Genomic DNA, 72,089 nt, shown 5'->3' on the forward strand with positions numbered 1-72,089 from the left:
AGAACTGATCGTCACCATGGGTTCATATGAAAACATGATAATAACACCAATAGAAACTAATTATAATACTTATTAAAACCAGAGTACGTCACAAGAGTAATAAGGTTCAAAGTAAAGAAAACTAGCATCCACTGATACAATGAATAAAAGAATCACAAGAAAATATATGCTTCCTCTTCTTCATTGCGATGTGCTAAAACGGTCTTCTTCCTTCTCTCCCTACTCCTTGCTTGATACCACACTTCTGTGAAACGTCTCTGAGAACTACTTATATAGAAGCCCACAAGAACCAGCCGTCTCAGAAGTTCATCAGAATAAGGATTATAAAATTCTTGTCCCCGAGCGGCCACCCCAGATTCCTGAGCGGGCGCCCAAGCTCCCAAGCGGCCGCCCAACATCCTGAGCCGACGCCCAAGCACCTTCTGGAAAATTCTGAATTCTACTCCTGATTTTGCTGCATTCTGCCCCCAACTTTCCACAACCAATGCCAAGCACTTCCCTAGGCTTATTTCTGATGAATTCTTCCTACATACGCAAGTTATACCCTGAAATGCAAAAACACTAGAAAAATGCATCAAATACACAAAATACCTGATTTCAAGACATCAATTCAAGCCATTATAAGACGTTCTAAGTGGTATAAAATGCCACTTATCACACCCCCAAATTTAAATCGATGCTTGTCCTCAAGCGTCACAGACTCAAAAACAAAACAAAAACATGCATGAATGCAATCTACATGAAATGCAGCGATCCCCCTCACAATGACTAAACCAACCAACTCATGACATCTCAACAAATGAAATTAGGCGAATAAAGATCAATCAAATCATGCAAACTAACATACAACCAGAAATGTGGTGTGTGCGGATGCTTAACAGATATGCTTTGAAACTAGATCAATTATCATAACTCGACTATCCTCAAGGCAATCACATGATTATACGAAGAATAAATTCTAGACACAAAATGACTTATAACACTTCAAGATCACTGGAGCTTATAACGGAATCATGTTTTTATTCAACACAACAACGAATGCTTATTTGACCGTACAATGAGTGAGGTCCACAAAAGACTTATGCAATGGTATCCATTTAGCGAGCGTTAGGTTAGCGGATCCCAGACTATAAAAGCCTTTGGTCACTAGGCACAAAGTCCCCTAAGAACTTAATAACTCGAATACCAAAGAGCCCACTCGTGATCAATTATGCATTAACTCTTTATTTGTTTTTCTTTTCCTTTTTCTTTTTTTTCAAATTTCTGAGCAAGTGCGTTTCGCTCCATCTTGCTCAACCCTAGACTACTCGCATAAAAATACGAGCGCCATAGCAATGAATTCCAATTTTTACTCTAAATTTTTTCTTTTCATGCCTTTTATCATTAAGAGCCTATCATAAATTCTACGCATAATCAATAGATTAACCTCAAAAACCATCAAACCATGACAACCATCTAGTCCTTAAGCATACTCTAAGACTTAGTGAAATTACAAGTGCTTCTAGCATGCATGTCAACCTACAAGACTCAATCATCACTCTAACGCTATCACTACACTTACATCAATATCACAAATCAATTGGTAAAGCAACGCAAAAGGGATCATGGTATATGCATGAGCTAAATGACATGATAAATAAAGCTATAAAATAAAATTAAAATATATATATATGGCAAAAATATGCAATTATATAAACTAAACTATCATGAATATGCAACTACATGACACACACACAAAAATATTCCTTAACTACCACCCCAAACTTAAACTCTTCACTGTCCCCAGTGAAGGTAGTAGAAAGGAACACAGGGTATACCCACTCGGAGAAATCATCATCATCACCCTCAGAGGGTGGAATGTCAGGAGGCGGATAAGCAGAGTCCTCACCAAAAATGGGCCACTGCATGTCAGCTCCAAGGCCTCTGAAAGCAGTCCCAAGTGCAAGGGTGACCTCCTGAGCGAACCTACTCTGTGACTCATACATCGCATCCATCCTTCTCGACAGCCTCCTATACTGGGCATCAACCATCCCAGCACCTTCCTGGGATCTAGAAGAGCCTGCCTCATCACGAACCTGATTGGGCCTAGCCATGGTAGCACCAGCTGCTGGACGTCCTCCTGGAAGACGATATCCCAAACCATGCTCCTCGGGCTCTCCACCCGTCAACTCCTGCATCGCATTCAGAGTCGCTGAGTCAATAGGAGCGGCTGGCATCTGTAGCTACTCGTGAGAAGGCCAACGAACTCCCACTGCTCAAGGTCTACATAATACTCCTCATTCAAGATCCCCCATAACAACCTTGCTTTCTCAACTGTAACCTCATTTGCATGCGAAGTAGGCAAAATATTAGCACAAATAAAGGCATTCCATGCACGGGCATACCTATTCATCGCAACCGCCGGAAAAGAACGATACTCGTTAGATCCCGTCTTGAACTTCCACACCGTGTCCGGCTGACAGAGGGTAGCCACAATCAAATCTAAATCAAAATCCCCGGGGGTCTTCTCATTCCAATTCTCCTCCGTGGGCTTCCGTTGTCACTGCCCAATAACACGGCGAATCGCCTCCGGCTGATAATCCACAGTAAGCCCACGAACAACAGTAAACCCATTCTTTTCAGCCTTAACGTTCGTATAAAACTCGCGAACCACACTCATTGGAACCGCCTCCGGCGACTCACAAAAAGAAATCCACCCTTTCTCCGCAATCATCGGTAACAACTCACCATCCCTCCCCGATGGTAAAAATCCCCTCTCCTTCAAAATTGGCTTAGTCAGAAGCCTAGTATACTCCTCCTCAGCAGCCCTATCCATCAAGCAAGGTCTCGCAACAGTTCCCCTCGAAGAATCAGCACTAGGAACGGTGCTACTGTTATCAATAGTTCTGGATCTCTTAGGTGCCATTGAAACTGATAAAAAGTATTTAAGAGTTGTGTTTTGAGTGTAGGAGAGAGTTTTAAAGTTGAAAGTATATGGGAGTGTATATGGAGGAGTTGTGTGTATATATAGGGTGGGAATTAGGGTTAAAATTAGAGTATGAGTGGGGTTTGTGGGAGAGAAAACGTGGAATTGTGGGAGAGAAATTGTGGGTTTTTATGTTTTTTTAGGTTTTTCTGATTTTTTTTTAAAGGCAAAAAAAATTCTGGCAAAAGGGTCCTGAGCGGCCGCCCAGGACTTCCAAGCGGGCGCCCAGACTCTGAGCGGCCGCCCAAGATTCCTGAGCGGGTGCCCAAGGGGTTTTTGGAAAAAACTTTTTTTCTGCCTAATTTTTTGATTTTTTTGGGTTTTTTTGGATATGGTACTAACTTCTAAAGGTTCCTAAAGGTTAAAGCCTTGGGTTGCCTCCCAAGAAGCGCTTCTTTTACGTCATTAGCTTGACGTAGAGGAGTTTGATCAAGTTGACGATAAAACGGCACTAACCACTTTCCGGTTTGCCGTGTCCCCATAGTAATGATTCAATCGCTGACTATTAACCTTGAATGCTTGGTCCGGATCGTTCTCAAAAATCTCCACCGCTCCATATGGAAACACAGTTTTGACGATAAAAGGTCCAGACCATCTTGATTTCAACTTTCTAGGAAAAAGTCGGAGACGAGAGTTGAATAAAAGAACTTGTTGCCCCGACACGAATGACTTAGGAGATAGCTTCCTGTCGTGCCACCTTTTTACTTTTTCCTAGTACATTTTGTTGTTCTCGTATGCTTGAAGTCAAAATTCATCAAGTTTATTTAACTGAAGCATTCGCTTCTTCCCAGCTGCATCTAGATCAAGGTTCAACTTCTTCAACGCCCAATAAGCCTTATGCTCAAGCTCCGCAGGTAAATGACATCCCTTACCATAAACAAGTTAAAACGGGGACATCCCAAGTGGAGTCTTGTATGATGTTCTATAAGCCCAAACATCTTCATCGAGCTTTAAAGACCAATCATTCTTTGACGGACAAACAACTTTCTCCAGAATGCGTTTGATCTTTCTATTAGACACTTCAGCTTGACCATTCGTTTGCGGATGATAGGCAGTAGCAACACGATGATTCACATTGTAGCGCTGCATCATAGAAGTGAACTTACGATTGCAGAAATGCGACCCTTCATCACTTATGATTACTCATGGCGTTCCAAACCTTGTGAATATCTGCTTATCGAGAAAATTCAACACTACCTTTGCATCATTCGTCGGTAGAGCCTTGACTTCTACCTATTTCGAGACATAATCGACTGCCAACAAGATGTACAGATTATTGCACGATGAGATAAAAGGTCCCATAAAATTGATTCCCCAAACATCAAAGACCTCGACTTCAAGCATTATATTTAAAGGCATCTCATCCTTTCTAGTAAGATTCCCCACTCTTTGGCAACGATCACGCCTTAAAACGAACTGATGTGCATCCTTAAACAATGTAGGCCAGAAAAAACCTGCTTGCAAAATACGAGCTGTCGTCTTTTCACCACCATAATGTCCACCATAAACTGTGGAATGGCAGTCTCGTAATATCCCTTCCGTCTCACAGAATGGGATACATCTCCCTAATGATCTGGTCAGCTCCCTGTCTAAAAAAATATGGTTCATCCCACATGTACCACTTCACCTCATGCAAAAACTTCTTCTTTTGAGCTGCATTCATATTATGAGGCATTACATTGCTGACAAGATAGTTCACAATATCTGCGAACCATGGCTCTTCCTCCTGAACTACGAACAACTGCTCATCCAGAAAAGATTCGTTGATCAACATCTTATCATGTGAAGTCGAACCGGGATTCTCCAATCTAGAGAGATGGTCAGCTACTTGATTCTCAGTACCTTTTCGATCCTTGATCTCTAACTCAAATTCCTGTAGCAAGAGAACCCAACGAATAAGTCTAGGCTTCGAATCCTTCTTTGAGACCAAATAGCGAATGGCAGCATGATCACTGAATACTGTCACCTTTGTCCCAAGCAAATAAGATCGAAATTTTTTGAAACCAAAGACTATAGCCAAGAGCTCCTTCTCAGTAGTGGTGTAGTTCATTTGAGCTCCATTTAGAGTCTTACTAGCATAGTAGACCACATGAAAAAGATTATTCTTGCGCTGCCCAAGAACTGCTCCCACTGCATAATCACTCGCATCACACATCATCTCAAAAGGTTATGTCCAATCAGGTGCCATAATAACTGGTGCAGTTATCAAACTCTTCTTGAGAGTCTCGAATGCCGCCAAGCACTCAATCATCAAATTTGAAAGGCACATCTTTCTCGAGCAAGTTGCACAGCGGCTTAGATATCTTCGAGAAGTCCTTGATGAAACGCCGATAAAAACCCGCATGACCAAGAAAACTACAGATTCTTTTCACAGAAATAGGTGGTGGAAGATTTTCAATGACTCTCACCTTGGCTTTGTCCACCTCAAGACCCTTGCTAGAGACTTTATGCCCAAGAATAATGCCTTCACGCACCATAAAGTGATATTTTTCACAATTGAGCACCAAATTAGTTTCCACACACCTTTTGAGCACCGAACGAAGATTATTCAAACATTCATCATACGAGTATCCAAAGACGGAGAAGTCGTCCATGAACACTTCGACATTGTTTCCAATCATATCAGAGAATATAGCCATCATACATCTCTGAAAAGTTGCAGGTGCACCACATAAGCCAAACGAAACTCTGCGAAAAGCAAACGTGCCAAATGGACAAGTGAAGGTATTCTTTTCTTGATCTTCTGGTGCAATGCAAATTTGATTATACACTGAATAGCCATCCAGAAGACAATAATACTCATGACCAGCCAACCTGTCAAGCATCTGATCAATAAATGGAAGAGGGAAGTGATCCTTTCTCGTGGCTTTGTTCAACTTTCTGTAATTCATGCATACCCTCCACCCTGTGACTGTTCGAGTGGGGATGAGCTCGTTCTTCTCATTTGCTACCACAATTATACCTCCTTTCTTAGGTACACATTGCACGGGGCTCACCCAAGAACTGTCAGAAATAGGATATATGATTCCTGCATCTAGCCACTTCAGAATTTCTTTCTTCACCACTTCTTTCATGATAGGATTAAGTCTCCGCTGTTGCTCAATAGTCGGCTTACTACCTTCCTCTAGCAGAATTTTATGCATACAGTACGAAGGGCTAATCCCTTCTATATCTGCTATAGTCCATCTGATGGCCGATTTGAATTCTCTCAAAATCCTCAAGAGCTTGTCCTCCTCACTACCTGAAAGGTCAGATGCAATAATAACAGGTAAAGTAGATGCATCACCTAAAAAAGCATACATCAAGTGTTCAGGCAATGGTTTAAGCTCTAGAGTAGGTGCTTCCTCAATAGATGGTTTGAGCTTTCCTTCAGCATTCTTGAGATCAGTAGTACCAAGAGATTCAAATGGCATGTCTAGCTTTCGCCTCCAAGGAGAAGCATTTAAATATTGTAGTTGCTCATTGCCATCCTCATCGACACTGTCAAATTCCCCCACTAAGGCTTTCTCTAAGGCATTAGACATTAGCATATGATCAAGTTCTGAAGTTACCGCAGAATCAATCAAATCCACCTTTAAGCACTCCTCGTCTTCTATAGGGAATTTCATTGCCTTGAATACATTGAATGTCACACCCTGATCCTGCACCCTCATAGTAAATTCACCTTTCGGCACATCTATCAAGGTACGACCTGTAGCCAAGAAAGGTCTTCCCAAGATTATGGGAATCTTCTTATCTTCCTCGAAATCCAAAATGACAAAGTCTGCAGGGAAGAAGATCTTATCCACCTTTACTAACACGTCTTCCACGATCCCTCGTGGGTATATAATAGAACGATCAGCCAACTGTAGAGACATGTAGGTGGGCTTTGGATCAGGCAAATTCAACTTTTTGAAGATAGACAATGGCATCAGATTGATGTTTGCTCCCAAATCGCACAGGCATTTGTCAAAAGACAACTTGCCAATGGTACAAGGAATGGTGAAGTTACCTGGATCTTTAAGCTTTGCAGGTAATTTTTATTGCAGCACAGCACTGCACTCTTCCGTTAGAGCAACGGTCTCAAGGTCTTCCAGTTTCACCTTCCTTGAAAGAATACTCTTCATGAATTTTGCATAACTAGGCATTTTCTCCAGAGCCTCAGCAAAAGGTATGTTGATGTGAAGTTTCTTGAACACCTCCAGAAACTTACTGAACTGCTTATCCAACTTTTGTTGTTTTATCTCTTAAGGAAAGGTGGTGGAGGATAGAGCCGTTTATCCCCTGTATTACCCTCAGGCAGAGTGTGTTCAACAGTAGTCTTCCTTGGTTCCGCCGCTTTCTCCTTTTGCTTCTCTTCTTCATCAACAACTTCAGCTTCTCCATCTTTCGCTTTTTCAGCATCAGCAATTTTTCCGGACCTTAAGGTGACAGCCTTTACTTGTTCCATAGCTTCCTTCCTGCATGGCACTTCAGTTTCGCTGGGAAGTATGCCAGGTTGACGATTGAGCACAGCATTGGCTAATTGACCGATTTGATTTTCCAAGGTCTTGATAGAAACAACATGACTTTTGCACAACAGCTTGAGCTCCTCGAAATCAGCACTAGAAGGTGGAGCAGCACCTCCTTGTTGAGGATATGATTGTCTTTGAGCGTAATGCTGTGGTTGCTGGAATCTAGGTGGATTAAACTGCTTACTGATAGGCTGCTGATATGGTTGCTAAACAACATTCTGATTATAACTCCAGCTGAAATTGGGATGATTTCTGTTGTTAGGATGATAAGTAGCTGGCACAGGCTGCTGCGGTCACTGATAATTGTTCACATACTGAACAGATTCATTCACAAGAGAACACTGATCTGTAGCATGAGAGTCTGCACAAAGCTCACAGACCATAGCTATCTGATTGACTCCGTAGTTGGCTAAAGAATCGACCTTCAAAGACATCGCTTGGAACTGCGCTGTAATAGTTGTAGCTGCATCGACTTCCAGAATACCTGCTACCTTCCTAGGCATCATCCTTTGAGTTGGGCTTTGATGCTCATTTGCAGCCATAGTTTCAATAAGATTATAAGCCTCGGTATAGCTTTTGGCCCACAAGGCGCCTCCAGCTGCTGCATCGAGCATGGGCCGAGATTGGGCCCCCAAACCATTATAGAAACCAGTGATCACCATCAAGTCAGGCATACCATGATTTGGACACTTTCTTAACATCTCCTTGTAGCGCTCCCAAGCTTTGCACATAGATTCTGTTGGTTGCTGCGCAAACTGAGTAAGAGCACTCCTCATAGCTGTAGTCTTCGCCATTGGATAGAATATCACCAGAAACTTTTGCGCAAGATCTTGCCAAGTAGTGATGGACCCAGCTGGCTTAGAATGTAACCAGTCCTTAGCTTTATCCCTCAGAGAGAATGGGAAAAGCCTCAGCTTGATAGCCTCATCAGTCACACCATTATATTTGAAAGTACTACAGATCTCGACAAAATTCCTGATATGCATGTTGGGGTCTTCAGTTGCAGCACCTCCAAAAGAAACAGAATTTTGCACCATCTGAATAGTGCCCGGCTTGATTTCAAAAGTATTAGCCTGAATAGCCGGATATAGGATGCTTGACTGAATGTCATCAATTTTAGGCCGAGAAAAGCCCATAAGAGCTGGATCTGCTGCTGGAACTATACGATCACCCATGATTATTGGTTCTTTCTGCTCACTTTTTTTATCCGAATCTTCAAAATCTATCTTCTTCGGAATATCAAGAACTGAGTCTGTCTCCTCAGCCGTATCTAAAGTTCTCTTGCGAGTGCGAGAACGTGTTTGCATAAATGCTCACTAAAGTACCTGAAACACAACTGGAAACAATAAGTAACACGTCTTAATCAATGAGTCCTAATGACCACTGATGGCAAGTACATAAACTAAACAAATACGCCGAGTCCCCGACAGTGGCGCCAAAAACTTGTTAGGGCGAAAACATGCGCTAATAATTCACGCAAGTATACGCATTTGCAAGTAATATAGAATAAATTCTAGTTCATTCCCACAGAGACTCGGACTAATTATGTTCAATTAACACTTACTCACCAATGTATGATTACTTCTCAATGTCAAGACAATAACTCTTAGATTAGATTAACTAATTATTAACTACAATTAACTACGAGAATTAAACACTTAATTGACACTTGAATTAACAATATTAAACACACATGAGATCATAACTTCATTACTACTTCCTTCAATAGTTATCATTATTACCCTTAGCATGTAACGGTGATGATATTAATCGAACAACACAAAACTGATAAAAGCCAACTTTCGTTGTACTAATACCATTCTACCAAACATCCACAATTAAGATAGAAGTTGAATATGCATCAATTATGTTGAGACCCTATATGTCTACAGAATTTGACAACATAACGATTTAAGCACAAGTTATTCTTTATGATTACACAGGGAAAGTAAAATGGTTAGAGTTACCCACTAATCATGCATACACATACATGAACCTATGCTAGCATGGCAAGTTCTAAACCTCGAGATCCACCGTCGCTTCACGGGAGATTAACAGACTATCTTATATGTTCGCGACGCACACAAGACGAATAAGCGCAACCTATGCTAGATATCATACAATCATCACACACTAATGTATTAAACAACTAACTAAAGAAATCCATAATAAATCCGTTACGACCCCATGATCACGATTAGCCAATGACGAAACTCATCGTCACCATGGGATCATATGAAAACATGATAATAACACACAATATAAACTAATAAAAATACATATTAAAACCAGAGTACATCACAAGAGTAATAAGGTGCAAAGTAAAGAAAACTAGCATCCACTGATACAACGAATAAAAGAATCACAAGAAAACGTATGCTTCCTCTTCTTCGTTGCGATGTGCTAAAACGGTCTTCTTCCTTCTCTCTTTGCTCCTTGCTTGATACCACACTTCTGTGAAACGTCTCTGAGAACTACTTATATAGAAGCCCACAAGAACCAGCCGCCTCAGAAGTCCATGAGAATAAGGATTATAAAATTCAGTATTAAAATTCTCGTCCCTGAGCAAAATACCTGATTTCAAGACATCAATTCAAGCCATTATAAGACGTTTTAAGTGGTATAAAATGCCACTTATCACTAGTCACATTAGCAAGATATTGCAAACTCCCAATAATATGAGAATACCTTAACTGAGACACAGGAACACCTGAACTATTCTTGATAAGGCCAACTTTAGGATCGAATGGAGTACTACCGATTCTACAATTTGAATAACCATACTTCTCAAGTATAGATTTATCTATATAATGAGACTGTGACAAGATTATTCCATCGGTTGACCGAGTCAACTTGATCCCAAGAATCACACTAGCTTCACCCATATCCTTCATCTCAAAGTGCCTTTTCAAGAAATTCTTTGTCTCATTAATAATCTCAATATTGGTTCCAAACAACAAAATATCATCCACATATAGGCACACAATCACACATTCATTTCCTCTAACCTTATAGTAGACGCACTTGTCACTTTCATTAACTAAAAACTCAAAGCTTAAAATAGTTTTATCAAACTTCTTGTGCCAGTCTATAAGAGCTTGTTTTAGGCCATAAATGGATTTAACTAACTTACATACTTTCCTCTCGTTACCAGAAGCAACAAATCCCTCAGGTTGATCCATATAAATCTCTTCGTCAAGGTCACCATGAAGAAAAGTTGTCTTTACATCCATCTGATGGATGATAAGACCATGTACGGAAGCCAACACAATAAGTAATCTAATTGTTGTCATTCTAGCAACAGGAGAGTATGTATCAAAATAGTCAATTCCTTCTCTTTGCCTAAAGCCTTTAACAACTAGCCTAGCCTTGTACTTATCTATTGAACCATCAGGGTTTAACTTCCTCTTGAAAATCCACTTACATCCTATAGTAGAACACCCAGGAAGGAGATCGACTAACTCCCATGTTCCGTTAGAAACAATGGAGTCCATCTCACTCTTCACAGCACCTTTCCAGTGCCTCGACTCCGATGAATCCATGGCCTGACGGAAAGTTAAAGGTTCGTCCTCGACATTGTAAGTGATGTAATCACTTCCAAAATCCTTGACTAGCCTTGCACGCTTACTCCTTCTAGGTTCCTCTACATCGTTAGGAGTAGAGCTACTACCAGGATCCGCCCCCACATTCGTCATCCTTTCCACATGATCGGGAATGGAACTCGATGTGCGAGTGGGATCATCATCAAAAGTACCTTGTGGTATACCAGTCTTCATAGGGAACACATCCTCAAAGAATGTTGCATCACGAAACTCAACTATCGTATTCGCCACAATACCATCTATGTCAGATTTTAAAACCAAAAATCTCATAGCAATTGTGGTTTCAAGATAGCCCAGAAAGACACAATCAACAGTTTTTGGTCCTAGTTTCTTTCTCTTATGTTCAGGGACAAGTACCTTGGCAAGGCACCCCCACACACGATGATAACTCAAACTAGTTTTAGGCTTTCTCCATATATAATTCATAAGGAGTCTTATCCATGTGTTTCAGAGGGACCCTGTTCAGAATATGGCAAGCCGTATTCAGAGCCTCTCCCCACATGTACTTAGGCAACCTCGAATTAATCAGCATATGGTTAATCATATCTTTAAAAGTTTTGTTCTTTCGCTCTACCACCCCATTAGACTCAGGTGTGTATGGAGGAGTCACCTCATGAACTATACCATTGCTTGCGCAAAATTCATTAAACGATGTACTCGTATACTCACCACCTCTATCCGACCTCAACCTTTTAAGTACTTTTCCAGTTTGTGTTTCAGCTTCTTTTTTAAATATAATGAATTTATCTAGTGCTTCATCTTTATGTTTAAGCAAATAAACATAACAATATCTACTACAATCATCTATAAAGGTAATGAAATATCTACACTGATCCTTAGTCAACACACCAACAAATTCACATATGTCTGTGTGTACTAAATCTAACAAGCCAGAATTCCTAACAACATTATGAAATGGTTTCCTTATTAATTTAGCAGTCACACATACTTGACATTTAGTTTTCTTATCAATGGCATGCTTTGGAATCAACTCTAAATTCATCATATTCTTTAGAGCACCAAAATTTAAATGACCAAGTCGTAAGTGCCACAAATCAGATGATTCTACACAATTAACAGAAGATGCAACACTATCATTAATAAAATTGCCCAAAACAGGCTCCACATTTATTAAAAATAAACCATCAGACAAGTAACCCTTGCCATAAAAAGTACCAGTATGTGTAATAACTACTTTATTACATTTGAGAGAAAGTTCAAAGCCATTCTTAACTAAATTGCTTCCACTAATAATGTTTCTACTAATAGAGGGAACATGATGCACTCTAGTGAGAGATGGAATCTGCCCAGAAGCAAACTTCAGGTTCATGTTTCCTATTCCAAGCACTTGAGCAACACTAGCATTCCTCATCGCCACTGTCACTCCATGAGTCTGTTGATAAGATACAAACAGAGTAATATCAGCACAAATATGCGCATTAGCTCCGATATCAATCAACCATTCATTAGACAGATAAGTGGAAAGTAGTTCAGGGTTGTAGTTAACATATATGTCGTTGGCGTCAAAGGAAACAACCTCACCAACAACCATGTTAGCCACAGGCCCACTAGTGGTTGCAAGTCCAAGCACAGTGTTTGCTTGAGCTACCACTCCAACTTTCTTTGCTTTCTTCACAGGACAATCTTTACCCCAATGACCAGCCTGTCCACAAGACCAACAAGGTTTGTTTGCCTTGGTTTCTTAGCCTTGTTCTTGTCATTTTTTGGTTTAGTGTTATCCTTCTTACTGACAGATTTCCTTTTCTGCCCAACAGTCACTACGTTCACCTTCGAACTACTCCCATGTTCAACATGCATCACATGTCCTTGTTTGGACTTGTGTTGTTCCTGCACAGAGATGTCCAGCATAAGGTTTGTCCATGTGATCTCTCCTTTCTGTCTTTTCAGGGAGAGAGCAAACTCCTCCCAAGACTTAGGGAGTTTTTCAATCACAGCCATCACCTTAAACTTCTCAAGTAAGTCCATTCCAGACTCACCCAAAGCATGTACCAACATCTCAAACTCATGTACTTGCTCAGTCATGGATTTGGTATCCACCAGCTTGTAATCAAGAAACCTCGCCACAGAATACTTGTCAAGACCTTGAGAATCAGTATTATGGGTTTGGTCTAGCTTCTTCCACAACTGCTTAGCACTATAAGCATCCGATGAATAAACATCAAACAGAGTGTTCGCTAAAGCAGCCAGAATGGCAGCCCTAGCCACCCCATACTTCTCATCCCATAGCGCATAAACAGTCATAGTTTCAGGATTTTCTTGATCCACAACAGGAGGATTATACTGTACCACCGGCCATAGACCCTTAACAGTTAACCAGAGCTTCATCTTTTTCTGCCAGCGAGAAAAAGAAGCCCCCCCCACTGAATTTATCAGGCATGCCCGATAAATCAAGAGGTTATGGAAATCTGTACGTGGTCCAATCTATGGTGGACGCGGTAACTCCAGAACCAGAACCAACAACAACAAGAGTCTCACCAACAGGAGTATCAGTTTCGTTAACCATCTCGTTAAATAGCTATATAACAAATAAACTCTTCAAGATTGTTGGGAAAGTAACAATAGTAAATTACTAATATACTAACACAATGTGACAGTTATATAACCAATAACAATAACAAGGCAATAGCACCAATAACGAAAACAAAACACGAAAGTCGTAAATAAAAAATAATCAGCAACTGTAAAAGAAAAATAAGAAGAGAAAGAAAGCTCAACATAATGAAGCTTTCAGTCACAGCCGAGTCACCAATCCTTCAAGGGGAAGAGGTTGTTCTTGAAGAGTTTATTGCCCTCGCTTATTATGTTCAGAGACTGCAATAACCCTCCCAAGATAAAACAGTTACATCACACCGGTTCACAGCAACTCGATGTACAAACAACAATCAGACCTCAGTCGCTAAAACCTATGCTAATCTGTATAATTTTGGAGGGGAGAAAAGGAGGAAGAAGATGATAGCTAGGGTTTTACGTATGTATATTTCAATATCTATATTCCAAAATGTTTTGTTTAGTATATATTACATCCCAAAATATAACTGAATATGTTATATTAATTAAAATAAATTTTCTGACTTAAATGCATTTAATGAATATTTTCAGAATCAGAAACAGCTCATCCCCGGTGGATAATGCTTAGTACACTGATGGATAATCCATACATTGTACACCGATGGATAATGCTCACTTATTACCCCGACGGATAATGTACACTTTGTACCTCGGTGGATAATGCACACTTTGTACCCCGACGGATAATGTACACTTTATACCCTGGTTGATAATGCACACTTTGTACCCCGACGGATAATGTACACTTTGTACCCCGGTGGATAATGCACACTTTATACCCCGACGGATAATGTACACTTTGTACCCCGACGAATAATGTACATTTTGGACCCCGGTGGATAATCCACACTTTGTACCCCGATGGATAATCCGCACTTTGTACACCGGTGGATAATCCACACTTTGTACACCGGTGGATAATCAGTTCAGTGCATTTCACCAAATCCTGATATTCAGATTCAATATTCATATTAAAACAATATAATAAGTCAGTAAATATTATAATTAAACATTAAGTAAAATTCCTCGCTTACTTAATCAATGTGGGACAAACCCACACAACCCTTTTCAAGCTACTAACTTCAACTCAATTTCTTTATGGATTACACTAAGAAAATGACTTAGATTCAAACATGAAAGTTTAAGTTCTCATTACAAGGAACAACCTCCAACAATTAGATTTAGGAAATTACATTAAAAACATGTCTAAAATATGCCTCAAACTTTCCATTTTCTAACACATCTAACATGCAAGAAAACACCATCTAAAGTAGTATGAATATCTTGTGCAATATAGTAAATAGCTTTATCATTTACCGAAACATTATCTAAACAAATAGTAAACACCTTGTGTTGCAAATTAAATTTGTTCACAGTTTTGACTATTCTTGTCTTTATGTTATAACACATGTGTGACTCATCCATAACATCAAAGACAATTATTCATTTTTGTAAAAATAATCGGAATCAATCCAATGAATGGTAACACAAATAAATGGTTCACCTTGACTCAAACTCCAACAATCACTAGTTAAAGAAACCATGTCATCATACTCACAAAAAAACAATTAATTATGCTCATTGACTATAATATTATTTTTATGTGTGACGTTTAAGCGTGTTCCTAGGAATTCTTTTAAAGGTCGGGTTTATTGATTCTTTAATCACGTGCTCTAAATTCGGACTCTCGCCGTGAGAGAAAGGTAACTCGTCTAGTGTAACATAAGTAGCAAAAGATTCGATCATTCTATCTCTACTATAAATGAAAGGCATACCTCCACCGGGAGACGATGTCATGAAACCACCAATTTGTGTTTGTTGCGGTGATTCTCCACGTGTCTCTCCACTTTCGTGACTTTGTTTCGAAATTCTATGATGAGGCTGATCAAGTGTACCTGTGCCGGCCCTTTTAGAGTGAAGAAACGGGGATTGATTTCGCCCACTTTGAATACAAAGCAAACAAAAACATTTAAATTTGTTAGGATCTTCCGGTGTTGTTTGTCTCAAAAAATAATTCTAAACGTGCGAGGAATGTCTCGAACTACAATAGCACCCTGAAAATTTTTAATATAAAAAATTATTTTGAATTAATATGTAACAAAGTATTCAAATTATCCATTCGAATTATCAAAATTAACAATCGAATTTCTATTAAAAATCACAAAATATAATCAATTTTTTAAAAATTACGTTCAAATTAAGTAAATAACTTTGAATACTCAATATTTAAAAAAACATAAAATTAAATATTTACAAAAACAAAAACATGAATTATGAAAACAAATAATTCGAACATAAAATAAAAAATTTGAACACAAACAATTCGAACATAAAATAAAAAATTTGAACATGTTGAAGCTTAAATTTTACCTAGTTCCATGCTGGTGGGTTGAGGGGGTCGCATTGAGTTTGCTTGGCTCGAGCCTTGAGAGGATTGTGTGCCCCTTCATTCTTCCATTTCTTTAAAAAGCTTGCTAGAATTTTTATAATCTCGTTGGGAAAGTGTAAGCTCACCGGAAAAGGGCTGACTATGAGTAACTGAGTAAATAATAAAGTGCAAGTGTGATTGAGAAATTTAGAGTGGAGAGCGGATTGAGAAAAAAAAGAAGATCGAGGGAGTGCACATTATGATTGATAGATTAAGAGTGAAGTGTGGAGTATGAGTGCAGATTGGAGTGAATATTTATAGGTCGGAAAATTCAAACGTTGAACAAGAACGTTGCAGCTTGCAGGAATGGAGCTTGTGAATGTTGGAGAAGAAGTAGAGTGGTGCCAGACTATAGAAACAAAAGAAGAAACAAAACAGGAGAATGTTAGGTGCGTGTAATGCACAGCGAGCTTGGGCCGAGCCGTGCCAAGCCACGTGGCGGTTAACACGGGTCGGTCTGTGCCGTAGCGAGTTGGCGTACCGGTTACGGGCCGGTTCCGGTTCACAGAAAATTAAATTCATGCTCAGCTCGTTTTAATATACGGTTTGTGCTGAATTTTGAACCGCCGCGTCATAAGCCGAGTTATAGGAGTTTTTGGCGAGCCGATTCACGATCGTGCCGAGCCAAACCGCCTGTTTGGACATCTCTACTAACATTACACACATCAATAAAAAACAGAACAAAAAACAAAGAAACACACAACAAACTATACAATCGAAACCAAGATTACATGTACAAGTATAAGGCGTACTTATTGCAGTACAATATACATCTATATTTAGCTCAAAGACAAAGAGAAAAGTGTCATAAATAATTCACGACTGTAATCAGGAGTCTCGTGAGGATGAAAAGCTTCATTATTCATCAACGATCGTACATACCAAGTCATGGCAAAGATTTGATAAAAACACAGCAGCACAACCCTAAGCCATAGATTATGAGGGAAAATTTAGGTAACATTAATGAAGATGGCGACAAATAAATGTTGCTCTAATGTGTATATACCAATAATGTTTCTCCTATGAAGTTACAAGAAAACTCTTCAATATGACGATATTAACTTGCAAGTAACAGATGTACACAGTTTGATCTGCTTCTCCAATTTCCAGGTACACATCTTGCAATATAGTAAAATCAAGGTACACGACTTGCACCATGTGCAAACTTGAGGTACACAAGTTGCATTTAACTTATCAAATAATTAAACAGTTATTCCGGGCCTTTTGAAAAATATTTGAAGCCAAACAAATCTCTTCCATGTATAGTAGTGCATTTGTCCATTTGTTTATTGTACTTTTAAAAAAAATTGTTAACGAGGTTCAAGCCTACTCATTCATCACTAAATCTTTATACCACCACAACAAATTATCGTTTTTCACTAAATATTTATATCACTACACCAAATTGTCACATGTGCTTAAATTCTACATGTAATATGTGAGTGTCGTTTAATAGTGAGACAGTTTACCTAACTTTAAAGATCATTATTGGTTTTTTTGTGTAATTAATTTTAAGAAATTAAATTTAAAATATAAGGTCAAATATAATACATTAATAAATCATTGCCTTATTTGTTAATCATTTATTAGTTTGAAAATATGTCTTAAACCATTTTTATATAAATTAAATTTTACGAATTTTAATATATATTTTTTAAAATTACGAGAAAAAAGAACCGTATATATATATAGTGAATAGGTAACGACTATAAAGACTTAGTGTATTTCAGTTGGATTCGAAATCGTAATTTGAACCATTTTAAAAAAAACTTGGAAACACTTCAGTTTTTTTGAATTCGAAATCTGGCTCATTTTTTAAAAAAATATTTGTCATTTGGCTATGTGAGCCAATCACTATATATTTTTAGTCAATCTAAATTACGAGTTAGAAGAAAATATCTTTTCAATAAGGCATAATGTTTGAAATATCTTATATCAATAAAATGTGTATAATATTTTTTATAAGATTATTTCAATAACTAATTTGTATCAAATTTACTAACTTGGTCAAAAAATTGACATGAATCGTCACAAAATATGTTGATCGCCCAGACTTCCAAGATTTGTACTTATCGGCGGAAGTTCTGGACCCAGTTGATTTCGACGTGGTCACTAACCTATCATATCAGGTAAAATAATCAGGGTTGGGTGAAGTTGGTGCCTATAAATCATGAATCTTGATATGGTTCTCAATACCGACATGTTTAATGAATGAGAAGGCATTGAAGAATTTTTATTCCATAATGGATTGGTGTATCATGAGGATCGTACTCACAAGAGACAATCTGTTTGAGGAGGTAGATTATAAGTTTATGAAAGAAGTATTTTCATAATTGGTCGTGGATGATGAAACTTGTTTATAATACTAGAATTGTTTTTTTTTGAAGTCAACATTATATAAGGAAATTGTATATATGTAAGTGCATGAGCACAACCTGATTCATTAATACTAACCGGTAGAGACTGTGGTTTATCACATGAACTTACTTAGTAGGTTTGTATAGATTTTACCCAACCACTGTATATTTTTCCGATGGGCTAATACAAAGCTTTGCTTACTACAAAAAACTTACCACATGTGTGGTACCAAAAAGTTTTTTTTAAAAAATAAAAGTAAATATTTTGTATTTTTTCATGATAAAATTCAAGAGCAAAACTTTTTATATAATTTTATTGGCAAATTTGTTTTCTTATTTTTATGATTTTAAATATATTTACACATATTTTAAAATTGAAAGTTTAATTAGGCCAACTTAAGAAGTTCAAATGATAACCCGTTGAGATAAGTAAACAAAATGATACACGATCTCCATCATAGTGACCAATTTAATATTTAACTCAATAAAAGTATCATAAAAATACATCTTGTTATGTCAAAAATATCATTCTGAAACACTATATGTTCCAAGTTAAAGTCATAAATATACTTCGTTATTCAAGGCTATGATAAATACGTTGTCATGTGTGTCTTATAATGCCTAACACTTAAAAAAATGAGTACAATAATGATTTCATTACGAAGTTGAAAAAAGAGAAGAATTTTGAATCGGCCACAAAAATTATTTGTTCATTTAATATAAAAAGATAATATGTATTCTACATCTGTTAGGAATATGTTGTAGTCTTGATGATAATTCAAAAAAACACCTTAAGTAGATTTATTAAGTGTCATTTTGTAGCCTTCAACAGATAACCACAGTCTGTCTATCTGTTGAAGAAATAGCTTATGTTAATAAGTATGTAACACATTCTGTACACTATCATATCTGAGGGATTTGGTAGTTATTACAAGTCAAGTTGACTACTAGCAAGAGACAAAATAGGTGGGCTAAGTATAAATATAAAATGCCTTGTATTTTTGTATAAGTGAAAGAGTATCAACTACTGAGGAAACATCTTCAACTGTTAAACTACAAGCTTCAACGGATGACTCTACAAGCTTCAACGGATAACTCAATATGCCTTTAACGGATAAGCTATCCAAGAGGTCTTTAACATATATCTGATAAAGCTTAAACGAATGTTAACAATAAAGTTTCAATGGATGACACTAGTATAGTGTCAACGGATGATTATAATAAAGATTCAACGAATAACATCAATGTAGCTTCAACAGATGATCACAAGATAACAGTTGATAGTGACTTGACAGAAGTTGACAGAGTCACATGAGTTGATAGTGCACACAAGGAATGTGGCAGCCTGATTGCAGGTTTTAGAAGAAAATGAAGCATGTCCATTTCTATGCAAAACAAGCTCATTCAAGGATATTGTATCTTACTTGGATTGTATTGGACAGAGAAATGAAGAAACATGTGCTTGGACCTAGCTGATAGGAATATTATTCTTGTCTTACTACACATGTAAACTTGGTGAATATATATAAACCAAGTGTAGCAAGTATTTTAAAACAACTAAGCACAACAAGTAGAACAAGAAAGAACTCTCAAGTTCTAAGTTGTAACAAAATACTTGTAAGCAGCTGTGTGCAATTTGTATCATAGAGGTTTCTTCAAATATACATTTCTGATGGAAAGACAAATTCACCAGAAAGTTTTTTAAACTTGTGTTTATTTAATTTGTGTTAGTAGAATACTTTAAAAGCTTTATATTCATTTTTGCATATACACAAACACAGTTGTATAATTCAGAAAGAATTCTTTAGAAAATCAAAAGAAACCAGAATTCTATTCAACCCCCTTCTGTAATTCTGTTATTATATTGTTGGAAAATAACAATTGGTATCAGAGAAAGCTCTTAACATACAAAGAGTGTAAATATCAAAACAATCAAACAACTAGAGAATGAAGGATGTTGGAGTGAAGATTCCAATTCAGGACAAAGATAACTATCATCACTGGAAAGTGAAGATGCACCTTCATCTACTCTCAAGATGAAAGCTATGTCAACTATATAGACTAGTGGTTGTCCCATCACTTCTAGGATTTAGGGAATGGAGTGAATTGAGTGAGAGGTTGGGTTGCTCCCGGGAAAAAGGAGAGACTGGGAGTTCAATAATGCACACTATTTCTTCCAGTATGGTAAAAGTGAGTGAGAGGAGTTCTACCTTAGTAGGTGAAAGTGGGGGTGTGAGGATAGTGAGCCATGGGAGCCCCTGATGCAAGAATTTAGAGAAAATGAGAGACATGTATATACAAGAGAAATAAGGATAGCATCCAGTACAAGTGAGTCAATGAAGCTGAAAAGGAAAGACTATATCAGCAACATTACAGAGCTGTTATATATTCTATTTCCTTGGATGCTGAGACATTTGCTCATCTTGTAACAGCCTATCAAACATTGGTTGTTCGGGAAAATGAGGAGGCGGAAAGAACATTAAATTTAGTACACACCACTGAATCAATGTAAAGGGACAAAGATGCAATTTCTAAACTGCCTTTTACAGCTGATGTGGATTCTGATTTTGAAGTTGATGATGATGAGTTTGATGAAGATGCTGGCATGGACATAGGGGGGATTCAGGCCCTAGTTCCTCAATTAATACCCCTAATTGGATGTTAAGCAAGAAGTGCAGCTCTCACCATTTCAACTTTACACTTTTTAAGCTCATCAACCAAACTCAAATAGCTCTAGCAGTTACTTCCAATGCTGGTACAAAATCACTTCTGCAAGTCCATCTAGAGTCCCTCCAACTTCACAGAATTTAACACCTCAAACAGGCTCTAGATTTGGATGATCTCAAACTATTAGTTGATGAAGTCAAGAAGGACATGTATAACAAGCTGGGATGAAAAGCTTCCTGAAGCCATAATAAGAGAACTATAGGAAAAACTCAGGAAGGAAAGTGACCTATCAAGAAAAGTTGAGGCATTGGACAAAAAAATGATTATTGTTGAAGATTCCTTGGCCAAGATACTTTAAGGTCAAGAAACCCACACTCAGTTACTTCAACAATTGGTGGCTGCACAGACTTCAATCTCTACACTTCAACTTAATAATAACAAAAAGGGGGAGAAAGATGTGCATGTACAAGTCTCTAAGGTAATAGTTCCATCTTTTACTTTGCTAAAGCCACCAGTAAAGGGGGAGTTGGACAACATAAACCTCATCAACCTAACTGCAGCTGAGTTAAAGCTTAAAAAAAAGAAAAAGAAGATAGATGAAATAATTTCTCAAGTATTTGGCTCAACTGCAAAACCATCAGAATATGTGAGACATATCACTCAGTTGAGGCCACTTACATTAGATGAAATGAATATGAAGCTGTAAAAGGATGCAAAGGGAGAAACATCTCTTGAAAATGAACTCAAACCCATTGTGGTGCTCAAGCCTAAACCTTCAACTTTCATATTTATAAGCAAACACCCAATGCAGCTAGATTATTCACCTCCCAGGCCCAATGAGCATACACTCATTGGCAAAACAATTGCTAGATACAAGACAACCAATGATGCAATTTTGAGGAAGAGAATAACGAGAATCTACAAACACAGAGAAATGATCTGTGTAATGAGTGGAATCCTAAGTTTGTAGAAGCAAAGAAAAAGGAAGACATGAGAATTAAGCCATAAAAAAGCCAAAGAAAAAGCAGGCTACTAAGGAAGTTCAAAAGAAGATTGAGAAGCATGCTACTGAGACTGAAAAGAAAATAATTGATGAGAAGGAAGAGAAACCTAGTGGCAAATAGGCAAAAGAGTGAAAGTGAGAGCTAAAAGTCCGAATAAAATTGATTAGAAAAGTGAGCCATCTCAATCTATTCCTACAACTCAACCAACTATGCCCATTATGGAAACAACTGAAATCAAGGTAAATCCTGAGATAAACTTTCATGGTTAACCAATACTGCCCAAGGATGAACCTATAGATTGTGATAGTTTACCAAATCCTGATTCGAACATCCCTTTGCCAACCAAGAAGAGATCTCAAAGAAAAAAGAAGAAGCCAATCCTACCTACAACTAAAGTCATCTCAAAACCACGGAAGCCTACTGTCAACAAAGATGATCAACTCTACATCTGTGACATCAAAAAAAATTCTGATATTGAGCTCTATCTGGATGAATTGAAAGAAGTGAGAGGAATTGATGCTACTTCTTGACATTTAGAAAGATTAGTCTTTAGATACAAGGGTGGTAAGGAGATAATATGGTCATTCTACATGAATTTTGAGGAAAGCTACAATGTCTTAGTCAAGGTATTTTCTGCAATAAAGAAAGACTTTGGATTCACAAAGGTTGCCAAGTCAGAAATACTCAACAAGATAAGTCAACAGACAAAGCCGGAGAGATCCTAGTGCACTACCAAGGGTTCTAACTATCCCAATTACCGGAGATAGAGTGCACATGAAACCTTACTGGATCATGGAGTTTATAGGTAAGAAGTATGTCAGAAGATTTTTTAGAATTGAAGACCAGCTCAAAATCTCAAGTAATGAAACTCTCAGAGAGATGCAGAAGATGCTGAATATTAATGAAAAAAATGAAGCTGAATTTTATAGACAACTCCAACTCCAGATTGAGGAAAACAATGAGAACGCTACTAGAAAAAGTAGAATAGGCATCGGCTAAAAACCGATGTCTATGAATAAAAAAATCTGATGTCTTCGTGGGTGTTAAAGACCCCCCATTCAACATCGGTTTTAAATTGATGTTAAAGAAGACGTATAACATCAGTTTTTAAAGATGTTAAATTTATAATGCATATCTAATCTTCATATATTATCATAATTTGTTATTTTTATCAATTTAAACATATGTGAGATAAGCAAAATATTTCCATTTACTCATTAAACTGATGTTACTTATACCAGTAACAACGGTTTGAAAGATAAACTGATGTAAACATAACTTTTGACATCGGTTCTTTATTTCAAACCAATATCTATTGGTCATAAACCGATGTCTAAAAACTTTATAACATCGGTTTTTTGTTTAAAGTTTTTTTTGTTGTAGTATTTAACATCGGTTTTGTTTGATGCAACTGATGTAAATGTTCAACTAAAACTGATGTATTAAGCTTTGATAGACATCATTTTGCACTGCAATGATGTATGTACTTTTTTTATTAATGCACATTTTAAAATTAATATATTTTTTAGTTACAAAACTTCAATTATCATTACCAAATCAAGATGATAAAGTCTTACAATGACGAAAAACCAGAAATATATAATTTTCAAAGATACAACAATAACAATCCGATATCTATTTTAAAAAAATAACAACCAAAGTAATTTATATCTTTACTATTCTGAAGAAAGAATAACAAAACTCTTCTTTCTATCAGATGTATTAATGTGTGCGTGCCTTATCGTGCCACCGTGTACTTCAGTCCCTCCCATGTTTGGATTCTTCCAGCTCTTGTACAAATCCTGGATGAGCTCCTCATATCTATAGGCTTGGGCACAAACCAATACAGCATACTTCGTAATCTCAGGCCAATCTTGGGATTCAACAATCTATACTCAAGCAAAAATCCTGGTATTAAACGAAAGAAAAAATAATAGATAAAGAATAATTGAACTGGTCGGATAGACAGCAATATTAACTTATATCAAACTTGCCCAATTCCATAATGAAGGCATTGTAAAAATGTGACAAGAAGAGATCAGTTTAGGCATTTAGAAATTTTAACTCTATTCTCTAAGATGAGCGTTTATCACGGGCAACCACAAAAGGTTAATAAGTAGACAGAAACAGGCAGAATATGCACCTTATCCTGAACACCACCAACAGGTAAAAATAGACCTCGTAGTGTCATTTCCCTTGTCATTGTTGTATCTGATCTTACTTTTGTCTGACTAAACAGTAACACCAGGGCTGTTAAAAGGGTTACACCTGCAGAGGGACCATCTTTAGGTATCACACTAGCAGGAAAATGAATGTGAACATCCCGTCTTTCCAACAGATTTGTTTCCTTCGTAGCGGCGAACTTAAGCTCAGTGGCCCTAGATCTTACCTAAATTAAGAATCACATTAGGAAAGAGTATATGTCATGTGAAGTAATTTTATACATCTTTTGGTAGTTGATCTGTTCTGCTTGAAACTTTATAGTGATGCTGCAAATAAATTATGCATTGATAAAATATATATACGACACTGACATGACATGACATAATAAAACACGCATCCAGAACCACACATAGAAAACATTAATATGAGTAAATGAGTATCTTATCTACCAGTGAAACCATTTTTACTTCATAACATTATACACAATACCAAAATACCATTACTGTACCGAAACATACAATAGTTTTACACAACTTAAATCCTCTCTTGATCCGGAATAAAATGCCATAATCTCAAGAAATATTTAGAACTGCTGTGTCATGTCTAGAATATGGTACCACAACTTGCAAGTAGCTATAAATAGATGCGTATTGTCGTATTCTCTTAATAAGAAAAATTGACCAAGATTCAGATCATATTTACTTTTCTGGGGAGCTTAATTTATATATATGCATCTGCTTGGCATAAAAAAATGCAACAGATTTACCCAAGTAAGTGCAATCTGCGCCGATTCTTTAATAACATCACCAAGTTGACCAGTGAGATGCAGGTCACCCTTCCCCGCCATAGACGTAGCTTCCAAAAATTGAACCTCTCCTCTAAATGTAGTCCATACCAATCCAACTGATAAGTGATATCCCAGGTGCTGCAACCCACTCTCCAGTTTCTTTGTCATCAAAGCGTGGAGGATGCATCAAAGTGTAGTAAAAAAACCTCAGATCTGCTAAGCATAACAGATATACAACATATAAATCTATAAGAGAACAATTAAAGGTCCGAGAAGAGGACAAACATTCAGTAAGACTCGGCCAATATGCTTTTGTCTGTATACAGGCATTCCTATATTTGCTAGTTCCAAACACCTAAACCAACAGTTGGAAAATAATTCCATACATGCTATCTTAAACACGAGTTTTTGTAATTGAAGATAAATGATTACCCCTAATGCTTTTTCCAGCATGGATTCATTAAAAACTAATGGTGAATTAAGCCTGAAATCGCTTGACATCTCGTGATTGTCACCCATCATTCCATCATTCTGACATTGAAAACTAGTTGTTTATATACAGAACATCAAAAAATGCAAGAGGTAGAGCCACCAGGCTTCAGCAAATAATAGAAAAATGTTAGTTTCAAGCATCTCCTTATTATGACTTATTAAATTTACAACAAAGTAGTAAGTTTCAAACAGTTAAATATGACAAGCAGTCACCAAACTGATTTGATATCATATGGAACAACATCTTCAGCATTAACCGGAAAAGGAGGTGCCCCAGGCCTCAAACTCACTGGAAGTTCAGCATCTCGTAGTAGAACTTAATCAGCCACTCAGGCCACACAATGCTAACTGAAACATCAAGATACCTCAGGTGAATAAGTTGATAGCATGGACTCTATTGATACTGCCAAATCTGATGTATACCGCAAGGCCAAGGAAGCTGTTTCAGGTTCCACCTACAATATAAGTTGTGTTTCAGGTTGCAAGTAAGATATCAGAAAAATGGACATAATGAATACGCAATTAAGCATAAAAGCACCTCACCTGATCCACCAAAGCATACAAGACAGCGATGATGCAGGGAAGGCAGCACAAACCGTAATGCCAATGACGCATGCAAGTGTCACACAAAACACAATAAAGAATACATCAAAAGCCAAATATATTATACAAAGCCTGCGTTAAGATCACATATAATCACTTATTTAGATTTTATTATGATAGTTCAAATTTAAGGAAATAGTATCAAAACGAACCAATAGAACCAATAGAGCTGAGGGGATTGCTCAACTAAAGCTTGCCCATCAAGGGAGACCAATAAAACCCAAAGATCCACCACACAAAGGAAAACATTGTATTTGCTGATTCCAAATTCTTCACTACAAAACTAAGAATGAAAACATAGTCAAATGAGCATATAATATATTAACTCCAAGAAATTACCTCAAACTTTCCACAATAAATTGTGTTTATCTCGTGCATTTACTCTCTATATATATAATATAAGAATACAAGTATTCGGCAGCGAGGTTCGGGTGTATAAACCTGACTTATCATAGCTCACAGATTCGTCTCGAATATAACGATAATGTTATGGACAGAGCTAAAAACAAGGAGAAAAGAGGAGTACCCCGTCCTCCGACGACCGTAATTGAAGGTAACGCGTCCCAGATAACAGGCAACGGGCTTTCTTCACAGTAATCACCATGAGCACTACTAGTTCTTTGTAATTCACATCCAATAAAAAAAAAACACAACAAAAAGAACTAAAACAAAAGTGTAAAAACAAAAATAAAAGAAAAAGAGACACAATCAGTTATATATATAACTGAAAACAACAACAAATTTGTTAAAAAGCTAAAAATTGAAATTTAAAAACCACTTACTAATTCGAGCGGAATAAGGATATATAACAACATAGATAGGCCGATTGGAACTTCATATGCACCTAGTTAACACAAATCGAACGATTTATTGAAAACAAGAATTAGGGTTCATGTAATTGAAAGATATAATTCAAATTATGGATCTTAATTGTGAGTTCTTGGTTTCAATTTGGAAAGTTAGGTTTTGAATTTAGGGTTCTACATTGAGAGTTCAGAAAGATGGGTGGAGAGGGGAAGTAGGAGTGATGGAGAGAGAGAGAGAGAGATGTTCTTCCGTCAGAGAGAGAGTTTTGATAGTTTTAATAGCTTTGATTTTGTGTTTTTTTAAATGTATATTTGAGGATAAAGTTGAAAAGAGGGGGAAGAATTGAAAATAAACTAAGGCAAAACGGAGGAAATTTAAGAGGGAATGAAATTTTGGCTAGGGGAATGGGGAAGGCGCGCTGCTGAAATTTTTTTAACAGACATTTAACATCGATTCTTCTAACAAACTGATGTTTATAAGCACAAAAGACATCGCTTGCTCAAAACCGATATCAAAAATACTTTTTACATCGTTGAAATAAGCAACTGATGTAAAAGAGACGATGTCTATTCTACTTTTTCTAGTAGTGGAAGCTAGGAAGGAAAACAAAGGAATCAAGGAAAAGAAAGTAATCTGCCCAGACTAGAGGAGCACCTTGATAATGGCATGTAAACTTCTATCAACCATCTTTGTACATTTCTATTTTAATGCGACACTTTATAAAGTGTCTACTTTTTCATTGTATTATCTTTATAGGGTATTTTATTATCACCAGGTCAACCTGTATTTATGCCTATAATTCCATTAGACATAAATTGGGGGAGATTGTTAGGAATATGTTGTAGTCTTGATGATTATTCACAATAACACCTTAAGTAGATTTATTAAGTGTCATTTTGTAGCCTTCAACGGATAACCACAGTTTGTCTATCCGTTGAAGCAGTTTCTTATGTTAATAAGTATGTAGCACATTCTGTACACTATGATAACCGAGGGATTTTGTAGTTATTATGGTTTTTAAGTCAAGTTGACTGCTAGCAAGATAAACAAAATAGGCGGGTTAAGTGTAAATATAAAATGCTTTGTAATTTGTATAAGTGAAAGAGTATCAACTGCTGAGGAAACATCTTCAACTGCTAAACTACAAGTTTCAATGGATGACTCTACAAACTTCAACGGAGAACTCAATATGCCTTCAATGGATCTAGTTAAAAGGTCTTCAACTGATATCTAATAAAGCTTCAACGGATGTTAACAAGAAAGCTTTAACGGATGACACTAGTATAGTGTCAACGGATGACTATAATAAAACTTCAACGGATAATATCAATGTAGCTTCAACGGATGATCACCAAGATAGCAGTTGATAGTGACTTGACAGAAGCTGACAGAGTCACATGAGTTGATAGTGCACAAAAGAAATATGCCAGCCTGATTGCGGATTTTAGAAGAAAATGAAGCATTTCCATTTTCATGTAAAATAAACTCGTTCAAAGATGTTGTATTTTACACGGATTGCATCGGATAGAGAAATGAAGAAGCATGTGCTTGAACCTAGCTGATAGAAATATTATTATTATCTTATTGCACATGTAAACTTGGTGAATATATATAAACCAAGTGTAGTAAGTATTTTAGAACAACTAAGCACAACAAGTAGAACAAGAAAGAACTCTCATGCCACTCGAACCCAGAGCTAGCTGGTTCTCCCCGAAATGCGTTGAGGCGCAGCAGTTGACTGGACATCTAGGGGTAAAGCACTGTTTCGGTGCGGGCCGCGAGAGCGGTACCAAATCGAGGCAAACTCTGAATACTAGATATGACCTCAAAATAACAGGGGTCAAGGTCGGCCAGTGAGACGATGGGGGATAAGCTTCATCGTCGAGAGGGAAACAGCCCGGATCACCAGCTAAGGCCCCTAAATGACCGCTCAGTGATAAAGGAGGTAGGGGTGCAGAGATAGCCAGGAGGTTTGCCTAGAAGCAGCCACCCTTGAAAGAGTGCGTAATTCCTATTAGCTAGTCATAATCATAATGAATAGGACTATAGAAAGAAATAGAATATAGAATTGAAAGGAAATATTCAATACTCATACTTTCCAAGCCTAGCTCTAAGTTGTAACAAAATACTTGTAAGCAGTTGTGTGCAATTTGCATCACAGAGATTTCTTTAAATATACATCTTTGGTGAAAAGACAAATCCACCAGAATTTTTTTAAAACTTGTGTTTATTTACTTTGTGTTAGTATAATACTTTAAAAGCTTTATCTGCATTCTTGCATATTCACAAACATAGTTGTATATTTCCGAAAGTGTTTTTCAGAAAATCAAAGAAACCAGAATTCCATTCAACCCCCCTTATGTAATTTTGGTATTATATTGTTGGGAAATAACAACATCCATAATTTAGAACTTTGTATTTTACAACTTGTTTCTCTTTTCGTTAAAAGATACGTAAATGCAATTGTAAGTCATGGATAATTGTAACTCTAAGTTTCGCTTCAATGGATGCTTAACAACATAAAAATATCATTACAAACTATTTTTTTGATTTAACATCTCACATTCAAAATAATAGGTATTTTTATGGTTGCTAGAGAATGTCTCGTACCTCACACTGGCTATTATGCTAGTTATCAAGAAATGCGCATAAGACTGATAAAATATTATCATATTCCTTATATAATTTAATTTCTCAATGGTATAAGAATTCAACTAGATTGTTGAACAATACTAAAATAACCACAAAATTCAAACAGAAAGAAACACAATATTACAATACCCATCTTTTCGAACACGGTTCACATTAACAATAGGACATGTTTTGTTTGGATTCTAACATTAATAAAATATTAAATAAATTATATATGTAAAATGCAATATTTATTTATTAATATTAGTAACCGTTTCAGTTTGGTTGGAACACATAACTGAAATCGAGCCATTTAAATTAGTTTAATTTTTTTATTTTTCAGTTTCGGCTCGATTTTCTTCAATTTTTTCCGATTTCTGTAAACTAAAGGATATGAAGAGTTCAACAATAAATTTAAGTGTTATATATATAAACCACATTAAGGAGATCATTGTCTTCATGACTATAATTATTTTTATCGAATAATAGTTGTCCAACTCTAAACCGGAGATCATTGCGTTCATGACTATAAATTAAGGAGATCACTGTCTTTCTAGTCCAAAAATCGCAGTCTAAAGATGATCTGAAAACAAGACTTCTGGTCGAATTTTATGAAATAAATTCAAAATCTAATCATCTCATTATTGATGATTGGAATATTTTTCTCATCATTTTTTTGGAAGCAATGAATAGAAACCACGAAGAGAATTATATATGCATGGGACAAATAGGATCAAAGATAAGTCAAGTTATACTTGCATTATGGTGGAAAAAGAATTACAGAATTATTTTGACGGTGATCATAGTTGAATAAAGAAATATAAAGACAGAAGTTGAGTTTTTCCTCTTACGGTTAGAATTGGTTTGGAATAAAACGATTACTCATCCATCCCTTCCAAACCCCGTCAACACAAATCACTTTTTTTTATATAAATACGGTCTCTTCATAAATAAGCAAAGTTTTTTATCATTAAAATTGATATTAAAATTTATCATTAGTTGAGTTCAAATTAATTAATATATTTCAAAGTAACAAATATTCAATTCCAAGTAAAAATCAATTAAATCCCAAATTCTCCAATTCTAAAATAAATAATTTAAATTCAATTTATAAACAAAACTTATTATATTATAAAAAGGTATTATCGAATTTAAATTTTAAATTTACACAAATCGAATTTGAGATCGAGCCATTTATCCTAGACGTAACAAAAATTATTTACCAAACTCAAATACTTATCGAAGCCTATCACAAATGGTAGGGGTGTACGCGGTTCGGATCGGATCGGTTTTGGGGTAAAAGTCGAACCAAATCGCGAAGAACGGTTTTAGAAAATTGTCATCCGCAACCGCAACTCGCGTCAATTGCAGTTGCGAATTTGCGGTTATTGCGGATCGGTTTGCAGTTCAATCACTTATTTTATAATAATTAATTATTTGCAAAAAAATAAATTCGGAATATTAATAAATTCAAGTTTAGGTTACGTGATAAATTTACATTCAAAAATAAAATACAAACTAAAACTCCGTGTGGAGCAAGGATATTAAAAACATACAAAAATATGAAAGTGAGAGAAAAAAAAGGAAAAAAAAAATTACATGTTGATTACATTTTCCATTCGTTTTGGTTATATATATATTATAATGATTGTGAATGTTATGAACAAAGTCTTAACATTAACCTAAGATTAGTTAATAAATGTGTATACTTATTAATTTATATGATATCAACTATACTTTGGGAAATATATTTTTTATAAATATATGTTACGAGTTGCGGTTGCGGTTGCGATTTTACGATTTTCAAAAATTTAAAACTGCATCTAAACCGTAAATGAGCGGTTTTTAAAATTTAGATTCACAACCAACCCACGTTTCGTGATTATCTGCAAAATGCGGTTCGGTTGCGAACGGTTGAGCGGTTGGATGCACTTGAGCGGTTCGTCTGTACACCCCTAACAAATTGAACTGTTTTTATTAAAGATGCACAAAAGGCCCACCGGGCCGGGCTTTGACCGGGCCTTAAAAAGCCCGGGCTTTGACCGGATCGGGCTTTTCGGGCTTTGACTTTGACCGGGCCGGGTCGGACTTTCGGAAAATGTCAGAGCCCGTTTGGGCCCTCGAGACGGGCCTAACCGGGCTTTTTTCGGGCCAGATCGGGTCGGGCCGGGCGTTTTTCTAATTTAAATCGGATCGAGTATTATTAGAGATTCCGAAGAATACATATGTTAGCAACTAGATCATCGTAAAAATATATTAGTTTACATGTAATATTTTATGAAAACATTATTTCGTTGAAAATATTTAAGTTCGGTAAAAAATAAACATGTTTATAGAATAATATGTTTTATCGTTGTTATGATAACAATGACATCCAAATATATATAGTGTATTTATTATATCTTCTTTCATTATTTATGCAACAAAGTATATAGATAATATTATTAATCACAAATATGTAAATATATATATGTGTTTAAAGTATTATTTATATTTATAATAAATGTGAATTTATAAATATATAAGAAAATATATTAGAATAATCAGTTTATAGCCGGGTTTTTTAGGGCTTTTAATCGGGCCGGGCCGGGCCGAAACCCGGGTTTATAACCGGGCCGGGCCGGGATTTGCCTAAAAATATAGGGCCCGTCGAGATCTGAAACCCGGGTCGGGACCGGATCCGGGCTTGACCCGATTTTGACCGGATCGGGTTTGGCCAGATTTTCGGCCCCGGATTTTTTTTGCATACCAATCCAAACAAAAGAAGCATATACCTCGTATCTAAACAGAACATTACGGGGAAGTGGCGAGCCGTATTGAAAGCGAAGTCCCCCTTACTTTCAGTTTCGTTTGTGAATTAAAATTTTTATATTTTTTGTAAAAATTCTATATTTATCAGCATTAAATATACACGCCCACCCACGTTTATATATCACACAGTTTGATCAAACACGTCTTCAACAAAACTTCCCCTCTGCAACTCTACCCTCTCCCTCAATCCTTCAGGTAATCTTCTTCTTCTTCTTCAATTTGTATATAAAATTTTTATTTTTATTTATAAGTTTGATTCAAATTTTGAAATCTTCAAAATTTGCTATGTGGTTGTGGCCATTGCTAATAGATCTGAGATTTAAAACCCATATTATGAATGTATTATAGATTTTCTTGCCTTTCAGATTAGAATTTAAATGGGTTTTAAATTTTATTGTGTGTCTCTATATATAGATGATAAAGATTGAATCTTATTTTTGTTTTTGGTGTGACCCATAATCCATTTGTTGTTTTTTTGTTGTTTTGCATTTGTGTGAGGCTTTCTTTGTAAGAACACAAAATGATTCTGTTTCAGCTGTAATATACTTTGCATATGTCTTATATTTGGTTTTTGACCCATTTTGGTTGTTTTAGATTTATGCTTGTTCTTGAATTTTCTGTTTATTCCTTAGAGTTGTGCTTAATTGGTTTAAAAATTGTTTGGATAAGTTGTTTTCTTGTGGAGTTTCGTTAGTTGAAATACCTTTTTGGTTGCTTTTGGACTTGTGAATGAGAAGCAAAGCTTGTCATAAGGGGCTCTAATTGTGTTGAGATTCTATTTGTTAAAGTTGGAAACTTTACCTCTAAAATGAATTGTGCAGGCTAAAAAGTGGTTTAATATGGAGGTTTACCAGAAGAATTTAGAATCTTTTATGATGTTTAAGGCTTTCGAATAGTTTTAATGTTTTCCATACTCTACTGTTAGTTAGTTTATTTGTGTCAAATTGTTAACTAGTGGTGGTAGATTAAATATGTGAGATATTGGTACTGCCTGCTTTATTGAGTAGGTTTATAAACTTACAAGCATACAAGCTTTCAATGATTTGAAGATGGTAGCTTGTTCCACTTGAACATTTTTTCAATTGGGTTCTGCACGAATGTGATGCAGAATCACTAGATTTAATGCATTTTTGAATGTAGTGGAGTTAATATATATGGGCCGTTCCTCTGTCAAAATATAAATTATTAGTATGTTCTCACAACAAACAGTTAGTCTAACTTTTGTTGTAATTTTTTCTGGTTCACTGGTTTTCACTAATGAGCACTTTGGATGCAATTTTCATCTTTTATTCTTTCCCTTAGACATATACACCTGTATCCATGCTGTTGCCTTTAGCTGTTAACAATATTTGTGTAACGGGTTTAGAAGAACCTGGTGTACATTTTTACCCTTTTTATATTGTTTTGTTTTCTCTTCATTGTGGATCTGCACTTGGAAATATATTCATGAAAACCAAACTGAACATTATCTAGTTTTATCATTTTAATTTTAGATTGTTGATAGAATGCATTAGAGTTTTAGAGTAGGTGACTAGGTGCACAGGTAACTTCTGTATTATTGATTGTTTGCATTGTGTATACAGATTTGACAGCCGGATCTTCATGAATTCAAGAGCCATTACTGGAACCATCGTTTCCTGTCAGTCGGGAAACAAGAACTTCTTCATCTGCAGGATTTTGGTTTGCCTACTTACAAAGTTCTTCAAAACACCAACCGCAAACTTGGATTTCCATTTGAATAAGGCAGTTGATAGGAGTTTCCCAGCAATTCGCAGCTTGACATAATTTTGAAAAGTCCATCTGTAATACTTTTTTTTTGATCATCTGTGTTCTTTAACTGATATTGACAGCATGGTTTCTTCTTATTGTACTGCTTTGAAAAACACTCAGTCATGCAACTCCAGGCAGTTACTTTTCCCTATGACTCATCCTGAGGCACTCCCTATTGATAATGTTGAGCTGGAATTTTCCGACATATTTGGTCCTCTACCCGGTCAGGCCTTAAATGATGTTAGCAATGTGAATTTAGGAAGTTCAGTGCCTGCAGGAAATGACAGTGAACTTACGTGCGATAATCTAGTGGTCATTCACAGCCGATCACATTCTTTGGTTGGTCCCTCTGCATGTGTTAGCCAGTCACTGAAAATGAGCAACCTAACAATTCATGAGATTGAGGATTCGATGGAATTTCTAGAGTGCTTTAGTGACGAAGAAGCTGTAAAAGCTCAAGAACTTGTCGAAAATGATTCCGCAGAAGAGGAATCCCTGGTTCTAAACCAAGACAATTCAGTGAAGATCCGGGGTGTCGGCCTCGAAGATTTTGAGGTTTTGAAGGTTGTAGGGCAGGGTGCATTTGCAAAAGTGTTTCAGGTTAGGAAGAAGGGAACTTCGGAAGTGTATGCAATGAAGGTCATGAGGAAAGATAGGATTATGGAGAAAAACCATGCTGAATACATGAAAGCAGAGAGGGATATCTTGACAATGATTGATCATCCCTTCATTGTTCAGCTCAGATACTCGTTTCAAGTAATTCTTCGTGCATTTATTAAAAATAATAAATGTCTGCTAATCTCTATATTACTATTAGTCTTTCATTCGCAAAAATTGAATTGTTAGCATCGGTCTATTGATCTGCATATAGTATATGTATTACTTGTTTTTTCTCTTGTTTGTTCTAGAGTTGAATAGATTTGCTGCCTGCTGAACTCGAAACTAAAACTCTATTTGATAGGATATTCTTGTAACCCCAAATATTAAAACCTGACTAGATACTTTTTTATCAGTAGTAAATTGATTTTTTCCTCTTAAATAAGTGTGGTGTCTTCTGATCTGCAGACCAAGTACAGACTTTATCTTGTGCTGGATTTTGTGAATGGCGGGCACCTTTTTTTTCAGCTCTACCACCAGGGTCTTTTCAGGTATTTTTTGTACTTCCATATTTCCGTTAAATTTTATGTCATGTGTTTGATGTGAAAGAATAATTTTCATATTTCATCTTTTAGGGAGGATCTGGCTCGCATATACGCAGCAGAGATAGTATCTGCTGTCTCTCACCTGCACAGAAATGGGATTATGCATAGGGATCTCAAGCCAGAGAATGTTCTACTAGATGCAGATGGCCATGTACCCCCCCCCCCCTCTTTTCTCTCTCAAACACTCACACACACACACACTCTTATTGTACACATATGTACTTGTACACGAGCACGAACACTAATACTAAGCTTTCTTCCGTAAATCACAAAAATAGGCTTTGTTGACTGACTTCGGCCTGGCAAAGCAATACGAAGAAAATACAAGATCAAATTCATTGTGTGGAACGATGGAGTACATGTCACCTGAAATCATTCTTGGAAAGGGACACGATAAAGCTGCAGACTGGTGGAGTGTTGGTATTTTGCTGTTTGAGATGCTCACTGGAAAGGTAAGCATATTGTATATGCATATTTATCTATATAAAACTAACTTTCTTTCAGTGTTTATGTGCTTGTGTATAACTGACATCTATTTTATGTTGGTTACATTAGTTTAAAGTCAAGGTCTCAAATACATGTATATGATCCTGGTTGAATTTGTCCCTACATATATACATTATTTATGTGGATTTATCATGATATCAAACTCTCTTAATAAGCATACATTTGGACACATTTCATTAGTGTGCTATATGTAAGTGAGAACAATAAGCGTTGAGGAAGGAAATAAATCCTAGATCATCCATCTGCGGTGAAACCCTCCTTATGATCTAATATATGCTTATGGGTTTCGAAGTTGATTTACTATATTATATCTATTATAATAATTTTTATTAACAACTGTTGGTAAGATTGAATATAAAAAAACTGGTTAAATTCTCAAATCAAATTATATAAAAAGCACAACTTATGTTTTATTTGCTAAAGTTTCAGTGTATAAAATAATGCATGTGTTGAAATGAACTGTAAAGAATTGTTTATACATATTTTTCAATGCTTCATAGTTGACACTAGACTCTGACATGTACTCTGCTTGCTATATCTTACCTCTGTGGTTTTGAAGAGTGTTTGCAATCTGAGCATAGAGAAATATTCGTTAGTCAATTATGAGATTTTATACTTCAGATTGTGAGTTCCAGTTACGCCGAGATCATATTTAGGGCTAAAGGATAAGTATTGTATCTGCGGGACTGCATAAGCTGGACAAATTGGGTACTTGGAATAGTGTATTCAGGCTCAGCCTTGAATATTTTTAAATGATAAGAATAAATCTATGCTGAATGTATATTTAAAATCTGTAATATTTCTCTCCACGTTCGAGTTGCAGAAACAGATTATGGCAAGTACTAATTTGTGGTTATTTGCTCGTGCAGCCTCCTTTTATAGGCGGAAATAGAGAGAAAGTTCAGCAAAAGATAATTAAGGATAAAATTAAATTGCCATCATTTTTGTCAAGTGAAGCACATTCTTTGCTGAAAGCGGTAATGTTTACTTTCTTTACCTACCTATTCTGTTTTCTGAATCCACAGTAACTTTTTGCTATTGCTAATTAAATAAGCCTTAGTGTCAGCAGTCAGCATCCAACTTCATAGGGTTAAGATTATTCTGATGCCAAACAAACATTTCACACACCAAATATGATGTTTGAAGACTGACCATAGGATATTATGTTTTACCCTTTTCTTTTAGATATTTATAATGTAACTTCAAGGGTTTAATAGTGCCTTTTGTGTGTTTTAGCTCCTACAAAAGGATCCAAAGAATCGCTTAGGTAGTGGGCCTACTGGGAGCGACGAAGTGAAGTGTCACAAGTGGTTTAAGCCAATTAATTGGAAGAAATTGGAAGCAAGAGAAATTAAGCCGAGTTTTTGTCCCGAAGTTGCAGGAAAACACTGTATTGCCAACTTTGATAAGCGCTGGACAGACATGTCATTGTTGGATTCTCCAGCATCCAGTCCGACGGCTACTGGAAATCCCTTTCAAGGTTTTAGTTACGTTAGACCTGCAGATTCATTTCTTTGTGGTGACAGTTCCTTGTGCTAATAAGCAATTTGTATGAAGATTCTGGATGACAGTAACTTGTTGGACTATTTATTAATGTTGCCATTGTAGCACTGTTGCCAACTGGCCATTTAATTTCTGTTAGAATTTGTATTTGGCGACTAATCTGGGCTGTGTTTGAGAGAAAATGTATTCGACAGTTTCCATCTGGACTGTGTTTCAGCAAAAATTGTATTCGGCAGTTTCTTTCTGGACTGTGTTTCAGCACATATCTGTATCTAAAGAGACCTAAAAATATTAATTATCCTGAATTTCGTGAATTACTGCCAGTTTAGTTGCAGTGGAACATAATCTATATCGATTTGTTGAGGCAGCTTTATATTAATACTTGATACATTCAGTGTCTACACAAATGCCAAGCCTCAGATCAATGTTACTGGAAAAACTGAGACATGACAGTGTTGGAATGAAGCTTGGTTTGTACGCCTTGTGAACTACAGTAATTATCAATATTGATCATCATGGTATTAAGATTAATAATTGAAATCTAGAATTTGATGCAATGAATACTTAGACCAGAATGTAACTTGGAAGGCACATGTTGCCAAACATAAGGTTAATTAAACCAGAATTTGAGACCAGAAGTGCATATATTATCCAAGTCTGGCTTGTACTACAATGTGAGGGCATACAGGTAATATCGGACCAGCATCTAAATCACAGATAGAAATGATTATAAGCCTGCAGAGAGTGCAGTTGTAAGCATTGCAGTTCAAGACATATTCAGCTGCAATAATTTATCTTAAATTTATTTAATATACAGGTAGTCGAGTTCTTCAACTATACCGTGCCTTGGTCCTTTGACATCACTTTTCTTCGGAAGAGAGTTGCTAGCTGACAAAGGTACGGCTCAGAGCTCATCGTGATAGAGTTCCTCCAGTTCCTCCACCTTATGCTTCTTCTTGCAACCCCAGCGGCATTTCCAAGAACATAAAGAGTTAAACATCGCAAGCCTTTTTGAGTGGAGGGAAACAATGTTTGATATTGAAGGAGTCTTTGAAAGGACTACTGCATACCCGTCATCCATGTAGTCTGTCCCTTCAGGAAACACCTGCCACAAGAGACTCCCCGCCCCACTTCCTCCTTTCTTGGTTGAATTTAGCAATGTGGTAAATACTGTACTTATAACCTTGTCGCGATACGATGAATTGTAACCAGGATCCTTTGTAGACACTCCATACTCCCCAAAGATAACTGGCATTCCAAGTACCTTCTCTGCATCCTCAATGTGAGATTCCATCCATGACTTGACAAATTTGAGGTGTGAATCATCGATTGATTGTGAAATCCTTTATCAAACCAGCAGATACAGTGATTAGAGTCTATCTCCGTGCAGAGACAGGAGACATAGGGAAGCCAAATGTGTGTGTTTATTTTACATAACTTGTTACTTACCAAGAGTCTGCATATATGTGAACAGAGGCAAAATCAACACCAAGTATGTTATGATTCCTGATAAAATCAGTTCCAACTTGTTGAGCATATGTGTTTGGATTGAATTGAACTCTGTTTGGTGTTGAGGGTCCATAGAATCCTTCTAGCCCAATCTCCACCAAGTGATTTGGATCGATGCTCTTCACGTAGACTGCCATTTCTTCTATCCACTCCTGCGTCATAGTTTACATCTATATTAGGACTTATATGATACTAAGGCGGTGTATTCAATTGGGATTTTTGAAGGATTGTTAATAATCCGTGGATTTTAAAAGATTTTTGTTGATTTTAATTCTTCGTGGATTTTGATGGAGTTGATCCAAAATCTTGTAGAGTCTTGCAGATTTTGTGGAGTTTTTTAGAAATCCATCAAAATCTATGTATTTTGAAGAGATTTCAAGATATTAAAAATGTACTAACAAATCCATCAAAATCCACAACTTTTTTAAGTAAAAGAAAATCCATGGAATTTTGAATACCATCAGATTTTGATGGATTTTTTAAAATCCAAATTGAATACCACCAAATTTTGATTGACTTTTTAAAATTTAAATTGAATATACTCAGATTTTAAAAGACTTTTTTCAATCTTGGTTGAATACCTTCAGATTTTAAAGGATTATTTAAAATCTTAATTGAATACCCCATAATTTCTAAAATTCATAAAAATCCTTCAAAATCCCAATTGAATACACCCCTATAACCTAACAGTGATATACTTATTTGGTTATTTAGAAACTCAGACCTGAAGTGTATCCCCGGAAGAGTCTGAGGGACATCGAGGCTCATTCATTAACTCCCATGCAAATATGGTAGGATCATCTTTGTAAGTTATGTTGTTAAATGTATTCACTCTGTTAAGCACCGTCTGCATATTACAAGTACAAACAGTTTTAGCATAAAATCAGAAGGGACTTAAGAGAGCTAAATGACGATATGCCGGAGATACTAGTATTATGAGTTTTAACATAAAAACTTGCTGGTGTCTTCATGCCTTGACATGTCCCTTGTAGTAGTTCCTCAAGGTTGGATGAGTGAAGAATTCATCATCCGATGTCAAATTAAGGCCAGCATCTTTACCCCATTTCACATACTGTGGTTTTCCGCCATAGGAATCCCAGTTGTTGATCAATGACAATATAAGTCTGATTTTGTACTTCCTTGCTTCATTTATAACAAAATCTAAAGCCTGTAACTCAGAGAAAAGAATATTGTTACACAATACTTTTCTTGGAGAAAATTTATGCTAATAGCAAAGCAATTATCGTAAGCCTTGGAACAGTGCAGCTATAATATTCATCTAGTTCTGGAGTCATAATCAAAACAATACTGAACATAAGTGGCTTTATGCATAAGCTGAAAATTCACCTTGAAAACATCTTCGTCGTAAACTGATGGTGTTTTCTGCAGAGCACGCCACTGGCCGTCATTAAAAGCCCATGTTCGACACACTGTTAAGCCGACAGAAGATGCCTGCTGAAACACCTCACTGACCTTTGCTCGGGTAGACTGATCCACAGCGAACACCATTAACCAGTACGTGTTGAATCCATTCACATATAGAGGCTGGTTATTCACCACAAATTGCTTTCCTTGTTTTTGCACCATTGCCCATGCATTCTCTTCCATATCAGCCATTTCATTAATCCTGCACACAGAAAACGAAAACTATAAGTGCAATTGGCTAAAATGTGGAAAATGATGCAACACGATATAAAAACTCTAAGAGGATACCCATAATTTGTGGTAGAAATCTCATCTCCATCAACTTCAAATACTGATGAAGTAGAATTACTGATCAGATATGTAAGCACAAGCACCAAAAAAACACTTTTGATTTTGAATATATGCTCAAAATTGTCCATGTTTTAGATGTCAAAGAGCCACCTTGATGAATGAACTCCCAAAACATGTATATATAAGTAAGAAAATTAACTAGAAGAATGTTGAGTGATGTAATAAAATGTGTAATCTGCTGAAGAAGTGCTTTATAAGAAATGTAAATTTATATCTTCAAAGCAAAGATGTTATAGTGTCACATCTTAGTTGGTGTGCTTCAATTAACTTATCATTCTTACATAGATTTTCCGATCTATATGATTATCAGGGTGAATTAAGAGTTATAATCCTAAAAATATCGGTACTAGAGGATCTACAGTCAAACTTGCTAGAAGTCTAGAACTCTGCAGCAGAAGTTCATTGATATGCTGAACTAACAATAATCATGTATTCATCGAAACATTACATCTATGATTTGCGATAAATTTTCTTTTAAGTAAGATCTGGCATGTTTAGAAGTTTAAGTCACTCTAAGATGTAAATATGAAAGCATAATGCACGACAGCAATCTGCAAAAAACAGCTACTTGACAATTGAGATGGATAAATTATCAGGTAATGATCGTATTCATATATATGGTTAAGTCCTGTCAATGAGTAAATCTACACAAGAAACACCAAAAAAAACTTACAAGTAACATCAACAAACTACAATACATTGATGATTGTTTTGGGATAAGTAATCAAGAGTAAATTAAACGCAGACATAGGTACTGACTAATACACACATATAGGGGAACAGATAGACATACATACGCCTTGTTGCTTAAAAACATGAAAGTGCACTCACCTGAATGAGTTTGATGAAATGTAGCAGAGGAGTGTATGTCAACACACAGGCACCCAACCTTAAAACCAAATTGTGGTGTGTACAAAATGAAGACACAGATGTCTGTTAATGCAAATTACACGTACACACACATCCACGTGTATAAAGATACACACGTAAGCATAGGTAAATTGCTCATTTATTGAAAACCTTGGTTGCTTCCAAAACGGTTGCATCGTCTCTAATTTGTTGTTTTCTGCATGTATCACGTTATATGTACTGGTTTTTCTATGTCCTTACCCTTATCATTCTTCTCCGTTCTCCTCACTTCCAAGATCGGCTATGATTGTAAATTAGATATATCCTTGCTACTCCGCTTCATACATGAACGATTTTTGTCATTTTTATCAGAAATTCAAAATAGAAGAGAAAATAACGAATATCGAATATGTTATGGATTAAAAACTAATATATATAATTGTTGTATTTAGTAATAATGAACGTGAGCTTCAAGACTCGATTTTGACTTTTCTTGTATTTCGTGACTCAATCTGCCTTAACAAGATGTCTACGTACCTTGCTGATTGCCAATGATCAAGTCAAAAAACATAGTTTTGATTTGTAGGGTGAGACCCCTTATATAAATGTCGGGACTCCTTGAATTGGACTTGGGTTAGAAGACTTGGTGGGGCAAGTCTCAGAATTAGAATGGACTTTGAAGTCCTAAGAGGTAGGAAATTGATTCCTTATCCCACCAAGTTACTTGGAGGTCAATCTACAATGATTTATATCTCCGCTAGGACTTATCTCAATAGTTGTTTTTCTCCTTTATTTATTAATTACCAAATTAATAAATAATCAGGGTTTTTGGGCCTGATCTCGTCCATCAGGCCTGATCTGGTCCATCAGGCCTGATCAACATGTTAACCTTTCTGGTCTGAATATCATACATCTTCTTATTGGGCTTCACAACCCAATCTTGTAATATCAGGATTTATTTATCCCTATCATTTGCCCCCCAACTTTTGGGAAACATTGACTAGGTTTCGCAGAAGTTAAGTCCATTCGTTCCCTTACAGGGTTTCGTTTTTGCGTAAAGTGTGGAGCGACCTACACGTTTACCACGATTTACTTTTATTCCTTTTATTCAGGAATTATCTTAATTTTCAGGGATCTTTCCCTTAATTCTAGGATTTTCCCTTAATTTTCAGTAATTTTTCCCTTTATTCTGGGATTTTTCCTTAATTTCCCGGATTTTTTCCCTTTATTCTGGGATTTATCCTTAATTTTCTGGATTTTTCCCTTAATTTATGGGATTTATCCTTAATTTTCTGGATTTTTCCCTTAATTTCTGGGATTTATCCTTAATTTCCTGGATTTTTCCCTAATTTCCCGGATTTTTCCCTAATTTCCCGGATTTTTTCCCTTTATTCTGGGATTTTTCCTTAATTTTCTTGATTTTCCCCTTAATTTCTGGGTTTATTCCTTATTTCTGAAAATATTAATATTTTTCAGAAAATATTTCAAGGAATTTCCTTATTTTTCTGTAATTTTCCAGGAATTTTCTCTTTTTCTTCCTTTTTTTTATATAGATTTCGACCAGGAATCCCATTCGACCAGGATCCTGGTCGAATTATCCGCCTTTGTGTCATGGTCGACAGCATTTCGAGGAGAACCCATTCGAGCAAGAATCCTGGTCGAATTTCGGCCAGGATTTTTCAATATATATATTTTTTTTGTATTTCGAGCAGGATTTTTCTTCGGTCAGGATTCTATTTCGATCAGGACTTTCTTCCTTCGGCCAGGATTCTACTTCGATCAGGATTTTTGGTCAGGATCTCCACTTTTGACCGAATTATCCCCTTTTTGATTGCCCAGGTCGACGCTAATTCGGGCTCGAGGATTTCGATCAGGAATCCTTCACAATTTCTGGTCGAATTGGTCCTGGTTCTGGTCGAATTAAGGCCGTTTTTTACCCCTGATCGACAGGGTTTCGACCTCAAGCCATTCGACCAGGATTTCTTTATGTTTTCTGGTCGAATGGGTCAGGAATATTTACATAATGATTTTTTTTGCATATACTTTAGATTTGGGCCCTTAAATCTGGGCTACATTTTCTTGGGCCAACCCTTTTAATGGGTTTTTAGCTAATTGGGCCCCCCCTTTTGGGCTGGTTTTATTGGGCTAACCTTTGTTTTCAACTGGGCTTTTCTTTTTCACCCCTAAAATCACTTGGGCCTAATACAGAGGCCTTTTTACCTGGGCTTTTTAAATACTTGGGCCCTTAACATGGCTTGACTTTTTCAAGGTTTTTCTAGAATTGGGCCTCATTTCTGAGCCCAAATTCCAAACTCTTCTAGGATTCTTCCAGATACTTCCAGAATCTCCTAAAAACTTAAGTTTTTCTTTTATTTTTTACTGGAATTCTCTGGATAATTCCAGAACCTTCTAGTTTTTGGGCCCAAATGGGCTTTTTAAGGCCCATTATCCCCCTTCCTTGGCTATATAAAGGTGGGGTGAGAGTTTGATTTCTCCACACCTTTCATTTCACCTCTCTACTCATTTCATAACTTCTCCTCATCCTTCCCCCAGCTTTCTAACCTTTCTTCTCTCAAATCCCCTCCCTTAGTTTTCCAACTTCAGGCTTTTTCCAGCTTACTAATGGCTGACAAGAGTTCCGAGAGGGCGGCAAAGATAGCCTCGGCTTCAAAACGAGGTAAGGATATCGAGATCCGTTCTTCGTATATGTCTTTAATCGATATGATTAATACTAGGGGGGATGACTATCCCTCTACTGCACATCTCGATTCTTTTAATCATTGTAATACTTGGCACATCATAGATTTCGATAAACTGAATGCACGTTATAACGTCCTTCCTCCTCTTAGATTAGTTCCAGTCTCTGGTGGTGACCGTACTTGCCACTGGAGACCTGACACTCTCTTTATTTACACTGATGCCCTTAATGCTGGGCTTAGGTTTCCTTCCCATCCTTTTATTCCTCATCTTTTAGCTGATTTACAAATCAACCTGTGTCAGCTTCCTCCAAACGCTTGGAGGAATATTTTATGTTTTATGGTCTGCTGCCTTAGGGAGGGCTTTCCCGTTTCTGTAGCTGTTTTTAGGAAGGTCTTTCAGTGCTATAATAGCTCTTCCAGTATTTGTGGTTGGGTCTATGTTAAGCAAAGGCCCAAAAGTAAACATACACTACTAGAAAATATAGAATAGACATCGGCTAAAAACCGATGTCTATGAACAAAAAAATCCGATGTCTTCGTGGGTGATGTTAAAGACCCCCCATTTAACATCGCTTTTAAACTGATGTTAAAGAAGACATATAACATCAATTTTTAAAGATGTTAAATTTCTAATGCATGTCTAATCTTCATATATTATCATAATATGATATTTTTATCAATTTAAACATATGTGAGATAAGCAAAATATTTCCATTTACTCATTAAACTGATGTTACTAATACCAGTAACAACGGTTTTCAAGATACACCGATATAAATATAACTTTTGGCATCGGTTCTTTATTTCAAACCGATACCTATTGGTGACAAACCGATGTCTATAAAACTTAATAACATCGGTTTTCTGTTTTAAGATTTTTTTTTGTTTTAGTATTTAACATCGTTTCTAATCAATATTACTGATGTCAATGTTCAACTAAAACTGTTGTATTAAGCTTTGACATATATCATTTTCCATTGTAATGATGTCTGTACCTGTTTTATTAATGCATATTTTAAAAATATAGATGCCAACTCAATCTGGAGTGCTTGTATTGTATGCACAAATTCTGTAAACTGAAAATGACAGTTATTCTGAGAATAAGTACTGTAAAAATATTTTGCACTAGCCAACCATCTAAACACCATAACGAACTCTGAAAGATGCAATTTGACTGGTAAACAGAAAAAACCTATAACTTGCAACATCGAATTCAGTATCTATGAACTTACTCTGATGCTGAACGCAACAAGCAGGCAAAGTAAGACATAATATATATATGTTCCAAGAATCCGTATTAACCAGCTTGTCTTTGACAATTCATCCACAGCTGATTATATTGTTCGGTACGCTCTCGAAGTTCAGCTTGTAAGGTTTGTAGTTGTTTGCAACGCATCCATTTCCTGGGCTCGCGTAATCCATGTTTGTGCTTCTCTTAGTTGTTCATCTTTAAAGCTTAGAGTTTCCTGTGATACTCTATGCTGAAAGAATCAGCATGTTTAAGAATAGTCAAATTCAGTGGTTCTTGTATTGAAAAATACTGTATAAAAAATATTTTGGCAAAGCAATTAAGTATAATAATTGATCAACCTGTTCTTGCTACTCCATAAATTGACGCTCTTTCTCCTGCATGTGATCTTGAAAGTCATGGATTTGTTTAACATGTTGTGCTCTTTCAACCTCTGAAGTATCACGCTCTCTCCTGCAATCAAGAGGAGCCAGAATTATACACAAATATGACAATCCGCCAAACCTCATACACCCTGGGCAAAGACAACCAATTTAATGGAAAATAAACAGCTAAATTTTTGGAATTCCAAGTAAGAAACACACCACAAACTTCCCACTTCAGACCAATAAATATAGTTGCCATGTTGGCAACTCAAGTCAAGTAAATTAATATAAATATAATTTAAATAACATATTATACATACCGTATATTTGTGTTCTAACAACAGAAGTACAACAACATTACCTAATGTATATTAATTACATAAAATATATTAATTACAATCATCTCTTTTTTCCATCCCATATACATAACATATATAGACTAGTTGCGGCTAGTCAAGTGCCATGATAATAATGCCAATAAATAAAAACATTAATAACAGGTAAATAGAAGCGCTCTCTGCCTTGCTTAACTGAATATATATAATCACTTTAAAATGTCAAAGACCGGACCTTTATGTAACCAGAAGATAGAGTAAATACGTATACATACCTAAATGTTGCGAGTTCTTTGTTTTGTTCTCGGAGAAGATCGTCTTTGGCTCACACCTGTCCATGTGAAATGCTCAAGTAAAAAATTAACTGAGCAACTAGAAAAAAGGAAAGCATGGCTATGTGAAATTTATAAAAGCATAGATGTGGAAACAAACCGCTTGAGTATCTAATCTAATAGCATACAACTATCTTTCTTTATTTTCAATCTCTCTTTCAAGTTCATGTTTAGCCTATTTCCTTTCCCGTAATTGCTCCTTCAGACACCAAAAAATTGATATTGTAAGCACACTAGCATAAAGATTGGAGCTAACAATATGAAAAAAGAATATTGCCTCTCAACATTTTGTCTAATCATAAAACTTATTCTGCTAAAGCAAGATGAGCAGCGCTAGGCTTTGCTTTGGTAAAACGTCTTCATCCAGCATAACTTCTTGCCCAATACCACCTGCGAGCTCGACTTGAACGTGTAAATTCCTATAAGCAAACATCATATAGACTGAATGATCAAGATTAAACATAAATAAAAAAAGCAAATTTCAGAGGACATGATTTAACACACCTAGATTGTCAAGCATATATTTGTTATAAAATAAATAGAGAAACCCGTGCTATGTATAAACAAATACAAACAGACCTAACACAGGAAATATAGAGCTCAATGCAGCTGTCAAGGTATTCTACACATCTGAAAATAGAAAAAAATGCAGGACAAATTTTTGCTAAATCACCAAAAACCTCAAGACCACAATCAATTACTGAAGTAGGGGTTGATGCCTATCCACCCATCAGCTGATAAATTACACAATATAAACACATAAATACACATATATATACATTAATAATAACTCAGTGGGTCTTACACAAGATTAGATAACACTAACACACACGACATATAAAATGTATATAAAAAATTCAAACAACTACTCAACTAAAAAAAATATTAACATGCTCAATTGAAACAATTATTCAAACTAGGATTCAAATCGAAATCCCCAAATTAAAAGTTAGGGTTTTAGGCTTACTTAATTCAAGATTGACCTACGACTTGAGCTTTAAACTCTGATTTGAGCTTTGAGTCTTCACATCTTTAATCTTTAAACTTAGATTTGAGCGTACCCAATTCAACCTCCGACCTTTTCAAACTCCGACCGAAAGAGAGAGCAGAGCGAGCAGAGAGACCAGAGAGAACATAAAGAGAGGAGATGAGCGAATTTTCCATAGAGCACAATCTGGAGAGAGAGGGATTTTTTTTCGAGAGAGTTGTTCTTCAAGAGTGATGAAAGTTGTTTTTTTTTTAATTTTTGGTTTTAAGTTTTTAGATCTGCATATGTGTAATTTTGATTTTGATTTTTAGTGTAAATTTAAAAAAAGAAGAGGGGAAATGAGTACTTAAAATTTCAGAAGGTAAAAAATGGGGGGAGTTTAAAGAGGGAATGAAATATTTGGCTAAGGGAGGGGAAACGGGGAAGGCGCGTTGATTAATTTTTTTAAAACAGACATATAACATCGGTTGGGCTAAGAAACTGATGTTTATAACTACAAAAGACATCGGTTGTCCAAAACCGATGTAGAAAACACCTTTTACATCGGTCAAAAAAGCAACCGATGTCTAAGAGGCGATGTCTACTCTACTTTTTCTAGTAGTGATATCTTTAACAGCGCCTCCATTCCTGATAACAACCAAAATTGGAGGAATAGTTTCGTTGGGTTACGTTGGGAGAATGGTGACTGGGGCACACTCTTCCGATCTTCCTTCGGGAAGGTCAGTGATGGTAGCCTCAAATCTATTCACTTAACTCCTGAGTAAACTATTATTTATAATGGGCTTACTCAGGACGACGACACTACTACCAGCTGGACTCTCTTAGAGGAGTTCTCCCTCATTCACGTGGGACTATCCTCTGTTTCTCAACAGGGTATTTTTCTTCCCTTCTCAAATTTATTTCATTTCATGCATTATTAACATCACTTATTTTGTTTTTTGCCTTATTTTACAGCTGCTAAGGAGATTAACGAGGACAACGTTCCTCCTGTTGAAGAGACTGCTAGAATGAAGAAAGCTCGGCTCGCAGGCCTAGACACCCGAGGAAAGGCGACAGAGCCTATCTTCTTGAGAAAGCACAAGAAGCCTATGGGGGAGGCTTCAACTGAAGGAGCTGAGGGCCATAGTGCTCCTATCACTGCTGCTACCCCTGCTGCTGCTGCTACAAGCGCCTTCCAACCTCTCTGGGGATTCCGCCGAGGGGATACCGTGGTTAGTTCCACGAAGCATGCTTGAGATTGGTCCTACCATAGCGTGACTCCCAAGGATTTTACTGACGTGGTGGCCACCCCTGACCTTGAGAAGATTAAGCTCATGGGAGCTCAGTCTCTGGCTTCGGTGTGCCTCTTCTTTTTTGAACTTATCTTTCTTTCTTGTAGCATTCTCTTGCCTTATACTTTGTTGATTGGTTTGTTTCAGTCTAACGCCTATTTTCAAGGCGCTGTGAGGCAAGCCGAGTCATGAAAGTGGGCTTCCGATAAGGCCGATAATGCCCTCAGGAGGCAACAGAAGAAGTATGCTACTCTGGAGAAGAAGTTCAAATGCAAGGAGGAGGAACTCAGGGAGTCTAACGCCGAGCTGGTGGTACTTCGGGCGGAAAAGGACAAAGCTATAGATAACTACCTGGACTCGGAGGAGTTTGCCCAGTCCATGAGGATTAGGGATGACTCAGTCTTTCCCGGGTTTTTTAGGACTGGTTGGGACACGGCCCTTGGGACCGTGAACGAGGCTTGTCCTGATATTAACCCGGCGGATTATGTCTGCCCTGATGACGAGGCTTTGCTGCAGAGGTTTCGTACCCGAGTAGTTGTCTCGGATCATGTTCCTCAGGATCCGCTCCTTCCTCCTCCCGAGTCTTCTTCCAGGCCTGCTGAGGACGATAGCTCTTCCTCCTCCTCCGAGACGACAGAGACATCTAGCGAGAGCGAGGGGGATGATGATATGGATGTCGAGGGTACCTCAGCTCCTTAGAGCTTCTTTCAGCCCTGCGTGGCTTGTTTTCTTTATCTTACTTTTGAGACTTTATTTATCGAACTCTTGTAATATTTATCCGACTTATTTATCACATTTATATGCTTGCATTCCATGCATTTGGTTTTACTTGTCAGGGCATAGACATTTAAACATATTTCAAAAACCTCATGAATTTCCATAAATTGTCTGGGATTTGTCCCTTACACAAGTCTTAATAAACTTCAAAATAAAACTAGAATAAACAGGTCCTAAGCAAGCAAAGCTTCAAGGTGCTTTTCAACCTACTCGTCATCTTGACAAGTGAGAATCGTATCCAACTGCCCTACACATAGTAAATCTTCAGGTTTTGTGCATGTCAAGTTCTCGGGACTTCAAAACCATCCATAGTCTCTAGCTTGTAGGTTCCTCTACCTTGAACACTCTTGACTCTGTACGGCCCTTCCCAATTCGGGGCAAGCTTCCCTTTTTGTCCTACACCAGATGCTTCTATCTTCCTCAAGACTAGGTCACCTTGTTTGAAAAACCTTTCCTTAACCCTTAGGTTGTAGTAGAATGAAGCCTTCTTCTGATACTCTACTATCTTTGCATGTGCCCCATCTCACACTTCATCGATTAAGTCCAGAGCCAACCTTTGCCCTTCCTCATTTTTCTCAGCATTGAAAGCCTGAATCCTTGGAGAGGAATGTGATATCTCCATGGGAACTACTGCTTCTGCCCCATAGGCCAACATGAAGGGAGTTGCTCCTGTCGTGACTCTACAGGTAGTCCTATAGGCCCATAATATGGGAAGTATCTCATCCACCTAATTATTTCTTGACTTCTCGATTCTCTTCTTTAGTCCATCCAGGATTATTCGATTTGCTACCTTGTTGAATTCCTCGTTGTTAAATTGTGTTTCGTTGTCGGTGACTAGGATACGGGGAATTCCATACCGGCACATAATATTTTCCCACGGGAATTGTGCAACCTGCTTAGTTGTGATTTTGGCCAAGGGTTTGGCTTCAATCCACTTGGTGAAATAATCAATGGCTACAATCAGAAACTTCCTTTGTGCCGTGGCCATGGGGAAAGACCCCAAAATATCCATTCCCCACATAGCAAAGGGAATGGGCGAGTTGATAGAGGTCAGCATCTCGGGGGGTTGTCTAACAACAGGTGCATGCTTCTGACAGCGATTACACTTTTTCACATATTCTTTGGCATCAGCCATCATTTATGGCCAATAGAAGCCTAAACGGGTTATCTTATGATCCAAGGCCCTGACCCCAAGTGTTGTCCACAAATACCTTCATGCACTTCTTCAAGAGCCAAGCGTGCCTCATCGGGCCTGAGACACCTTAAATAAGGAACCACGAAAGATCTTTTGTATAGAATCCCATCTATCAAAGACACCTTAAATAAGTTTTTTACTCTTAGTGTTCCAGCTAGGCCAAGGCCAGCTATCAGGGCTTCATATTCTGCCTCATTGTTTGTGGTTGGGAAGTCTAGCTTCATAGCATACTCAATTAAGAACCCATCAGGGCTTTGTAAAACCAGTCCTGCTCCACTGGGATTTGTTTTTGATGCTCCATCAAAATAGAGAACCCAATATTCTTTCTCCTTATCATCCTCCTCTTTGTCCCCATTATCGACTCCCTTGTCTTGAGGTATGGTATCTTCCTGCTTACCGACTTCTTAGTTGGGGATGGTACACTCCACCACGAAGTCAGCTAGCGCCTGGGCTTTTATCGTCGTTCGTGGCTTAAACTTGAGATCGAACTCTCCCAGCTTTATTGCCCACTTAATCAATCTCCCACTTGCCTTGGGATTGTGAATGATATTTCTCAGGGGCTGATTCGTTAGCACCTCAATCTGATGAGCCTGAAAGTAAGGACGCAGCTTTCTCGAAGCCATTACCAAGGTCAAAGCAAATTTCTCGATAGTTGAATAATTCAACTCAGCACCATGCAGAATTTTGCTGACATAGTATACGGGTTTCTGGACTTTCAGTTCCTCCTTAACCAACACCGCGCTCAAGGCATTCTCTGAAACGGCTAAGTACAAGAATAAAACTTCATTCAAAGTTGTCTTGGCCAACAACGGGGCCTGGGCCATATACTTCTTTAACTCTTCGAATGCCTTCTGGTTTTCCTCATTCCATACAAAGTCCTTGATGTTCTTTAGTGACTTGAAGAATGACAAGCACTTGTCTCCTGACTTGGAGATGAATCGTCCTAGCGCAACAACCCTTCCTATGAGTTTTTGAACATCCTTGACGATTTTTGGTGGTTCCATGTCCAGAATTGCCTTTATTTTGTCGGGGTTAGCCTCTATCCCTCTCTTGGAGACCATCAATCCCAAAAAATTTCCAGATCCTACTCCGAAAGCATATTTTGTAGGATTTAACACCATTTTGTGGTACCTCAGGACCTCAAAAGCTTCCCTCAAATGGATTATATGATCAGTCTTTGTTAGACTCTTGACTAACATGTCATCAACATAGACTTCCATAGTCTTTCCAATAAGGTCCTTAAAAATTTTATTTACCAACCTTTGATAGGTGGCTCCTGCATTCTTAAGACCAAATGCCATAACAAGATAACAATAAACACCAAAGTCCGTGATGAATGATACCTTTGGAATGTCATCCTTGTGCATCTTAATCTGATTGTATCCGCTAAATCCATCCATGAAGCTCAGCATCTCATGCCCAGCAGTGGCATCAATCAAAGTATCAATTCTTGGCAACGGAAAACAGTCTTTAGGGCATGCATCATTCAGATCAGTAAAGTCTATACACATCCTCCACTTTCCATTAGCCTTCTTCACCATTACAGGGTTTGCTAACCACTCCGGAAATTGAATATCCTCAATGAAACCAGCCTCTAAGAGCTTTTCTACTTCCTGTTTTATAGCTTATTGTCTTTCCGGGGCGAAGTTTCTTTTCTTTTGTTTCACTGTCTTCCGGCTTGGATCCACGTTTAACTTGTGAGTAATCAGCTCCGGGTCTATGCCTGGCATATCAGCTGCTGACCATGCAAACACATCATTATTTTCTTGCAAAAATTTCACCAACTTCCCTCTAAGGGGCTCCTCTAATGTGGCTCCAATGAAAGTCATCCTCTCAGGATTCTCGGGGTCTAAAGGAATCGAAACCAAGTCTTCTGTTGGCTTTCCTCTCTTCTCATCATTTTCTCGGACATCCATATCTTCAATAGGAAGAACCTGCCCCCGACTCCATCTGCCCTCAAAGAGGCCACATAACATCTTCTAGCCATTTTTGGATCTCCTCTCTCTTCTCCAATTCCGTTCCGGGTGGGAAACTTCATGACTGAATGGTAGGAAGAAGGTACTGCCTTGAAGGCATGTATCCCTGTTCTTCCCATGATAGCATTATAGGTTGAACTAGCTTTTACCACCACAAAGTCCAACATCTGCGTTGCTTGCCTTGGTTCCGTACCTATGGTGGTTGGCAGCTTGATTATCCCTTCCACAGGACATTCTACTCCAGCAAATCCATATATCGGCATGTCGGTTGGTGTCAACTGGAAGTCATTATACCCCATCCTTAGAAAGGCGTCGTGGAGCAAGATATCCACAGAAGCACCATTATCCACAAGGACCCTCTTGACCGGGCTATTTCCTATTACCGGTGTTATGACCAGCGGGTCGTCATGAGGAAACTTCACACCCTCTAGGTCAGAATCATCAAAAGCCAATGTTACTTCTGTCCTGGCCCTCTTCAGGGCTTCTCCAACAATATGCATAACATCTCTAGTATATGCCTTTCTGGAATTTTTGGACAATCCAGCAGCAGTTGGGCCTCCAAAGATCGTGTTTATCACAGGCTCTCGAGGTCGCGGTCCTCCATAAATTGTGTTTATAACTGGTCCTCTAGGCTGGGGGTTTTGACCCTGATCGTCTTGGTCCCTCCTACGATCTTCAAAGCTCTTCCTTCCATTATTATTCCTGTCCCCTCCTTCTCCAGTGTATTTGTTCAATCTTCCTTTTCGAATGAGGAACTCAATTTCATCTTTCAGCTGCCTACACTCATCGGTGTCGTGACGAACATCTTTGTGAAATCTGCAATATTTGCTTTTGTCTAGCTTGGCAGGATCAGCCTTCAAGGGCTTAGACCAACGAATATCTCGATCTTTCTCGATTTCCATCAAGATCTGGCTTCTAGGAGCATTCAGCTTAGCGTATTCGGTGAACTTTTGCCCAGGTCCTCCCTTCTTGGGGGTTGAATCAGGGTTTTGCTCGGTTCTAGGATACTTGTTCTTAGTGATATACTCCATATCAGTTTTTCGCTTCTTTCCTCCAGTGGGCTCATTACTTACTACGGTCTTCCTCATGCTTTCTTCAACTTTGATATACTTCCCTGCCCTTTCCTGGAGCTGCAACATGCTTTCAGGGGGCGTTTGGCCAAGGACATCTTAAAAAACTCATCCCTAGTTCCTTGTTGCAGCGCTATCATGGCTACCTTATCATCAAGGTCTGGGACTTTTAAAACCTCCTTTGTGAAACGATTCAGGTAATCTCTCAAGGATTCTTTTGCCCCCTGCACAATGCTCATAAGAGATGCAGAACTTTTCTCATGAACTCTTTCACTGATGAATTGCTTAATAAAAGCCTGACTTAATTCTCTGAACGACCCAATAGAGTTTGGGGGCAAGCGACTGTACCATCTTTGAGCCATACCCGACAGGGTTTGAGGGAAGACCCGACACTTTATAGCATCATTCACAGGTTGCAATAGCAGTGCATTAGAGAATGTCCTAACATGATTAGCGGGATCTCCCGTGCCATCATAGGCTTTGATGATTGGCATCTTAAACTTCCTTGAGATATGGGCATTCATTATCTCTTCAGTGAAGGGCGGAGTAGGATCATCATGATCTCCAAGGGGAAGAAGATTGCTTGGATCAGTTCTTGGGACAACAGCTCTTCTCCGTACCGGACCATCCAGGTCTATAACAGGAGGAGGATTTCTCCCCCTAGGAGGTATCTGGGGTCTGGTGGCCTGGTGCGCTTCCAAGTCGCGCCTCAGCCTTTGGATCTCAGCCTCATAAGCCCTGATCCTTTCCTGCACTTCTTGGGGATTCGCCCCTTGGGTGCTTTGAGGGTGTTGTCTTCCATCGGCCATCGGCTCTTTTCCAGGACGCCTCCTTCTTGGGGCCACTTCATCATCCGAAGATTCAGAGTCTCTCTCAGTATAAGGACCAGAAAATTCCCGATCCTCGGGGATAGGAGCCAAACCTCGTATATAGGGGGTGATTGTCCTCGTGCTTCACTTCGCCCAGCATGTCCACTTCCTCCAACCTCGGGGTAAAGGGGCATCCCATAAGGGGGGTTAGTAGTAACAACAGTTGAGTATTCATACCCGACAGGTCGAGAATTCACAGGTACATGTACTTGTTGAACTTGAGGATTCGTACCTTGAATAGTCGGGGGGGGGGGGGGGGGGGTCGTCCCTTGTGGCTGAGGTTGACTTGCCCCTATCTGGGCTTCCCCTTGAGTAGATGCATAAGTTGAGTGGGGAGGTATCTCCACGGTTGACGAAATCACCTGTGTTGTCCCCGATGTTGTTCCTTCCTTCAGAGCTCTAATTGTTCTCCGTGTTCTCGCCATGGTTGTTGTTGTGTTTTCCCACAGACGGCGCCAAATCTTATAGATTAAAAACTAATATATATAGTTGTTGTATTTAGTACTAAGGAACGTGAGCTTCAAGGCTCGATTTTGACTGTTCTTGTATTTCGTGACTCAATCTGCCTTAACAAGATGCCTACGTACCTTGCTGATTGTCAAGGATCAAGTCAAAAAAACGTAGTTCTGATTTGTGGGGTGAGGCCCCTTATATAGATGGGGGAGTCCTTGAATTGGACTTGGTGGTCAAGTCTCTGAATTAGGATAGACTTAGAAGTCCTAAGAAATAGGAAGCTGATTCCTTATCTATGAAATAGGAAGCTGATTGCCAAGGATCAAGTCAAAAAATATAGTTTTGATTTGTAGGGTGAGACCCCTTATATAGATGTCGGGAGTCCTTGAATTGGACTTGGGTTAGGAGACTTGGTGGGGCAAGTCTCAGAATTAGAATGGACTTTGAAGTCCTAAGAGGTAGGAAATTGATTCCTTATCCCACCAAGTTACTTGGAGGCCAATCTACAAGGATTTATATCCCCGCTAGGACTTATCTCAATAGCTGTTTTTCTCCTTTATTTATTAATTACCAAATTAATAAATAATCAGGGTTTTTGGGCCTTCTTTGTTCCATCAGGCCTGATCTGGTCCATCAGGCCTGATCAACATGTTAACCTTTATGGTCTGAATATCATACATCTTCTTATTGGGCTTCACAGCCCAATCTTGTAATATCAGGATTTATTTATCCCTATCAGAATATACCACACTTTAATTATTGAGTCAAAATATTACAATGATCGGATTCTAGCGGGTTGAGCACAAGCCTGAGGGCTCGGGTTAAACCCGGACTTTTATCACTTGAAAATATATGTATAATGCGCGGTTTTTATCTATATTTGGATGTAACTTGCATTACATTTAATCACACGGATAAAATATAAGTAGAGTATTTAAATTTTATGTAATTAATTTTATATAAATATTAAAAAAAATTAATTCATAGGGCAGACCAGGCAGAGCTAAGAAATTAAATGTCAATCATGTCATGAGTTTGATGATTTATTATGTTCCAAGGGTCGGGGCATATCCTAGGATTAGTTGAGAGCTCTTTTATGGGTCAATGACAATACAAGTAGTGACCTTAAGATCTTCTATTGGGCCTACCAACCGACAGCTGGATTAGGTAGGACAAAAGGAGCCCAACCGCGTTAAAGCTGCAGGATATTTTGATTTTTACTATACAGTCTGGCAGGCTTTCACTCTAAAATCAATTTGTTCAATTTTGAACTAATAAAAACATTTTATTTTGCTGAATATCAAATTAATAAAATTATTAATATATATAAATAAATTTTTTCTTCAAAGAATACTCCTAAATGCTGCTAAAATAGTTATTGTAATTAGTTTTCGAAGAATACTCCCTACATGTTAGTTAATTATTAAAACTAACTAAAATATATATTCACGTTCATTTATAGATTATTTGTTATAATTATAAATTGATATATAAATTAATTAATTAGGAGTACGGTTAACTATAATAAAATTATCATATTTAATCAATAGACAGTATAAACAACAAGAGAATGCTTAAGAGTAGTGTTTCTAAGAATGATGTAACTAGACACTTAACATATATTTTAATTTATGAATGTACACGTATAGACGAATCAGAAAAGTTATCAAATATATTACTTCCTTGTCAGCACTTGAAAATAATTTTGAGAATTGTTTAGGGGATTTAACAATCGTCACCAAGTAAGTAATATAATAATATTACCTGTGTAACAGCTGAAACATTCGTATTCAAATCCAAAAGAATAATCAATCAACAACTGATTAAACTAACGCGCTTAATGAAGGGATATTATAATCATACTTTACTGTTAATAATATCAATTAAATTTAATGAAAATCAATGTCTAAATAGGAGTACTAGTGGTTGGAGTAAGACTAAAGATCAAACAGACAACTGTAAGTTCGTTCCATGTAGACCAAGTAAGGAAACATATACACACATTTTCTCTACATATATAAAACTGGTAATAATGTCTTCATCTCTCTCTCTCTCAGTCTCTCTTAACCCCCCCCCCCTCTCTCTCCATTTTCTTGATCACCTAGTTGTTTAAAACTTAAAATCTCTCTTTTATTCAAGTGGGGTGTAGTCAAAGTAGCCATTTTGATTTTCTTTTACTTGGGGTTTTTTTGATTTATGGTTACAACTCGTTGGATCTGCTCTTGATTTTGATTATCACTTTCCTCTTTTTCAAGGTAAATTTTTAACTTTATTTTCTGGTTTTGTTTTAGCTACATGAATCTTGAATTTTCTTGAACATCTTTGATGCTTAATTGAGTTATGTGCGTGTATTTACTGTATATAACAACTGTTTTTAGCTGATATATATTCTCTTGTGTTGACCCTTACTGATACTCTATCAATTTTGATTCATATTAGTATTTTATCTTTGCTTGAGCCTTTGATTTGATTTTTTTTTTTTTGGTTTTTGATCGAGTTTTAAGGTTTGGAGATTGATATTGTTCTTGTTTGCTTGATTTTGCAGACCCTTTAGTTGTTTGGTGTTTGCAAGTAAGATTCTTGATATATAGATGATTTCGATGAGGAATTATAGCCAGCTTCGTTATCGAAGATTGATTATTGATATGCTATTGCTGGCCTTTTTGGTTGGTGAAGTATTAGCTGATGATTATCTTCCTGCTGATAATAACCTTGTCAATTGTGGAGGTCCCGATGATAAAGTTGATGGTCGCCAATGGACCACAGATAAAGGTTCAAAGTTTCTTTTGGCAGGTGCCAAGTCGTCCACGTTCGAGGCTGACACTCAGAAGCCTTCGGTTCCTACAACCCCTTACATGACTGCTCGCATCTTTCAGTCTGAGTTCACCTACAGCATTCCGGTTGCTGCTGGTCGCAAATTTGTCCGCCTTCATTTCTATCCTGCATCCTATGGAGGTCTGAATGCCACTACGGCCATCTTCTCGGTGTCTTGTGGTCCATATACCCTTCTCAAGAACTTTAGTGCAGCACAAACTGCGGAAGCTCTTAACTATGATTTTATTATTAAAGAGTATTCTATTAATGTTCCATCCACAATGTTGAACATTACCTTCACACCAGCTCCAAATGTTTCTAATTCATTTGCATTTGTGAACGGTATTGAGGCCGTGTCACATCCTGACATCTATTCAACTGATGCCGAGCTCGTCGGGCTAAGTAATCAGTTCTCCGTTGATAATTCCACTGCTCTTGAGAATGTTTATCGACTAAATGTAGGTGGAAATGCCATTTCTCCCTCGAGTGATACTGGTCTGTATAGATCCTGGTATGATGACATGCTTTACATATTTGGGGCAGCATCTGGGGTTTCACAGACAGCTGACCCGAAAATGAAAATTGCCTATCCTGCAGACATGCCTACTTATGTGGCGCCGATTGATATATATAAAACTGCTAGAACGATGGGTCCGAACCCGGAAGTTAACTCTAAGTACAATTTGACTTGGGTCTTCTCTGTTGATTCTGGATTCTCTTACTTGGTCAGGCTCCATTTTTGCGAGGTTTCTGAAAATATAACCCAGCTTAACCAGAGGGTCTTTGAAATCTTCCTAAACAATAAAACAGCAGACCCTATCGCAGATGTAGTTGGTTGGACTAAAGGCAACGGAGTTCCGGTTTACAAGGATTATGTGGTGATCGTTCCATCTGGGCCTCCACAGCAGGATCTTTGGTTAGCATTGCATCCGCACCTTGAAGCGGTATCAAATTACTACGATGCAATTCTTAACGGAGTGGAGATATTCAAAATAAATGTTACCGATGGACTTCTTGCAGGTCCCAATCCCATTCCAGCGCCAAAACAAGACAGAATTGATCCATCACCTAAACGATCTTCATTTGGGTCAGGTGACTCGAATAAGACTGGTGTGATTGGTGGCAGCATTGGGGGTAGCATTGCTGCTGTACTTGTTGGTTTACTTGTTTGTTTTCTTGCTCGACGTAGGCAGAGGAAGGATCCGAGTGCAAGTGATGGACCATCTGGGTGGCTCCCTCTTTCACTTTATGGGAATTCACATTCCTCGGGTTCTGCAAAGACTGCTACCACAGGGAGTTATGCCTCTTCCCTCCCTTCAAATCTTTGTCGACACTTCTCTTTTGCTGAAATTAAGGCTGCAACCAAGAATTTTGATGATGCACTGATCCTCGGCGTGGGAGGTTTTGGCAAAGTGTACAAAGGCGAGATTGATGGTGGTACGACTATGGTCGCAATCAAGCGTGGGAACCCACTATCCGAGCAAGGTGTGCATGAATTCCAAACTGAGATTGAAATGCTCTCGAAACTACGACATCGACACCTTGTTTCATTGATTGGTTATTGTGAAGAAAACTGTGAAATGATTCTTGTGTATGATTACATGGCTTATGGTACCCTCCGTGAGCATCTCTACAAGACCCAAAAGCCACCTTTGCCATGGAAGCAGAGGCTTGAAATCTGCATTGGGGCTGCTCGTGGGTTGCATTATCTTCATACCGGTGCCAAGCATACTATTATCCACCGTGATGTTAAGACAACCAACATTCTCTTGGATGAAAAGTGGGTAGCAAAGGTATCGGATTTCGGATTGTCAAAAACAGGTCCAACATTGGATCACACTCATGTCAGTACAGTAGTAAAAGGTAGTTTTGGGTATCTCGATCCGGAGTACTTTAGGCGCCAGCAACTGACGGAAAAATCCGATGTATACTCATTTGGAGTTGTGCTGTTTGAGATTTTGTGTGCTCGTCCTGCTTTGAACCCAACACTTCCAAAGGAGCAGGTGAGTTTGGCGGAGTGGGCTATCCATTGTTATCAGAAGGGAAATCTTGATCAAATTATTGATCCATATCTCAAGGGAAAGATTGCTCCCGAGTGCCTCAAGAAGGTAACAGAAACAGCGGTCAAATGTGTAGGTGATCAGGGAATTGATAGGCCATCAATGGGTGATGTTCTATGGAACCTTGAGTTTGCTCTGCAGCTCCAAGAAAGTGCGGAAGAGAGTGGCAAAGGTTTTGTTGGAATGGACATGGAAGCAGGTACATTTGATAAAGGAAAGAAGGATCCTGATTCATCTGCAGGCTTTGATGGAAATGTAACAGATTCAAGAAGCTCTGGGATGTCAATGAGCATTGGTGGACGGAGCCTAGCTAGTGAAGACTCGGATGGCTTGACTCCTAGTGTTGTTTTCTCTCAAATCATGAACCCGAAAGGACGTTGAGTTACTCCCTGCTTACACTTTCTCTATGGCTTAACTGTGCTCCTTGATCATGAAACTTAGTAATTTGTATGTTAATTCTTTTTTACCCAACCATTAGTGTTATGAGATCTACATATGGCTTTTCCATCAAAATATGTACTATAAAATGTATCTACACTACTTCTACATCCTTGTGAAACGCAACGTGCTGAATTAAAAATGCATAAGAATATTTTTTGTACATGTTTTGCTATACTCTTTCTAACCGACTGCTGTGCCAGTAGTGGTCGTCAACTTGCCGCATCAGTGGATTCTGTGCTGGTTTTCAAGTTATTTATTATGGTGCTTATGCTTATATTGCATACGAATTCGCGATTAAATCAAATCATGCATGCCAAGCAGGCAAGAAGAGTAGGGCATGCAATCTTTTGAATCTTATAGGGGATACGGATTTATTATAAATACACATTTGGAATATGTGCATAATTGTCAAATATGTTGCTAGTAGATGTGCATCTCTGAAATACATATACAGGGCATAATGCACATTCTTGCCTGACTTGCGATATCTTTCCGCCCCTCTCAAGTTAGAAAGTTTCAGTTGCCAGTTTTCGTGACGTTTAGTGCAACATCTCATGGTGCAATTAGTTGATTTAGAGATAAGGTTGGCATAACGTTTGTATATGCAACACCAGCTGGCTTTGTTTTGTACTCGCAAGGAATGTATAGATAGTCTATAGGTATTATTCGACGATAATATCTGGCGATGCCGCGGACAGCTCACTTGAAAGCAAGAAAATCAAAAGACCATCACATGGATTTGTGCCGGCGCTCTACAAACGCTAGACGGAGTCAAAGTTTGTTTGTTTTGTTTTTCAAAACTTGCACATGAGGAGTTTTAGTTAAATTTACTAGTATTACTTTGAAATCAAACAGCACCATTCTCCTCTAGAACATAATTAATCACTGCTTTAGTGCTTTGACATCAAACAGCACCAGTCTCTAGAACACTCGAATCCAGCGTACTCCACCAATAAACAGACTTCGATTCGTGTAGATCTTCACTGGACATAGTATAGCATATTGGATCATTAAAAACAGAGGGTTTTCATAAGTTATCAATTTTCTGGTTTTCATTTGAACGCAAACCTGTACATATATATACATGTATAGTCATAATAAAACATACTCCATTTGTATTAGTTACCCTTCCTTAGCTCATATTGAAGGGAAAATAAAAAGATTCTCCAAGATAAAAACTAATAGCAAAAGAGTAGCTACTAACTGGATACAACATAAGCCTGCCGAAGATGATAGACAACTTCACTAAGAACATTTTAATAACATCATTTTGATCTTTTACAAAAAAAAAAAAGGGCAAAGTCAATCAACTTGCAACAATACTTTACAATCCAAGGGAAAGAGACTCACATATATTCCCTTGCCACTTGCAACATCAGACATCAGTAACCACCATTTCTGCTGTTATAAACACTAGGCAGCTCATGAATCCAGAATGGTAGCCATCTTCTTCTGCAGCTCTGGCTTGTTAGCCCCAACAAGTTTGTCAAATTGCTGCCCATCTCTAAGGAAGAAGAAGGTTGGAGTTGCTTTGATATCCCACTGTGTACTGAATTCCTGCACCACCAAATATATCATTGTCAAAAAAATTAGATAAACACTAGGATGTAACAGATCCCTAAGCATTTTCCAACTTAAGTGTACAAATTTTGCATTAATTGGATACTCAAGTTCTTTACTACGCAGCACCATCTACTTTGATGGTTTTTCCTAGGGAGGAGATGCAGTTACAAATAAGACCACGATTCCACGAAGATAATAAGAGGCGAAATTTTTTCAAATTAACCGTGTTGCATTACTTACAGTGAGTTCATCAACATCAATGGCTAAAAACATAATTGAGGGGTGAGTCTCTGATAGCTCCCGGTAGTATGGTGCGATCATTCTACAAGGACCACACCATGATGCACTAAAGTTTGCAATTACCTGTTAAACAAAAACCACCAACACTTGAGTATTATAACTTGGGTAATTATTGACTAGTAAACTATGAATAATGGCAACTTTTATTCGCTTGTAAACCATCCAGAAACCAATTTTTTTTTCTAAAATTACACAAGAGGCCCTACATTTTCAGGATTGTACAGCTTAACCCCCATAACTTCTCAACTTCAAATTCTTACCCCTAAAAATAAAACCATGTGTAACCCCTAAACTTTTGAGTCTTTTTGAACCAAAATATCAAGAGTTCAATATTTCACGTGCAGCAAAGGTTGTCACAACAAAAGAACATATAAATATATCTGCGGAGTGCCATTGATGTCAATACTGAACTTCTTCCATAGCATGTTCTGGCATTGGATAATCAAGACAGTGATGATCATACAAGCATTAAAGTGGCTAGCGGTGCAACTGATTACTGTACGGAGGTGCCTCAAATCAAAGTACTTGTAAACAAGGTGACATTAGAAGTATAGAGGGAAATATTTGACAATCTGACTTTCTTGTACAAGACACCATGTCAGGAACTGCTACTATCAGAATATCTTGTCGACTGTTCAAAAGTACTACTCAGTAATAAGTGGAGTGAATCTCCAACTCCATGCTTTCTCTTCTACAAGAAATCAACTCATTGGCCCGCTGATTCTTATATTATATAAATTCAGTGACGAGTTTTTTCCAAAGTAGGAAATGAGACGAGGATTAAGATATTTATATGTATCCATTATTATATAACACTCTTATCAATGTAAGATTAACTTTTCATCAGTTTCTTTAATTAAACTAAATCTTTGTTAGTAGTATTCAAGAGCTACAATCAAATAATTGATAGTTATGTTAATAGTTATTTTTCACTTGAAGTAGGCAATAAGCTTCAGAAATTAGTTCGATTAGGAATATTCTGGATTCATATAAGTATAGTTGTAACTAATCTTTTTGATTCATTCTAAATTATTAAATTAAATACTGCCAAGTTGAAGGCTTTCGCGTTATATGTCTCGTATTGAATCTAAACCCCCATACTTCTATATATTCTTAATCTAAATTTGGCTTTCTACAGTAATCACCAACTCATTGTATGCTAAAAGATTAAATCAATACTTCACCAGCTATATTATGTGGTGCTCACTTAACCACTTAGTTTTGGCCAGTTGATTGGCAACCAGATATATTATGTGTTGCTCACTTAACCACTTAGTTTTTGCCAGTTGATTGGCACCGACTGCCAATAAACTGGCCCATAAAAGTTCATGCTTGCCGAGAGTACAGGATTTAATGAATTTGATGTCTAAACCAGTCCAAAGCAGAACTAAAAACTGGTAAAAAGGAGAAGATAACACACACTTCTGACTTGGGGGAATAAATAGAAACCTCAAATCCCATAATAGCTAGAATTAAGTAATAATAATGGTGTCAGAGAACTTATTCAACTTACAATTTTACCATCTCTCTTTGCTTCAGCTATCTTCTGGTCCCACATATCTTTGCCAGTAATAAGTTGAATATTTCCACCAGCAAAATCAACATGATGATCAGAATCATCTCCGTCATTCTTATTCTACAAGAAACAAGAATGCTTTAACTAAGTTGCTTCTTTAAAAAAGTGTAAAACAAGCCAGGAAAGCATAATAGAATCAAAATGCCAAGGTGCTTTTGATAACCAGGTATAAATGGGTAAATTATCATTACCATCAAATTCAACAGAAAAATTGCCAATTTATTCAAAGCCTTTAAGAAAAAAAATGATTAAACACTAATACCATGACTACCCATACTCTGCCACAATCCATAAGTCTTCTAACAACCAACATTTACCTTTAAAAACAACCAAAAGAAGGCACAACAACAGTTAAACAATGACTGTCGTTAACATACATATGGTGCCACCTATATACCTAGTACCAGTCAACACTAAATAAAAAAAAACTGTATGTGATTTATGCATGCCTAACAAAGGTCTTCGTACAGTTTCTTTAAGGCGTGAACTTCCTGTATTTACAACAAATATCATCATATACAATTATTCACAAAGTTACTGCCAAATGTAGCATACTTTTGCATAATAATTGAGAAGCAGTGGCTGGACATAATTTGCTGTGTTAGCTAATTGATAATTACATGTATATAACATGAACAATATGAAGCAGAAACCCTATTTACGGCCCCTACAAAAAATTTTGGCAGTTTCAAATTCAGTCGATGCAACTGATTCCAAGCGAGAGCTGAACTGGTACCAAAATAAATATTCTTTTCTTGAGATGGGCATTGCACGATCCATGGAACTCTATATATTGATATTAAAGTATGAGTGTCAGATAGCTTCAAGGAAGAGATGTGCGCATGACCATATCGGGCTGCAGTGATGGATTTTCACAAATTTAATATCACAGGGTCCCTTTTGTTCCTCTAAAATATCTTTCCCTTAATGTTCTCTTTTCGTAATTCCAAGATTATTTGGATTTTATTCTTCTTAAATACCTTTATTTCAAGGCTCTCTTTACATAACTTGTCTTCCTTAATCATTTAAATTATTAATTTGTGTAAGTTCTTTAGATGATTAACTCGTGTAACCATTAGGGAGCAAGAGGTAGAGTGACGAGATTTTTGGCAATGCCCAGATCCTCACTTTTATGGGCCAATCTACCATCCACAAGGGTTATCTTCTAAACTACACTCTACCCTCCTCAACTTGTTAACTAGGAACTCAATCTGAACATGCCCTCACTTTGTGTTGCATTTATAGACTATTTTCATATCAGAGATCAAACTTCCTTACTAGGACTAGGCATTTGGTGAAAAAGCACGAACTAATATGGTCCTCTAAGCACTATAAATAAAAATACTTAGAAACCATAAAGGTCACATAGCATAGCAATGGAAACCAAGTAGATATCTTTATCTACGAACTGCAAGTGTAAATAAAAATGTTCACATTCTACCCCTTTTCGTGAAATTTTTACCTTGGAGAAACAAGAGAAGAATCCCATTGTTTGATATTAAACCAATAGCAGAAAATTGCACAAGCTGTACCTCGCAATCAAACTAAACAGGAGTCAAGTCACAAGTTTCTAATGATCTCAAAGATACAATCAAACTAATACAAGAAAAAAAGTAGTATTATTAAAGAAACATGATTTGCAAAATTATTAGCAAAAGCCAAGAAACATAAAAGGTGCACTAGATTTGAATAATTGAGAGTCATAACAGATAAAAGATGTGAAAAAACAAGCACAAGTACATAATCATGAAAACTGGTGATTACCCACTTAAATTCACCTAAAAAATAAGCTAAAGTTACCATCTTTAATCAAAAAACATTAATTTAAACCGTAAAGACTGTAAATTTTTATGGAAATCAAGAAACGTACAAGAAGCAAACCCTAAATTAAACTCAATTAAAGTAAATGAACAAAAGGGCAAGTAATAAAATTGAAATCAAGAAAGTTCAAACCTTGTAGAGGAGATGTGGAGAAGTTCTTTGAATGGATGAAGTAGCTTTGCTGTCTTTTTAAGGTCTACAAATGACTATGTCTTCTCTCTGTCTGTATATATATGTGTGTATGTATAGATAGATAGATAGATACAAAGATACTAGTCAACTAATTTATTTACCTTTCTTGCTAATCATGATTAGTGGGGTCAAGGTTAGGGGAATTTGAGATTAAATTAAATTATTGAGTAAAAAATTAGCTACTAGATTGTTGGTTAGCTCATGGCAGATGTAAGAACCTTCTTGTGAATATATAAAGATTCTTCTTTTTATATTGTGCTTTGTAACACAAGTTAGTGAAGGGTGCAATTAGCAAAAAAAAAAAAAAAGGTTAGTGAAGGGTGGACGAAACTTTAAGTCGATCACTTCGGGGATAATTTTTTAACGCACTTTTTTATGATTAAATTTTGGTACATAAGTTTTAATTTATAATCTTCAATGGATTGTCTGTGATTTAAATCCAAGCTCGTGGTTATAAAAATTATCGATAAATCCTAAACTCGGTTAATAAAATTTATCCGATTTAAGCGATTTTTGATAAATTATTTGATTTTTTAAAAACTCTCCAATAAATCATAAATTGATAAATAATTACGATTTTCGAAATTTATAATCATGTCATGTCCAGCTACGTTTTGGCTCTTTGGAAAGGAAATCGAAATTAAGTAACAGCCTCTTAAAGGATACAATATTTAAAAAAAATGATATTTAGCAAAAAATAAAATAGTCAAATTTCTAAAAACGTGAGTTGTCACCCATATTTACCATTGACATAAGAACATTCACATTCCCCTTTATTTTGAAAAATATAATAATTACATATATGTAAATAAAAATAGAATATCAGATAAATAATAATTCATATTTAAATCAATGATGTTAGGCTTAAACATGAAAGATTAGCGTAACAAATAGATATTGTACATAGAATACACATTCAGCACTAGTTTAACACTCTTAAAATGCAAGATCAGTTGTGTACGTTGTGTGCTTGCTTAGATGTTCCCCATGAATCAAACATTGCAGCAGCCTTAAAAACGTGCTACAATTTTTCTCCAAACTACAGCTGAAGTTGGCTCTGATTGCTTCCAGTCTTTTATGCAACTACCTGGAAGCTAAACACCGGCCATTCCCTTTTTTCACATGAACTGAAGAAAGGCTTGTACAACTCAAATATTTTATAGACAGAAAATCAAGATGTTACAGGACATTGCCTTGTAGTATAAGAGAATGCAAATTTGTAATTCTCCGTATACGAGCCAGGTCGCTTGTGAAGAATTTTAAAAATACAAAGAAGAAAATAACAAAGCACCCATGGTAAGGTTACATTACAAGGGGCCAAAAGGTTCCGGCAAATGTTCAAAACCATTGTCAAATATGGGTCCTTGATCAAATTTGTCATCACCATTGTGCAACCAGTTTGTGTCTTTCGGATCCTCTTTTAGCAAAATTGCATCATATCGTGAACTCTCGTATATGTCCACGTCAGTCACTCTTGAAGAAACGGGATATTTGTTTTCTAAAATCACGTTTTCAGGATACCTGTTTAAATAATTTCCATTTTCTGAGAAGACAATGTTACTGTTAACAGGGACATTTCGATCTACTGCTGCTGGAACACTTATAGACCGACCAGGCTGGCTTCTGGAATTTGCAGAACGTATACTTTGTGGGAAGAGGGTGGAGCCCATAACTGGACGCGTTCCATTTGTCCCATTCCTGATATCCTACAAAAATGAGAAGAGGGTTTGAAATTTAATTGAATATACTAATATGAGTATCTTCTCATACATATATAACTGCTCTCTTCTAAAACAATTTGTCTCATTCGATTCTAAATTCTGTTCCACAGAAAGAGACAAAGAATCTGTCTAATTAACGGTTTTAGAAAAAAAAACATAACATCCTTACTTTTGATACACAATTGCAGTGTCATGGCACGACTTCACAGTCAAAATTCCTTATCTTAGGTAAACAGGGACCAGAAAAAAAATTAGTTTTTGAGCAACTTAAGCCAACAGCTTCTTACTTCATTCCCTAAATTTAATATAAAATATTGGATCTTAGTAACTAAAGACATCAATAGTTCCTATATTCATTCCTTATACAATATTTAATCATTAAAAAGCAACATTATTACATAAAGTGAAGAAAGAGAAAGTGTTTTTTTCAAATATATATTATAAAATAAAAGTTAGAAGATGAGAGAGGTTAGCTAAAGATAAGGAATTGGAAGAAGATCTTAGTGGGTCTTAGTGATTTAAGGAATCACTAAGATACTGTTGGAGTAGTTTTTTCCTCCATATTCCTTATATTTAACTTTAAGACTCCAAATAGCTAAGCTGTTGGAGTTGCTCTAAGCTTGACTGATATGACCATGACAACTGAAAACTTGATTAATTTCAGAGAACTTAAAAGTTCTCTTTTAGAGGACTACTTGCACCAAAACAACTCTTTAATATACAATACATTGTTCCATTATTTAACAACAGTATGACAAAAATTATGCTACGAAGAGGGTTGCCAAAATATCTTTGACTATGACCGTGATATTGATTATAAAAGAGAAATGGCAGAGAGTACGAAAGATTGTCATGGAAGCTGTTGATCATGCAACACAGACAAAAGACGGAGACAGATACACTTGACCTATTGGCATTGAATCTATTTTAAGTCTACAAAATATTTAATCCATTCTCGGCTTTTTTTTACGAAAAACAGTATTTCATTACTAAAAATAGGAACACCCCCAGTGACATAGTATTCGACTCAATTTCTAACCTGCATAACTAGAAATGAAGAAAGAATCGTATGCATACCATGTGTCTAATAGCCATATCCAATGATTTTTTTGAGATTGTCCTCCCAAATCCATTGGTGTCCGGAGATGCTTTTCCAAGTTTCCTTGTTGATGCTTCTAGGACATGTGAAGGTCTATGAGACTCCACTGCATCAACCACCTGCCCATTGGCATGCATGCGGCCCCTTCCATTAGGCTCCGAGATCCTTCCCCTGGTGACAATTGGTGATGGTTGCCTTCTGAGTGTTGCAGGGCTTTGAGTCTCAATATTTCCTTTCACAGTGTGAGTGGATCCTGGCCTAGATCTACCTGCAGAGAGTGGTCTGTCCGGAAGAGTTGTTCGTAAATTAGGTGGAGTATCAAGTGGAAAATCATGCAGAACAAGTGGCTGTGGTGGGGGCCGAACTCGGGGACTAGGACTGCTTGGTCGAGATACTGGTGCTGCCCGGCTCCCATTTGACACAGAGCGAACTGGGGTTGAAGGTCCGGTAGATTGAGACAAAGATGGTGCCGAATTCCGACGCGTAGGAGTAGATGGCCTGGAAACTGTTCGAGTAATTGGGGGATTCAAGTTTGCTGGAATTTGAGGCCTAGATGTAGGAGTTGAAGGTCTAGAATTTGTGGATGGTCTTGATCTGTCGGCTGATGAGCTGGGTGGAGATGGCCGCACTCTTGAAGGAGTTGAGGATCGTGATGGTGTTGAACGGCTTGTTGGGGTGGAAGGTCTTGAATTGGATGAAGATCGAGCAGTGGGGGTGGAAGGTCTAATATAAGATGAAACAGAAGCAGAGCTTGTGTTGAGAATAGAGGTAGATTTATTTGAAAAGGAGCTGTACTGGCTACTAGAGACGGCTGGGCGGGTCACCGAACTGCTTCGGGCTGGTCTTGAAGGATGGATGTTCTCGGATTCAGTGACAGAAAGCTGAATAGGACAAAAGTACAAATATTATGCTATTGAACAAGCAAGAGTGTAAGACATATTCTGCAGTAAATAATTAGATAAAGGGAAACATACAGTAGAGGCAATCTAAAAAATCAGACTCATATATGCTAATTAATTTTCATCTGCACAAGGTAAATTGATTGTTGCTTATTGAAGTCGTGTGAAATTAACAAAATTAGTTTTCTACAAAATACATTCGCACAGTTACTGGCATTTCAAATCAATTTTCTCTTATTACTGCAATTGAAAATATCTGTACCTGGTCACTTTTTCTTATTTCATTGATCCTCTAGAACACTATATCAAACTTAACGGTTGAATCAGAGATTTTTTACTTAGTACAAGACATCTCATATGAATTCTTATTTATAGTTCAGCTCAGATATATTTTGTGAAAAAGATCCTCTGACAGGCCGTGTTTTTTATTATCAGGCTTCAAAAGATATGCACAGCCATTACCTTAACTGCAAGGAGGGGTAATATATACCTGAATACTAAGAACCACTGTGAAAGACCAAATATTTGACTTTGTTGTGGATGCTAATATCTAGTAGCACTGGCATGCATTGAAAATGAAACACACAGTGCACTACATCCATATGCGACTATTAGTGACAAATGTCGGCTGCTAATCGGTTGATATTTTTGCAAGTCTTTGTCTCATTCGTCCATATCCAGAGTGATAAACAAGGGGATTGACCAAATAATGCTCCAACACTTTGTAAATAAATTATAAAGCAAACCTGGACTCAAACTAAAAATAAAGTCTGAGGTAAATATTAGGTAAGTCAATACACACCCTTGAAGCCTTAGTTGTTGAGACAGATCTGGTACTTTTTCTTGGAGCAAATGCCGCAGGTTGAGATTCGCTCCCATCGGATGAAGGAAATAGAGGAGTTCCAGGAGGAGTGAGAAGCCTGTTAAGAATAGATGCAAATATTTATTAACTGGAAATGCCAAATAACTTATAAATGATCCTTTTTACTGAAGGGCCTAAAGTACTAAAACTCTTCACTATAACAGTAACACTACCAGAGTGCCACAAACATGCTAAATCTATATCAATAAGAAACGAAACGTATGAATGTCAAAACAGAAAACGAAAAAGACAGCAAGCTACAACAGTTATAATGAAGTCCTAAGATGCTCACAGGTTAAATAAGCAATGATAATGTGATATAAATCAAATAAACATGTGGTCCATCATCCATATATCGTATCAAAAGCTAAACCCAAATGTATAACTAATACCATAAAATTAGTGGAAGATCACTTAAGTGAAAAGAGAAACATATGCTATAAGATTTTTCTTCTTGTACTTTCTTTTTAGTTATATATTTAAAAGCAGGGTAAAGGCTCGGATTCGGATCTAAGCATACTTGGTACATAACTTTATTCGTTGCAGAAGAATTCATATCATCAGTCTTTAGTGTCATTAGTGTTAATCCGCTAATAATCTTACACACTTTTATTTTATATATTACATTTTGAGGGAAAAATTCTATGGAGTACTCTTAAACGGAGTACTAACTGGAGTACTATATATTCTGCAATATCTTCTACTTTAAAATATTGCCGAACATATAGTACTCCATTTAAGAGTACTCCACTATATGATATAATAAGATTTATATATTGCCGTACATGGCTACATCAGTTCAAGTAAAATACATTAATCCACCAAGATGCAAAAGCAGAGGGAACACAAACTTTACATTGTTCCGTATAGCATTCCCCATTCAGGCGACCTAATTTTGAAAGGTCAAGGAAACTTGTATTTCTTACCAAATATCTAACTTGCACTTGGAAAGTCTACATAAATGTATGTAGTAGGTAATTTAGCTACCTTCCAAAACAAAGTTGTCGTTTGTTCTATAACTACAAGTTCCCGAGTATAATTGATTTAGAAGAAAGACTTTTCAAATTTAGACAAATCTATATATCTATGCCTATGAGAAATCAAATAAATGCTCACATCCAGAGTAACCATACTTAAAGAGTAGTAACTATACCAAATCTAACATTTTTAGATACGATGCGAAGCAAATTAAACTAGTTCTACTTAGCGCCTAAACATAGTCCCAATATGATTAAATTACAAAAATATAACTGAAAAAAGAACACTAAAAGGCGGTAATGCAGATGCATTAGCTAGTCATTACGATACCTTTAAATGCAACAGAGTATCTCGACAAACAACAGAATCAAGCACACGAAATGTGTGATTATATAAAATCAACAGATTAAGAGCAAACGAGTAAGCTACAATACAAATAAATACATTCGATAAACAAAATGCAATGCCAATAGATCTAAGGTAATACACGACAAATAATCGAAATGAGGAGAATAAGTACCAATCGTAATCGTTCTTTCCTCCAGCATCAACAGACGACAAAAGATCATCAAATCCAGATTTGGAGTTCTGTTTAACCGATGATCCAAGCGAAAGTCTCCCTAATTTCACTAAAATTACACAAACCACAACAATATCAACTACAAGTCT

The 72,089-nt window shown here is 37.1% G+C and overlaps 5 protein-coding genes across 8 annotated transcripts in view; 2 read left to right on the forward strand and 3 right to left on the reverse strand.

The window, feature by feature from the left end:
* Positions 1–32,449: 32,449 nt before the first annotated feature.
* Positions 32,450–37,625, forward strand: LOC141689977 (serine/threonine-protein kinase AtPK2/AtPK19-like). Its single transcript, XM_074494533.1, has 7 exons — positions 32,450–32,594; positions 33,983–34,925; positions 35,235–35,317; positions 35,402–35,522; positions 35,650–35,823; positions 36,748–36,855; positions 37,115–37,625. The coding sequence occupies exons 2-7, from the start codon at positions 34,251–34,253 to the stop codon at positions 37,415–37,417; spliced, it is 1,464 nt and encodes a 487-aa protein (XP_074350634.1). The 5' UTR covers positions 32,450–32,594; positions 33,983–34,250; the 3' UTR covers positions 37,418–37,625.
* Positions 37,626–37,885: 260 nt separating this feature from the next.
* LOC141693311 (mannan endo-1,4-beta-mannosidase 6) lies at positions 37,886–41,645 on the reverse strand. 3 transcript variants are annotated; one of them, XR_012563072.1, is made up of 7 exons: positions 40,604–40,770; positions 40,238–40,517; positions 39,864–40,058; positions 39,615–39,737; positions 38,831–39,042; positions 38,222–38,724; positions 37,886–38,116 (listed from the first exon to the last, which is right to left on the reverse strand). XR_012563072.1 is itself a non-coding variant. In XM_074498374.1 (6 exons), exons 2-6 carry the CDS (start codon positions 40,505–40,507, stop codon positions 38,286–38,288), a joined length of 1,239 nt encoding a protein of 412 aa, XP_074354475.1. In that variant the 5' UTR covers positions 40,508–40,517; positions 41,498–41,645; the 3' UTR covers positions 37,886–38,285. The 3 variants fall into 3 exon arrangements, 2 of the variants coding, with proteins under 2 accessions (XP_074354475.1, XP_074354474.1); XM_074498374.1 differs by lacking the exon at positions 40,604–40,770 and adding an exon at positions 41,498–41,645 and having other exon boundaries at positions 37,886–38,724; XM_074498373.1 differs by having other exon boundaries at positions 37,886–38,724.
* Positions 41,646–57,135: 15,490 nt separating this feature from the next.
* On the forward strand, positions 57,136–60,571 carry LOC141690140 (receptor-like protein kinase FERONIA). The gene is made up of 2 exons (XM_074494797.1): positions 57,136–57,349; positions 57,640–60,571. The coding sequence occupies exon 2, from the start codon at positions 57,686–57,688 to the stop codon at positions 60,347–60,349; it is 2,664 nt and encodes an 887-aa protein (XP_074350898.1). The 5' UTR covers positions 57,136–57,349; positions 57,640–57,685; the 3' UTR covers positions 60,350–60,571.
* Positions 60,572–61,617: 1,046 nt separating this feature from the next.
* On the reverse strand, positions 61,618–65,953 carry LOC141690141 (thioredoxin H-type). Of its 2 annotated transcripts, none has more exons than XM_074494798.1 (5): positions 65,802–65,953; positions 65,311–65,392; positions 63,786–63,908; positions 62,213–62,335; positions 61,618–61,966 (listed from the first exon to the last, which is right to left on the reverse strand). In XM_074494798.1, the coding sequence occupies exons 2-5, from the start codon at positions 65,335–65,337 to the stop codon at positions 61,832–61,834; spliced, it is 408 nt and encodes a 135-aa protein (XP_074350899.1). In that variant the 5' UTR covers positions 65,338–65,392; positions 65,802–65,953; the 3' UTR covers positions 61,618–61,831. The 2 variants fall into 2 exon arrangements, with proteins under 2 accessions (XP_074350899.1, XP_074350900.1); XM_074494799.1 differs by having other exon boundaries at positions 65,311–65,374; positions 65,802–65,929.
* A 730-nt stretch (positions 65,954–66,683) lies between these two features.
* LOC141690255 (uncharacterized) overlaps positions 66,684–72,089 on the reverse strand; it is a 5,937-nt gene continuing 531 nt past the window's right edge. Inside the window, exons 2-5 of the mRNA XM_074494957.1 lie at positions 71,941–72,049; positions 70,383–70,500; positions 68,660–69,562; positions 66,684–67,567 (exon numbers count right to left, since the gene is read on the reverse strand). Coding sequence (XP_074351058.1) covers positions 67,169–67,567; positions 68,660–69,562; positions 70,383–70,500; positions 71,941–72,049 — 1,529 coding nt within the window. The 3' untranslated portion in view covers positions 66,684–67,168. The remainder of the gene's footprint in view (positions 67,568–68,659; positions 69,563–70,382; positions 70,501–71,940; positions 72,050–72,089) is intronic.

This window comes from Apium graveolens, chromosome 10 (assembly GCF_009905375.1).
Source record: "Apium graveolens cultivar Ventura chromosome 10, ASM990537v1, whole genome shotgun sequence".
Taxonomy (NCBI): Eukaryota; Viridiplantae; Streptophyta; class Magnoliopsida; order Apiales; family Apiaceae; genus Apium; species Apium graveolens.

What these genes read in the sequence shown, in the direction of transcription:
- LOC141689977 (XM_074494533.1), top strand. Translation starts at nt 34,251, where the DNA reads ATGGTTTCTTCTTATTGTACTGCTTTGAAAAACACTCAGTCATGCAAC. An exon ending in AGCTCAGATACTCGTTTCAA is followed by an intron (nt 34,926 to 35,234) that starts GTAATTCTTCGT and finishes TCTGATCTGCAG; the next exon opens with ACCAAGTACAGACTTTATCT. An exon ending in TTGAGATGCTCACTGGAAAG is followed by an intron (nt 35,824 to 36,747) that starts GTAAGCATATTG and finishes TTGCTCGTGCAG; the next exon opens with CCTCCTTTTATAGGCGGAAA.
- LOC141693311 (XM_074498373.1), bottom strand. Translation starts at nt 40,734, where the DNA reads ATGGACAATTTTGAGCATATATTCAAAATCAAAAGTGTTTTTTTGGTG. An exon ending in ATTTCTACCACAAATTATGG is followed by an intron (nt 40,518 to 40,603) that starts GTATCCTCTTAG and finishes TTCTGTGTGCAG; the next exon opens with GATTAATGAAATGGCTGATA. An exon ending in ACGACGAAGATGTTTTCAAG is followed by an intron (nt 40,059 to 40,237) that starts GTGAATTTTCAG and finishes TCTGAGTTACAG; the next exon opens with GCTTTAGATTTTGTTATAAA.
- LOC141690140 (XM_074494797.1), top strand. Translation starts at nt 57,686, where the DNA reads ATGATTTCGATGAGGAATTATAGCCAGCTTCGTTATCGAAGATTGATT.
- LOC141690141 (XM_074494798.1), bottom strand. Translation starts at nt 65,337, where the DNA reads ATGGGATTCTTCTCTTGTTTCTCCAAG. An exon ending in CAAAGAGAGATGGTAAAATT is followed by an intron (nt 62,336 to 63,785) that starts GTAAGTTGAATA and finishes TTTGTTTAACAG; the next exon opens with GTAATTGCAAACTTTAGTGC. An exon ending in TTGATGTTGATGAACTCACT is followed by an intron (nt 61,967 to 62,212) that starts GTAAGTAATGCA and finishes TTGGTGGTGCAG; the next exon opens with GAATTCAGTACACAGTGGGA.